Genomic DNA, 72,089 nt, shown 5'->3' on the forward strand with positions numbered 1-72,089 from the left:
TTGTTCAATTAAGCTTTGGTAATAAAACCAGGAAGCTCATAGGTTTCTATGCTGAAGTGAGTCTGATTTTGCACTTTCCAGCTTTAGTAAATAAACCCCATTGTGTACTTAAAAGTGGGGTATGCCTGTGCTATCAGGAGATGGATTGGGGACAGTGGAAGAATGGGAGGATCAGAGAAGACAGGATCAAACGGCCTTTTTACACAATGCACAGAATTAACCCCTTAGGTTCCACAGTGAGTATAACAAGCATGTGTTACTGCATATACAGACTGATGTTACAGTTGTGGATTTAGTAACACGTCAAAGTGTAACCCCACTCTTGTTGAGAAAAAAAACATTCCCCTCTGGGTGATCTATGTACATTGCATGGATTTAAACAAACTTTGTTGTAGATTCAGGCGAGTAATCCCTCTGCTCTCTCCCAGTTTGTCGGCATGTACACACACAGCAGATCCCGATTAGCTTCTAGTGCTTTCCTTCCCTCTCCCAATCTGAGTTCTGCTGTACAGGAAATAAACAACAGGCTAATAAAAAGAAATATTCAGGTATCTATACTATCAGCATTTAAAAATACATCTCATTAACTTTTGCATTAATTGGTATTCGTTTCATACCTGACTCGAGTCCGGCTTGAAATCAGGACTAATGTCTCCATTGGAAGATTTGCAAATGGTGAGAATGGGGGCTTAAGCAAAAATTTTTTTATATTAAACTGTACAGAAATCTTCATGTGCGTGTCAAGTCCAGTCCAAAAAATAAAGGTTCGACGAGGTTGTATGAAGCTTAATGGAAAGGATTACCTGGGGCTGCCCCAGACATCCCCCTGGTAGGATTGGAGAAAATTAGACTATCTCGGTACCCAAGGATCTAGGCGAGAATATGATAAAATATAACTATTTATTAAATAGAAAACATGATTAATATGGTGACGGGGGAAGAATAATACAAAAAATTCTTCTCTCGTTGCCTTATTTATTTCTCATAATAGATTACTGATTCCATTCTCATATATGTATTTAGGAACTATAGAACCCAACGTTCCCTAGTGTCTCCATGTCCGCCGTTGGGGGGACTACCTTTGGGTGCCTCCAATTGTACTGTTTTCACACTCCATTGGTCTTTCCAGGTAAGCAATGAACTTATATGGATCCCCAAATCATATGTTATATAACTGTCATCATTTTGTTTCAATTCTTGTTATATTATATACTTGTTATGGCTGTTTAACTATGAGATCATGGGGGTTATTTACTAAAGGAAAATCCACTTTGCACTGCAAGTGCACTTGGAAGTGCAGTCGCTGTAGATCCGAGGGGGACATGCAAGGAAAATAAAAAACAGCATTTTAACTTGCACATGATTGGATGATAAAATCAGCAGAGCTTCCACTCATTTCAGATCTTCCCCTCCGATCTACAGCGACTGAACTTCCAAGTGCACTTTCAGTGCAAAGTGGATTTGCCTTTCGTAAATAACCCCTATATCTATAACTTAGCTTGTAGATGATAATGACTGATTCCTCCTGAGGAAGCGGCTTTATGCCGCGAAAAATGTAGAGGACCCAAAATCTACATTCCGGTGTCCCTATCATTTGGGGTTCAACAACCTTTTTGAATATTGTGCACCAACAATGCACGGCTGTAACTATTGATTGTAAATCATTTTTTGTATTATTGTACCCTCCCCCATTCTAATCATGTTTTCTATTTAATGTTTCTATTTAATAAATTGTTATATTTGATCATATTCTCGCCTAAATCCTTGGATACCGAGATAGTCCAAATTTCTCCAATCCTACCAGGGGCATGTTTGGGGGAGCCCCATGTATTCCCTTCCATTAGTAACTATTTTGGATGATGGTACCCGCCCCTATTCCTAGATTATTCAGTCTGATGCCGCGTACACACGACCAGACTTTCCGCCAGAATAGACTCCGAAGGTCTTTCCGACAGAGTCTGCCGAAACAGACTTGCCTACACACGATCACACCAAAGTCCGATCGTTTAGAACGTGATGACGTACGACGGGACTAGAAAAGGGAAGTTCAACAGCCAGTATCCAATAGCTGCCCTTGCGTCGTTTTTGGTCCGTCGGAATAGCATACAGACGAACGGTTTTCCCGATAGGAACTGATTCCGTCGGAAAGATTTGATACATGTTCTATTTCTAGGTCCATCAGAATTTTAGAAAGAAAAAGTCCGATGAAGCCTGCACCCGATCGGAATGTCCGACTGAATGATTCCGTTGGACGTTTTCTGCCGGAAAGTCCGGTCGTGTGTACGCGGCATGAGGCATAACCTTTAAATTATAGTTGTATGAAGCTTGATGAGTAACAAAATTATTCACCAGATCAGCTTGCACCATTTATACAATGTTAATTTCCATGTACCAATATCTGTACAATCTTTTGGTGATGTAATCATGCGATCTTCTCCATAAAGTCCAATTAGTTTTTTTTGTTTTTCTTTAGTTCATTTTTAATTTTAATTCGTTTAAAGGCCATGTCCACATTGTAGCAAAAATCATTTTGGGATGAAATGATATCGAAATCAAGTGTCCAGTCCATCCCACCAGTCTGATGAAAAAAAAAAAAAAAGTTTGGAAGAAACTGTGATTTGATGAGTTACAACATTTTTCACAAGATCAGTTTTCACCATTTCTGCCGTGTTCATTTGTATGTAGCAATATCTGTACATTGAATGTGTGTAGTGTAATCAGACAATCTTCCCTATACAATCAGCATTGTTTTTTTTTTCTTATTTATTTTCAGCTTGCACCATTTGTGCAATGTTTATTTCCATCATGTAACAATATCTGTACAATCTTTTGGTGTGTAATGTAATCACGCAATCTTGTCCATACAGTAAACTTAGGTTTTTTTTTGTTTTCCTTTAGTTCCTTTTTAATTCATTTAAATGATATATCCACATTGTAGCAAAACATGCATTGACAAAACCGTGTTCATTTTTACACAGCTCTTCAGTCTACTTTAACTGTCAGATTCATTCATTTCACGGGCTAAGAGAGCGCTTTGGAAGCAAGCGAGAGAAAATCGCACTGAGGTGGCGACTAGAACCAAAGAGATGTCTGTACAGTAAGTGGAACAGTATGGAAACCCTCCCAGCTATTCCTATTTGGGAGAGGGAGGCGTGTCTGTGATGTCACACCTGTCAGCTGCTGCACATGGAGAAGGGGATGATCGCAGGCTGGCAGCACAGATTTGTACTTGCAGCCAAAGAGTGAGGAGCAGAAGTGTGACAACGAGCCGCTGGACTGCACACACACATACAGATCGGTGTTACCCAGACTGTTCTTTCCTGGCGTTGTCGCCTCAAAAGTCTCTGCACCAAGATGGAGAAGATGACCAGGGTCTTATCACTCAATCCAACTTTTATACCTCCAACGTATGGAGTGCTGAAATCCCTGCTGGAGAATCCCTTGAAGCTGCCGCTACATCATGATGATGGTATAACAGATTTCTCTATAATGATTTACATCTATTTTTTTTATTTAGAATGTATATACATATATTTTATATATAATTTTTATAAATCTATTTTATCTATAGTTTATAAACATATATTTTATATAGAATTTATAGACATATACTTTATATATCATTTATACATATATTTTATATATAATATATATACAAATATTTTATATATAATGAGTGTGTGCATTTGTATTTACGAATGTCATATATACATATTTATATATAATATATACAGTATATATATATATGAGATCTGAAAATTGTTGTACTGTTGTACTTACAGATATTGGAAAATAAATAATCGAAGGTGCTGCAGATTGGACTATTTTTATATATATTTATATATTTCACAATTTCAGTTCAGATTTTGTGCACTATCAAGTAATATAACACATCTCTCTCTCTTTTTATATATATATATATATATATATATATATATATATATATATATATATATATATTTTTTTTATATATATTATATATATATATATATATAGAGAGAGAGAGAGAGAGAGAGAGAGAGAGAGAGAGAGATCTATATATATCTATATCTATAGATAGATATAGATATATATATATATATATATATATATATATATATATATATATATCTATATCTATCTATAGATATAGATATATATATATAAAAAATATATAAACATTATTATTGCTATCTATTACATATTATATTATTAATATTATTGTTACATTCTATTATATCTACATAGTCAGTTACATATGTGAGAGATGTGTATTTCTGATTTATTATAACCCTGTTTCACTGTAGCCAAAATAAGACGGCATATATTACCCATCACAAGATGAGCTTCCTCCTAAAATTGGCACCTTTTTTTTAGTTGATGGGACATTGTGGGGTTGATTTACTTGGTTTTAGAGTGTAAAATCTGGTGCAGCTATGCATGGTAGCCAATCAGCTTCTAACTTCAGCTTGTTCAGTTGTTCTGCTTTGACAAGAAAAAAAAAGCTGGAAGCTGATTGGTCTCGCCACACAGCTGCACCAGATTTTGCATCCTCCAGTTTTAGTAAATCAACCCCTTAGATTAATCTGATCAGAGCAAAGGTACAATAACTTATAGCAAGCAGTCAAATGGTAATGGCAAAGAGGAGATGATTGGTTGGCTGCTATGGATTACTGTAAGTGTACGGAGCTTTGTGCACCGAATTGTGCCCTGATTGTGTAGGAGCTGGTGAGTTGATTGTATAGCAAGGGATGAAAGATCCCATCCAGCAGTCCCTGATTCCCCATTACAGTATGGGAGGTGAGATAGCGCCGTCCTTGTCAAACTATAGGTTAATTAATAACACATTGATAGTCCTGGTAGTGTAAGATCATCACATGCCTGACGAAGGGGTCCTGCGTGACTCCGAAACGTTGCACCGATTCTTTGTGATGTGATCATGCTTTAATCAAAAGGCGTTTGGACTCTACCTGATTATCCGTGGTGTGCTGGAAAATATTTCTATTCTGGTAGTGTAAGAAGCACAGAAAATAGCCAATGTGTGAATGTAGAAAAATAAATAAATAAATTAATATATATATATATATATATATATATATATATATATATATATATATATATATATACTTTTTTTTTCTACCAGACTGGAAAAATGGCTGCCTACCTTTAGGGGTAGATTTACTAAAACTGGTACACTCAGACTCCGGTTGCAGCTAGGCATAGTAGCCAATCAGCTTCCAATACATCTCTTTTAATTACGCTTTGGCAATAAAATCTAGAAGCTGATTGGTTTCTATGCAGAGTTGCGCCAGATTTTGCACTCTCCGGTTTTAGTAAATAAACCCCTGTCCTTTCAGCCCCTGGATAGCCTCACGTATTTCTGTTTCCATGATGTTCTCAGAGTCTTGATATCTACAGAACCTCTTTTTTTTCTTTTGCTTTGAAGGAGAAAAGGATTGCTGCTTAATGCAGCGTTCAAACCCATGACTTATTCCTACTTAATAGATCACTAATAAGATTACAGTCCGGCTTGTCTGCACAGCTGTGTAGCCATAGCTCCTCAAACTTCGCTGCCTTAACTTTGGTAGGAGGCGTTCTATCAGGGCTGGCCAAACCACCAAATCCAGGCAATTTTTAAACTAAAAAAAAAATAAATATGTATGAATATATTATAATATAGATGCACAATTTCTGTATATAGTGGTGCAAGCTGGGGATTTGCAAACTATAGTGGTGTAACTTTCTCTTGATTGTTATTTTGCATTACTCATGTATAGCACTTGTCATCGGTGATGAGTGCCATGTGTTTTTGTTTATAGGATTGGCTTTGCTGGCACTGCATGTTCTGTAAAAGTTCAGTGAAATGTTAATATAGGGATCATGTTGTAGTTTTACTTTTTTTTTAAATGTTCTTTATTTTGGCCATACTGTCCCCGTCCTCAGGCAGTGGTCTGCACAGATTGTAGAACGTTCTTGGTGGTCATGTTTGTCTGTATGACTTAAGTCATAAATTGCCACTATAAGGTGTATATCTGTAAGCAAGATCCTACTATAGGGCTGTACGTTTTTTTTTTTAGTTTTTGCTGCAGTTAAGTGTAGATTTCGTTGCATGTACCATAGCTCCCAACTGTCACTCTTTTAGTGGGACAATCCATGTTTTGGAACCCCGTCTGTCATTCTTCCACAAGAGTCCTACTCTTTGTCTCGTATAACAGTTTTAATATTCAAGCACCAAAATGTTTCTTATGCCCAATCTCTAACTTTTTTTTCTTCACATTTTTGAATGTGTATTATTATTAAAGGAAAATAGTTGAGAAAGTGGCACCCGTATGTTTTTTTTTTCCCCCTAAATGTGTTTATACCAAAGTGTCCCCATTTCCGTTTTCAGAATAATCGGGAGATGTGATGGTTAGATCCTACTTAGAGTTATGTTTTAAAGATCTGCAGCCCAAAACAGCATTTTCACTTTAAAAAATGGATTCTGTTTTATCCTTAGAGTTTAGAAGTGTCTGCAGATGTATATTTAAAGCAAAATTATAGGGGGGGCTTTACTACTCTACAATAAAGTTAATGTACTTCTGCACATTTTTTTGAATGTCTTTCCAACACAAATTCAATTTCCTTGCTCCCGTTTTTCCAAACTTTTTTGAGTAGTTTAAGAACTAATGCCACTTCAAGCGCCTGTCTGTGATTTTTCAGATGCCAAAATAGTTCAGGTGTCTTTTATGGTAGACGTAGATTCTTCCTATAATACTGAAAACCATCAGTAATTGCTACATTGCTATCCCAATGCCCAACTGTCCCCTCTTCTTCTCTTTAGCATAATGAAGCAGTAACGTTGGACTAAGTACGATGTAGATAGCATGTTTTGGAGCAATGCTGGAGAACTTAGAGAATATTGATGCAAACAAAGGTAAACTATATGAAGTCTACCTATCCTCAGTGATAGTCAAACCCAGTTTCATAGGGTATGCTCTGACTTACTGGTATAGAATAGTCCCCAGTGAAGTTCACATTAATGATTAATAAAATGTATACAAGCCTTCATAAGCAAGGGCAAGTTTGATGAGAAATAAGTCAACCTTCCAGAATGTTTTTAAATAGTGAGAGCAATCAGGACACAGAAAGTTCACAGATACATAGAGAGTTTCTATAATACTCCATGCACATAGGGTGGGATTAGGACTTGGGACCTCATCTCTCCAAAGCAGCTTTGCATGCCGTGTATTAGTTACACTCAATTGACTTATACCTAAGTAAACAGTAAGGCCAAAGCATTCCATGTTCCAAAAACAAATATGTAAATTAAAAAGCATAGAATACTTTGAAAAAGTATTTTAATGTTTCTGTACTATAGCACTGGTTTTACTGTCAAATCGATAGGTCTAATGCTCTGCTTTAGGCAGAGAAATGGGTTGAACCCACTTTTTAAGAGCTTTAATATAAACTAAGATGTCCAGTAGGACCAGGTAGGACGTTGGGTCTCTAAAATGAAGCACTACCCTTCATTGTTAATATAGTTCAGAACCCCAAAGTTATCCAGCAATCACAATTTCATGAAAAAAAAAAATTAAATTCCAACCTTATTTTTTTAATTCATTGGTCACCTTGGATATATTCACCCTGCCTAAGGCCAATTTAGGAATAAACAGATTGCGGTATGTGTTCATTCTTGAGGGGAAAAAAATCATACAGACACTGGAAGAGCTTATACATTTCATATAGATGGCATCTTTAATGGGGAGTGAGGCAGGATCCCAATACTTTAAGGCAGCCTTTCTCAACTTTTTTTTACCCCAGAGGAACCCTTGAAATAATTTTCAGGTCTCAGGAAGCCCCTGCTTAAACCAATTCTTCGGAAGTCAGTTGGAAAAAAGCCCCTTAGGCTGGAAGCCAATAAGAAAAATACCCCCTTACAGTGGTGGTTAGATTTCTACCCTTACCGACAGCTAAAAGAGACCTCTAACAAACTCTGGAGGAATCCTGGTTGAGAATGGCTGCTTTAAAACATCAAGGCCAACCTCTAAACTACCATGTTATAACCATATGTATAGCCTTCCTGGACTGCAAGAAAATAGTGTCAAGGCATTGCCAACCTTTGTATCTGTTATTGTTGGGTTTTGTTATCCATCTGTTTGCTCTTTCCATATCTGTATTATCTGTATTTCTCACTATTGTATACATAACTTACTTTGTAGAAGGATATATCATGCAGTATAAACCAGCAATAATATTATAAATTACTTGTTTTTTCAGCCTTTTGCAAGGAAAAAGATAAAGAGAAGAAGCTAGAAGATGATAGCTCAGCTACAGCTGTCCCTCAGTCAGCTTTCCTGGGGCCGACCCTCTGGGATAAGACCTTGCCGTATGATGGAGACACCTTCCAGCTTGAGTACATGGACCTGGAAGAGTTTCTCTCCGAAAACGGGATCCCACCTACCCAATCCTCACATGAACTGAATTCTCATCAGCCTAGCCTCCCACCACCCCCAGTGACCTCACCTTCTGTGATCGATCTTAGCAGCCGAGCATCTATCTCCATCCTACCAGGCTTGGTGCCCCAGAACTGCATGCACAGTCCAGTGAGACCTAGTAAGGACATTTTTTTCTTATAATTATTTGCAAAATTTTAATACAGTGGAGAACTTTTCTTCAGAGCTTTGAGGTGCCCTTAGGCTTTAGATGGCAATTGGCTGGTCCTTTCTAACTTTGGCAGGATTGGATGACTGTCTTTGTGTCAAAGGGCAACCTGAAACCTTTATAGATACCTCCAACTACAACATGTAAGGTCTTTACCAGTGGTTACTTTTACTCCAAGGCAAGGCAGTTTATTCATTACAGCATATGCATATGTTTGACTTGGATTCTTCAGTGCAAATTTGGGCTGAAAAAGACAGGAATAAAATGTATGATAACTCCACTTACAATTGTGAATTTGTAGGTGGTTTCTCATTTCTCCTAGTCCAGCAGTGAGATCTTTGACATGTGTCTTGCTGGCCTCATATGCACTGAACACTTGCCACAAATGACTTAAAGTAAGATGAGTGATACATGTGGCTTACAAGTTACTAGTTGGAAACCAATGACTGACCAGTGATAAAAAGTAAGATTTTATTAAATGATTTTTAAAAGGTTAGTCTTCCCAAAAGAGGTATTCACCAAATATATGGAGTCCTGTGGGCTGAATCCCATGCTGGATTCTTGTATTTCTGGGGGACTTTAGATGTGAATTCCTCCCTATAATTATTCCTTACACTAATGCCAAGCACTTTGGTCTTTTAGTCCTGGTGTTCCCAGTCTTCTTGTTGAATTCTCCATTAAACATTAAAAAGTGCAAAAAAAAAAAAAAAAAAACAGTAGGAGAGTACTACCTGCTGCAATCTTCCACTTAAAGTGTGTAAGGCCCAAGGGCTGGTGATCTCACCACTGGAGGCCCTAAGAGACAGAAATAGTTAGAATTTTTTTTTTTTTTACCAAAAGCTGATAGATCAGTTTGTTTCTATGTAAATTGTACATTTCCCCTTTCTGGTATCATTTGTTGTAGAATTATATTGATCTAATTATGATGTACATCTAGTAGAGCTGCATGATTAATCGTTAAAGAATCTAAATTGCGCTTCTACTCCCTCCCGATCTTAAAACAGCATTTCCCGGTTCTATATAAACAAGTGCAGAAAGTTCTCTGCTCACTTCTGGCAGCTGACAAAAAAAAAAAAAAATTCAGGCAGCCTGCCAAGTTCATGTCAACATCGGAGATAACTATAAACAAAGTAACATTTCGTTCAAAGGAATGCACTTCAGTCTGTAAATGAGGTCAGTTTAACCACTTAAAGACTAAACCTTTTTCAGACCTGTATGCTTACAAGTTAAAATCAGTATTTTTTTCTAAAAAATTACTTAGAACCCCCAAACATTATATATATATTTTTAGCAGAGACCCTAGAGAATAAAATAGCGGTTGTTGCAATATTTTATGTCACACTGTATTTGCCCAGTGGTCTTTCAAACGCAACTTTTTTGGGAAAAAATACACTTATATAAATTAAAAATGAACTAAACAGTAAAGTTAGCCCAATATTTTTGTATCATGTGAAAGATGATATTACACCATGAGAATCGTGAGCAATCGTTCTAAGCAAAAAAAAATTGTGATTCTCATTTTAGCCAGAATCGTGCAGCTCTAACATCTAATGCCCCGTACACACGGTCGGATTTTCCCATGGAAAATGTCCGATCGGAGCGTGTTGTCGGAAATTCCGACCGTGTGTGGGCTCCATCACACATTTTCCATCGGATTTTCTGACACACAAAGTTTGAGAGCAGGCTATAAAATTTTCCGACAACAAAATCCGTTGTCGGAAATTCCGATCGTGTCTACACAAATCCGACGGACAAAGTGCCACGCATGCTCAGAATAAATAAAGAGATGAAAGCTATTGGCCACTGCCCCGTTTATAGTCCCGACGTACGTGTTTTACGTCACCGCGTTTAGAACGATCGGATTTTCCGACAACTTTGTGTGACCGTGTGTATGCAAGACAAGTTTGAGCCAACATCCGTCGGAAAAAATCCTAGGATTTTGTTGTCGGAATGGCCGAACAAAGTCCGACCGTGTGTACGGGGCATTAGAGTTATAGGTGCATTTAAGTATAACTTGAGCAAAAAGAAACTTTACAAGACCTTTGCTACATTTATTCAGACTAGTACCATTTTTTGTTATTTTGTTAGTCAAGATTAATTTTTATAGTTGAAGAACCACGTTTGAATAGAAGAATCTGCATCAAGGCTGACCATAACTATGGATTTCTCGCCTACGCTTATCCGTAGAAACCGCTAGCCTTTGTTGATGCTCCTCGGCCTTATAAAGACATGGCTCCTAACAGCTGCGTTCCTCAAGGCAATTCAAGCACAAGCTCTATTGGCTGCCTATTTTTATTTTATTTAACAGCAGTTTGCAAGGAAGGACTAATGCCGTTTATACACTAGACACTTTTCTAGCAGTTTTAACCACTGTACGTCAGCTTTCAATTGCAAAATCAATAGCAACCTTCTACCAACAATAAATATTATTATAATATATATATATATATATATATATATATATATATATATATATATATATATATATATATTATACTTTCAAAGCAGGGACATTGGAAGGTTACCTTGACTTGGACACATTCAACCACTCTTGTGATAGAAAGCTGTCTAAAAGGGGTTGCAATTGTTTAAAAATTGCCCGTGTATTTCCAACCTGGAATTATTCTCACCTCTCCAATTAATATTTAAGTCTATGGCTTGACTTGGAAGTCCTGTAATAGTATCCTGCTTGGGTCCATTTTGAAGCTAGTCTACGCAAAGTGGAGTAAAGCAGACCGAAGCAGTTGCTCTTTACAACCTTTTAAGTATTATAAAATAGCCGAAGTTTGGTCTGTTAGGATGGTAATTGCTTAGCTTTTGCAATTGCTTAGCTTTTGCTCCAGTTGTGTAGTTCTAATGGTCCTTCATAGCAGGACACACATGTCCACAAATATTCTGTAGTGCTAAGCAAATACTAGCTTCATTGATTAGCAACTGCTGATGGACACCATCCATCCCTTATAATTCACAGATTTTTATGAGACTAGGTGCTGATTTCCGGGTGTTATGTAATGGATGAGTCAGGAGATGCACATAAAATGTATCACACTATTCATGTAGAGTGTATAAAAAGTGTGTCACCAAGACTAAGCACTTGTATAGAAAGGAAAATGCATTGTTGTGCTTACTCTGCCAAATCAAAGGACATCGCTTTTTCAATTAATTTTTTTTTTTTACAAATTTTGAAGCACTTGAAAGCCCTTTACATTGGTAATAGGGTACCAGGGGAAGAGGTGTTTTTTTTTTTTCTCTTTTCAAGTTTTCAAGTATAAAGAGGTCTATGACTAAATGTGTCAGGAAGGGGCATACTACAAGCCGCAGACCACTTGTGGTTAATCTAAAAGTTACAGAAATGCAGACAACTGTTCTTAGTGAAAACCCCACCAGTTCTCTGGTGGAGCCTGAAGAGCACCATGTGAGTTCTGGGTGCTCCTTTGGGTGTTTAGTACAGCACTGCCTGTAGAGCAGGGGACATAAATCACTAAAGCAACCTCTAGCACAGACAATATACCCTGATCTGCTCCATTAATTATGAATAGCTGATGATTAAATTAATTTAAGTTCAAGTTTTCTTGAACTCCTATCTCTAGAAAAGTTGATGGGACAGTTTAGGGTACACCAATAAGAGAGTGAATATATATGTGAGAGATGTGGACCCCGATGATCTTCAGAAGCTGGATTCTAGAAAATAAACAGGTTAAGTCTGTCTTCTGAAGAGAAAGGTCATGAGGACAGATCAAGAAAAATGTACCCTTGACATTAGGGATTCCAGTAAATAGCAGCAGAGGTGCCACAGCAGAGATAGGGTCCAGAATATATTATTATGAGAAGATCCACACGATCAGAAAGCCAGCATGTTTCTGGTGTTCACAAAATGCCCCTTCATCGGGGCTTGTATGTTATGTTACTAAAGTGGAATTCCAGGCTAATCCTAACCAATCTTGAAAATGCTTCCTCCCCCTCCTAAGACCTATTCTGACTAAACTGTGTAAGAAAAAATGGATAAATTTACCTATTTTCAGGCCCCAGTGGTCATGTGATCGGGGTCTCCTGTGTCAGCCAGCAGTGGCTGCAGGGGATAGGGGAGAGCGCCAATGGATGGGATGTAGGAATTTATGGGGATGTCACTGCTCCCAAGCATTCCAGCCATGGTTGGAGTGCTCTCTCCTCTCCCCTGCAACTGCCACTGGCTGACACAGGGGCGATCACAAGACTGGACCAGAGTGGCCTGAAAACATGTAAGTATAAACATCTTTCTTACATGGGTTAGCCAGTATAGCTGTAAGGAGGGGAGAAGGAGCATTTTTAGGAGGCTAAGGTTTAGCCTGGAATTCCAGTTTAAAAGATGTCTGGATTCAGCTATATTTTAAATTGTTTGTAATGTGTTCATTAACTGCTGATGCCAATACTGGATGTGAAATCTACAAATACTTTCAAACATTTCTAAGTCCAAGCAACCCTGAAGGACATAGCATGCAGACCCTGATGAAGAGGAATTTTGTAAACCCCTGAGAAGTGTTGGCCATCTTATCTTGTTGTTCTTCCAATTTTAAACTATCCTGGAACCTATCCCCTTTGGTGTGATGCCTTTTCTGCGATCTACTGTATTTCCCTTAGCACCTTCTCAACTAATAGGTAGGTCATGGACAATAGGGATATGGCAGGTGAAACCCTTTTCTGCTGAGTAGACATCAAGCCCTAATTAGACTCAAGCCTGGTACACACGGACCTAATGTGGGGGGGGTTTGGTATAGAAATCGTCCGACACTCGGCCCATGTGTACTGGAGTTGGTTAGACAGAAGCCAGTGGTTCGGCTGGCTTCTGTTGAAGGTTCATGACCGAAAGAGGTCTGCCGATTGGCTCCCGATCAACGCTCTTAGCCAATGGCTGAGAGTGCTGATCGGAGTGTTCTGCCGGAGTGGGGGGGTGGAAGATTAGCTCAGCAGGAGAGATCGCTGGACTAACATTGGATAGTTAGTACAGCGGCTCCTCCTGAGCTGTTCTTCTGGGTTGAACGGAAAAAAAACTGGTGTGTACTAGGCTTTATTCTCACCCGGGCATCATATTGGACATCAAGGCAGAATTGGGGCATATAGAATATACCTCAACCCTAATTAAAAACAGAAGACTAACGGGAACTGACAGTGACTATCTTTTAGCAGATAGACAAGGGCAGCTGACAAAGTAAACCAATTATATTGCTAAAAAGTATAATGTGCTTAGATGGCATTTATAACTGAAAGCTTCCTAAAGTGAAAATGTTCTATAACAACAAGACAACCAGACAACTGACATTTTTTTTAAGGAAAGGCCGACAGTAGCACAGCACAGGTTCCCATTAATAAATGGTTATACTTTGTATAGAGAGACGAAAGGCAGATTTCAAAGTGTGTTGTCCTTGTGATAAATCAAAGTTCTTTTATGTGGTTGAATAGAAAGCATTGGCAAATGTATTTGTTGAGGCACTCACAACTACCAAGGTCTGTATGTATTTATTTCCTTCCTTCCCAGTTGATCAAATACATCATGTTATCATTAAAGGAAGTAAGCACTCATTTTTCCACATCTGCATGCAAAAAAACCATGAGAGTTGCAGGTGGTACATTTAAGGTCGGGTGTTGGCAGACAGGTCATCTTCTGGCCATTTTAAAAAAAAAATGCCCAAAACATCAAACAAAAGATCCAATATGTTGTCATATGCAGCAGTTATATGGTTTACACAGCATAAAGAAAAAGGTTGATATTTCCATGGGAAGAATTTATTTGTTCCCCTGGCATTAATTCCTACAATCAGGGCCGGGACAAGGGGTGGGCAGGAGGGGCGGCTGCCCTGGACGCAATGGTTTATTGCAGGGATGGGGGCGCCCTGTGCCAGATGCTTCATCTACAAGGCTTACAGGAGTAGAGACAGCAACATCACTGCTAACCCTAAGGGAAGGGAGGGATCAGAGTTTGGTATCTTTGCTCTGGGCACTAGATGACTGTGTCCCAGCACTGCCTACAGTACATTGTTTGAGCAATTGTCAGGTGTGCCCATGCTTACAGACAGTTAGGGAAATACTAGAGACAGAAAGATACACGGTGTTCATAGCAAAACAAGTTAGTGGGAAAACTTTCCTTATAACTGGGTTAAATAAAAGACACGATTCTAATTAAAGGTAGCAGCTATTTTTCCTAAGAGGCCACTATGTCCTTTCCAAAACTGTTGACTGACTGTTGTCTATAACATCCTCAGCATACAGATCAGTCTTCTTATGCCGCGTACACACGATCGGACTTTACGGCATACTTGGACGGATCTCGACGGACAATTCGATCGTGTGTGGGCTCCAGCGGACTTTGTTTTCTCAAAAGTTTGTTGGACTTAGATTTGAAACATGTTTCAAATCTATCTGACGGACTCGAGTCCGGTCGAAAAGTCCGCTCGTCTGTATGATAGTCCAACGGACAAAAACCCACGCTAGGGCAGCTATTGGCTACTGGCTATGAACTTCCTTGTTTTAGTCCGGTCGTACGTCATCACGTACGAATTCGTCTGACTTTGGTTGATCGTGTGTAGGCAAGTCCGATCATTAGGAAAGTCCATCGTAAAGTCCGTCAAAAAGTCCGCCGGGCAAAGTATGCCGTAAAGTCCGGTCGTGTGTACGCGGCATTAGGAGTACTGCACACAGAAAGGTTTTAACCTTCATGCATAGAATGCATGAAGGTAAAAAAACCTTCAGCCTTTACAACCACTTTAATGGATCCTCTGCTGACATCAGAAGAGTTACTGCTGACCACGTTGAATTTAGGTCCAATTTAACATTTACACAGAGTTCCCCCATTTTTTTTTTCCCACTGGAGGATGGGTAATTTAAACCAAACACATCATAGGTTTTGGCCGCACAGAGACCCATCTCTCCTTGATTCTGAGAACTTGCACAGCTGCTGAGCAGCCAAAAACCCATAAACTTTGCTAGTTACTGGCCTGTAAGCTCTCACCTACCATTAGTTCATCGGTGGCCAGCGACTTTTGTAGGTATAAATGACTACACGCTGTTTGACCAAAGAAATAAATAAATAAATTGGGATACATTTGGCCAGGCATTGTGAAAAATCATAGGCTGCAGTTGCTGTTGTGTACTTTGTTTAGTTAATAGTGTATATATTACAACGTGTGAACTCCTATGCCGCGTACACACGATCGGACTTTCTGACAACAAAACTTTGGATTTTTTTCCGAAGGATGTTGGCTCAAACTTGTCTTGCATACACACGGTCACACAAATGTTGGCCCAAAATTCCAAACATGAGAACGTGGTGACGTACAAGACGTACGACGAGCCAAGAAAAATGAAGTTCAATAGCCAGTGTGGCTCCTTCTGCTTGATTCCGAGCACGCGTGAACTTTTGTGCGACAGACTTATAGTACACACGATCAGAATTTCCGACAACAATGTTGGCGGAAAATTTGAGAACCTCCTCTCAAATATTTGTGGACAACAGCAAATATTTGATGGAGCATACACATGATTGGACTTTCCGACAACAAGCTCACATCCAACATATCCCGGTCGGAAAGTCCAACCGTGTGTACGCGGCATTACACTCTTATCCTGTTTGAAAGCAGTATTGTATAAACTGGCATTCTCCTTTAAGGGATATATAAACTACTGTATAATAAGACAAGATCAATTTGTCTGTAACGTACAAGGCTAAACGCAGCTGTGAGCCAAGACTCCGCCTCTACTAATCGCCGCTAAGTAAAGCTCCATGCATAGCTGAGAAAGCCCGGATTATAGATAAATCTCTATTTAAATAGACTTCTGTGCCTGACAGGGCCAGACAATTATCAACAGAGGAAAAAAAAGCCTGCTTCTTTATTTCTCCCTGTCCCTTATTTCTACGGCGGGGTAATTAACAGATCTCCGTGCGCATACTCAACACGCCCCTACCGTGTTTACTTTCCCAGCTTGTAATTGAGACACGTGTGAGCACACGGTGCTGGAATACTTGTGCTCACATTTCATCTCATGTGAATGTGGATTACTACGCGTACAACTGTACACATGATTCAGCCCTGTGTGGCCACACCGTTCTGTGCTTGTGATATAGACAGCCAAACAATCAGCTACACATTAGTAGTTGACTGATTTTAAAATATAGTGTAGATAGATAGATAGATAGATAGATAGATAGATAGATAGATAGATAGATAGATAGATAGATAGATAGAGATCTTTAATTTTGCTGAACAAAAAATCTTTGGATCTTTCTGATATTATATTTTAATTGAAAAGCACTGGATTTTACATTTTTTTCCATTCTTCATGTGGCAATAACCTGTGCTATATGTATTTAGTCCTCACACACAAGAAGTAACGCCATAATGTAAAAAAACTTGTTGAACTCCAGGGAGCTCAGCTCCACCCCAGGCTGAAGCCCAATTTATGAACATTCCTATAGGGGAGTTACAATCCAAAAAGAAACACTGTGCACACTATGGCAAGTCTTAGCACCGTTTATTGTGTAAACTTCATGAACAAAAAACACACAAACTTTGTGCTTAAAAAAGGGAGCTCAGCTCCACCCCAGGCTAAAGCCCAATTTATGGACATTCCTATAGGGGAGTTACAATCCAAAAAGAAACACTATGCACACTATGGCAAGTCTTAGCACCGTTTATTGTGTAAACTTCATGAACAAAAAACACACAAACTTTGTGCTTAAAAAAGAATTCAGTTTTTTTTCCAGATTCATACTTACTTAGGTGGATGCAGCATCGATCCGTTGCTGCATCTGTCCCCCCAGCGCCTCTAGGACTGAGAACCGAGTGATCGAATACTAACAGTCGCTCGGTTCTCACAGCTCCCCGAGCAGAGAGCTGGTGACTCTCAGTCAGCGGCTCTCTGCTCTTCTCCCTCCTTCACTCACTGAAGCACTGGGCTGTTGAGGGGGCAGAGCGGCTGGCTCAGGCTCTCAGCGGCTTGCCGAGAGGCTAAGCTGGGTGTCGGTCCAGGGATCTGGGCGGATCCCGACTCCATGGTCGTGATGTCACTGAGCCTGGACCGACTCTGTAAAGTCAGCAGGCAGTGGACTTCATCCCGCTGTCTGCTGAAAACGGGTCACAGGAGTGCCAAACGAACTGCACTCCTGTGATCCATAGGAGAAGTACAGCCAAACAAGCTTAGGCTGGACTTCTCCTTCAATCATAAGTTCCAGCCAGCACTATAGTCTCCATCCCCTCTGTCAGGTTCCCTTTGCATATTATAATAGTAAAATACAGAATCGCCTTACCCACTATGGGACAACCTCTCCTCAAGCACACAATCCCAACATGAAATATTCATAATGCTGTGAGCCGCACCCCTCTAGAGAGCCAGCTGGAGGGAGAACGCTGTAATCCAGAGAGCAGGTTGCTGCTGCTCATTCTTGCTGGTTGCAGGTGAAGGTGGGATTTTTGCACAGAGCTTCCTTCCAGGAGGACTACTGAGGGACAGGGAAGATGGACACTTCCAGGCAACTCCACAGGCTATAGTAGTTGGGTTTCTAGCAGGTGGCTGGATCACAGAGATGCTTTTTGGCTGTGTGATCGATCTGCCCTATTATTTTACACAGTCAGCAGGTAGCTCATACAGCTGTCAGAGAGACACAGAGCCACGCTATTGTGAGTGCTTGCATTGTGAATGAAACTGGCCACATCCCCTGCTCTGCTGAATGACAGCATTGGTCTTCAGCATACTCATGCTGCCGTTGACCAGTGCAAGACCTAATTATGTATGCAAGCAGTGTGGTCAGACAGTGGTGGGGAAAAGAGGTCAAGAAGTTCAACCACAGGATAGATCGGAATGGGATCAAGTGCTATATGCACTTGGTCCCCTGAGGATCAAATAAAGATTTTAAAGATGAAGTGATGCATACATTTTGGCGACAAACATAAACATAGTGACTTATGATAACTAGAAACCTGTACTGTAACCTGCCTATTTGTCTGACACCCAGAGCTCCCAGCATAAGTTCAGACTGAAATTGTCCAAAAGAGGATGTATCTTATTGAAAAAAAAAATTTCTTTACAAATTTCAATAGCTCAAACTTCAGTTTATGGGGCCAAGATCAGACAAAGCAACAAACCGTGTTGTCTCTTCTAATAATCCATAGTGCTCTTGGAATCCTTTGTCACATATTAAATGTTTATTTGTACAACTAAAGCTTATATATATCAACAGTATAAACTAAAAAAAAAAGTAACCTAAAAAACCGTCATTGTTTATCTCAAAGTTTTTGCAGTATGTATGTATGTATCATCTTTTGGTCTATGCTTTCCATATTTTTTTTCATGTATTTCAGGTAGACAACATTGCCTTTGGGGTAGGAAGTAAATGGATATCAGCTCAACAGTTTTAAAGAACTGATAGATAATCTAACCCTTGGCTCTTATGCTATAGCTAAAAACTTACTCTTTAAGGTGTCTACAGACAGAAAAAGAGTGTTTGCCCAATTAGGCAATTTGTGGTCGGACTGGGCAACAATGTTTGTAGGCAATCTTCTATCCTGACATGTCTTATGTAAACAATCTCGATAGACAAAATGATCAACCAAGCTGGATTTTCCTGGTTGATTTTTTAAGCCCATTGATGGTAATAATGTTACTACTTTTGGGTGTTTATGCTAGGGATATACAGTTTAGTATTCTTTTCTTTGTGTATCCTCCACCCCTTGTATTCATGTGTTAGTTTTTGTGGTATTATAGGCAAGAGACATTCCACTTAAATTTCGAAATATTTAAGTTTCTGTTCCCGGGACACTAGAAGTCTATTTCTTGAGACATTGATGCAAAATAACTTCTTAGCCTCCAAGGAATAGTAAAGTATTTTCAGAAGATCCCATATACTCACACATCAATGGGATTCTCCTAATGTCAAATATGCTGTGAAACCTTTCGAAAATTATTAAGCTATATTCAGCTCTATTAAAAGTTGAAAATTGGGAATTTAAACTTGTTGATGTGGTGCAGCCTGTCTGACGAATGGCTATACGTTTCCTTCTTAAAATGAACTCTTATTTCTGTGAGTTTCAACCAAAATATTTACTGTAGGACCAAAACTGAATGGCTTCAACACTTTAGGACAAATGTTCCACTCGGTTTACCTTCATCTGATTTTAAGGCAAGGCAATGCAGCTAGATTTCAGGAAGCTCCCACATACATATATGACAATTGTGCCAAAAGCACTTGTATTGTGCAGCATGTCTCAGTCTACATCTAGCTTCTGCCATTACAGATGTAGGCTGTTCAGGACATTATCAGAAGTCCGTTCAGTTCAGTAGACAGAATCTGCTCAGCCCTTTGAAGGATACAAAAAGAAACAATCTTTTTTATTGTAGTAGTGGATCAACAAACAGACTTATTTAAAGCAATAATCCAGTCCCTCGGGGCACTGCTGGTGCGTCATATGCGTCTGACCCTGGTCACAAGGCCTTCACAGTAGAATCAGTTCAATCATTTCTTAGGGGAGGCAAAGTGAAGCTTTCCTGAAGCAAACGGGCTCATGGCCATGTACTTAAAGGAACAATAATCCTCTTTGTGTTACAGAAAATGACGGTTATAAATTTGCTAAGAATAAGCTAGCTTTTTGGATGGATTTTTAGCTTTGAGGGCATGAATGTGTGCTTATGCACTCAGTAAATAAAACTCACCTGGACACCCTTCAGTTTTTGATTTTTGATTACTGTTGTAGGTGCTGGAACTTTTAAACCAAGGCTGTTGGTTAAATGCCAAACTTCAAGTATTTATCAATTCTGGTTTATCAAAAATGGAACCCAATTGGAACTGCTGCCAGTAGAGACCAGTTGGTGTTCATCTTTCTCTTGCTGGTAAAAAATGTGGTTGCTATGGGAGGAAAAAATATTATGACTAAAGAATTGATTATATGAGAAGTGTGGAGAAGTCAACCCTTGGGTTCTGACATAGTCTGAGGACCCCATGGTCCCGTTGTTTAGTTTTGCTCCTATTCACATGTGGATGTTTCTACTTTTGATTCTCCTTAATATAACATAAATGAAAACTTCAGCAAGGGGCTTCCTCACTATGTCAGGGGTGCTAAACTTCATAATCCATTCATAATCTCAAAAGAGCAAAGACGCTTTTGGGTGGTTAACATCCTCTCCATGTACCAAAACACACTGATGTAGTTGAAAAGCATGACTGCACATTTTGTTATCATCGAACATTGAGGTTAACATTATCTTTTAAAAGAAACATGCCATTTCTAAACTCTTTTTTAACATGATCTGACTGTATCTAGCTTCAATACCAAGTCTCTAATCTGAAATAAGCATGCAGCTATTGAAGTCAGAGTGAAAACAGAACTGCTTTGCATACTTGGTTTGACACAGTGACTTCAAACTGGACTTGGAGGGAGGACATTTGGAACCCCCCTATTGGTCCTGCTGTTTTTTGTCCTAGATTATGTCTTTTATCTGCAAATTCAAAAGCCTTGCCCTACAGGGAACCAGGCTGAATTTTGACCAAAGAGCCCAACACAAAGCCAACTGATGCAGTGGGACTGCACCCCCAAAATACTATATTTTGTATACCTGCATTGCATTCAGCATGTCCTGTTTAATCCAAAGGTAAGCTGATCACTGTGATTTATTGCTCTACAGTTATTTCTGGGGATCACACCTATGCTTTTAGTTAGGGCATAGCACCATCTGCTGTCATTTCTACTTCCTAGTCAACTCTGGATTGGGGCCAGACCATGGAAAGCTTGGGACGTCTTGTACAGTGTGTACAGTTTTGTGTTTATCACAGACATGTGCCAACCCTCCTGTGTTTGCAAAGACTTTGTTCGACATCTGGATGTACTCGCAGGAGATAGCTTGCAATAGGCTAGGACACATTGTGCCCTGAGAAGGAGGAGTGAACTTGGCAATCCTTACTCACATGGATTGACTTGTGCCAAGCAGGAAAGCTACTATCAGCATGCTTTCACTTCAACTGGTAATCACGGAAAGGCTGTGTACAGTAAAGTACATTGCGTTCAGTAATAACAGTTGTAACAAATTGTTGTTTCTTTATTAAGTAATCCAAACAGTTTTTTAAAGTAGCCATGTGATGTGAATATCAGAATCCAGGATGCAGGATGACTATTGAATGCAAAATTACCACAAAATCTTAGCAGTCTCAAGGACAATCTGATGCTAACATGCTTTGTATTTTTTTTTTGTTTTGATGTTTTTATCAGTTTTTGCAATTTGTGTGCAAGTTCAAAAGCCAAAAAACGTTTACATTAGGGTCTGTTTACACCAATGCGCACATTAATGCACTCTCCGGGTGTCCGTTGACCTGCATTATGATAAAGCAGTCTATTCCAATTGAATGGATCTTTTACAAGTTCCTGAAGTTGTTTTGTGCTTATAGCTCTGCAGTTATTTCTAGGGATTACTGCTTTACTTATATTTTAAAAGAAATGTGCGGGGTTTAAAAAAAAATAAACATACATACTTACCTAGGTGGCTGGAGCATCAGTCTGATGCTGCATCTGTTAACCGCCATCTCTAAGACTGAAAACTGAGCGATCAAAGACTGCTGATCTGTAGTTCTCGGTCTTCGGTGAGCAGAGAGCTGGTGGCTGTCAGTCACTGGCTCTCCGCTCTGCTCCTCCAGCACTCACTGGAATGCTGTGCTGGAGAGGCAGGAGCAGCTGGATCCGGCTCTCAGCAGTGTGCTGAGAGGTTGAGCCAGCTGCCGCTCAGGTATCTGGGTGGATCCCGATATTAAAGTTGGGATCTCTCCAGAGTTAGGAGCGTCTGAGTGACGTCAGCCAACAGTGGACTTTAGCCCGCTGTTGGCTGAATACAGGTCACAAGAGTGTGATCCCCAAGAGAAGTAAAGCCAAAAGAGCTTTGCTCTTTTTCTTTAAGGTATATGACCATCTGCTGTTAATTTTGTACCTTCTTGTCAACTCTGGATTGGAGACAGACCCCAATCCTGAAGCATAACATATAATTATCTGTGTATCTATTGATAATAGCAAGATCACAGAAACAGCCAATTAAAGGATCAATAATAACAAGTCTCTTTATGCAGAATATAATTTAAATAATAGATATGACCTAATCAAAATATGAATCCACTTGTTTTACAGTCTTACATTATTAGAGATCAATAAAATTTGTTTCTAGCTTTTGGTGTGGGGTGACCAGAAGGACGGACACTGGTGTGCAATGACCAGTGGGACATTGGTCACCAAAAGTGACCAGTGGGACATTGGTCACCAAAAGTGACCAGTGTTCCACTGGTCACTTTTGGTGATCAGTAGGCCACTAGAAGTACAAATGGTTCATCAGCAAGCGATGACTGCTACTCAGGTGACCTCCTTATCAAAAAAGGTCAACTGGTCAGTATCAACATTTTGTAGGAACTTCTGTTGGCGTGCACATGGGTGAGGCAACAGAAACCCTAAACTTTTACAGCATCTGAAGTTTCTGCAAGCCTTGCTAACAACATTAGCTCTTCTCAAATTAAAGAGTTGATTGTTCCTGTCATAACATTCTGCAGAATCTGTTTCGATATCAAAATAGACATGATCCAGCACGTTATTAATAATCGCAATTACCATGTTCACGAGCAACACCGAGGCAAGCCTGGGACTTCCTGTACAGTGTGTACAGTTTTGTATTTACTTCGGATGTGTGCCAGCCCTCCCATATTTGCAAAGACTGTGTTCCACATCTGGATGTACTAGTAGGATATAGCTTGCAATAGGCTGGGACACAGTGTGCACTGGGAAGGAGTGAACTTGGCAATGCCGCCTCACGTGGATTGACTTGTGCCAAGCAGAACACAATACTATAATACTATCCGCTTACTTTCACTTCAATTGATGAATCACGGGAAGTCTATGTACAATAGACATAAAAGTACAGTACATTACGTACAGTAATTACAGTTGTAATAAATAGTTGTTTCCTTATAAAGTAATCCAAAGTGTTTTCCTTTATTTTAAACAACTTAGCCATGAGATAGGTACTAAACAATTAGCTTAGTGAAATGTGGCAATTTTTTGGAATCGAGGATGCAGGATAACCTATTAGAGAGCTCAAAATAACCACAACATCTTAACAAATTAAGAACAACCTGATCCTAAGGTAGTGTTTTTTAGTAATTTTTTTAATTATGCTGTTTCTGTGAATTTAGAGGGCTCATTTATGGCTATGCGCACATTAATGCACCTTTTGGGCATGTATTGATCTGCATTGCTTTAAGGCAGTCCATTCACTTTGAATGGACCGCTACCTGAATTTTCTTTTGATTACTGCAGCTCAGTGCATGTACATTTACATACATGTGATATATATTAAGCATGTATGTACATGTATATACAGTATGTATGATACTGCCACACATGTAGCTAATCCATGTATTCCTAAATGTAATGATCAAATACAATACAGACAGTCCTGCCCACTGCCAAATTAAAATCATTTAAGAATATTTTTACCTCCTAGAGCACAGTTTGAAATTGATATAAACACCACATGCTACAAATGTGTCAGAAATGCAAGAATATGAATGCTTCTGAATAGGTATCCAGTTGGCATCCAGTGGAAACCCTGAGATTTTGGGCTCATTAACAGTTCAGGTTACCAAAGTCTTGAAAAATTAAAACCAAGAAACTGTTAGCCAGGCAACCATCATTCCCAACAATGGCAGCCACCATAATCCTCTCTATACAAGTTTTCGTTCAGTGGGAAATCTTACAGTTGGATTGGAAAGTGAACAAGGGAAGGAACTTCTCTGCTTCAACTGCATGCCCACACTTATGTAGAAGATGTATACATTTTACTTCAAAAAGCATAACTCTGGTCAAAGTCAGCCGTCTAAAGTTTCTGATGTCAGAACTGTTCATATAACTAAATATAACACAATAAGGTCCACGTCCAACCCAAACTTTTTTTTAGAAGCATTAATAAAGAGATTTCCCCTCACTTTTTTGGTGACAATGGTTTCCCAACAAGGACACCAACAGCAGTTAAAGGCTGACAGAGGTCCTAATATTCCTTTACTCTAAAAATACAAAACCATTTTTTATTGTTGTCCGTTTATGTTACAAAAATCCCACACTGCCAGTTGGGGGAAACTGTTATTACCAGAACAGTAACTGAGGGGAAATGAGGGGAAAGCTCTTCAACAAAGCCCTGGGGACTTGACCTTTGCCTACTCTATCCAAAAGTAAAGCAAAAGTTTTGGCTGGACATACATTTTATGGATATTTTATTCCATTGAAAACCGTAAGGGAAGCTAATATGCTAATTAGCGGATCTCTTTAGCTAGGCCATCACAGTAATGGGTATGTACATGACCTGCTTTTACATTTTTATACATTTGTATTTCAATAGATTGCAGCCTTTATTTGAATTAAAATTTTCAGAGATTCACCCCCTATGGCATCTCTAGACCAACATTTTCCACAAAGTTAATCAAATACAGGAAATCACAGATGAGCAGTGTGACAAAGATGCTCCAAATCAGAAAAGGCTCCAGCATGCAGCTATTCTTTATTTATTACAGGTATTTATATAGAAACTTCTGTACAACCTCCCTGTCGGATTTTTGCTGCTCGATCAGCCCTGTCGGCTATTGCTGGCATTGCTGATCAGTGTATATTTACAGCAAGGAAGCCTCCCCATGGTCAGAATAAAATGGCTCAGTGGGGATCGATTCCCCCCACCAATAGTGAGTGTGTGGATGGGGAATTGAGTCTGTTTTTTGCATTCAACCTACTGGTTGAATAAAATAAATTGACTAATCTATGGGCTGCTTAAGGTTCCTATCTCATGTTTGCAGTAGGGCAATTTACATAGCAACCAATTAACCTACCAGCATTTCTTTGGAATGTAAAAGGAAACCACAGAGGAAACCCACGCAAGCACTGGGAGAACATGCAAACCCCATGTAGATAGTGTCCTTTATCTTACAGGGACCCCTAAGGCATGGTTCCTTTTCCGTACATGGTATGAACAGTTTGGCAGACACCAATTTACCTATCACTAGGGTTTTTTTTCTATTGTGCAAGAAACTAACAAATACATGGAGGCATCATGGATGTATCCTGTATTAAATGTTTGTTTGAAAATTAACTATTTGATATAAGTAAAAAAAAATATTAAAAAAAACATAAAATTTTCAAAGTTGTAAAAAATTGATTAGCAACCAAAATAGTTTCTTTGTAAGACACTTCCTGCTGCGCTGAAGAATATAAAAAAAATGTCCATCATATCTGGTGAAGGGAGCGAGAGAAGGAAGGATGGAGGCATTCATGTAAAATAGCGCAGAGAAATCTAACTTGGCTGGGAGCACAATGGGGGCTCGGTCCGGACTGATTACTGCCGAACATCTGAATGAGTCTCGTACTCTAGACAATCTCAGGCTTTCTACACTCATCTCTCCTTAAATGGTCCCAACACAGCAGAAACCCTCTTCGCTGCCAAGCTAAAATTCTCATCTGAACCTTTCTGTAACAAATTCTGGGTTTTGGCTGCACAAAGCAGAAACCAGCTGAGTAAACTCCAGACGTACAAAAACAAGCTCTGCTGGAAAGGAGGTTAAGTTTCATGTACTTTATATCATGGAGCTTAGAAAGCGAGAGACTTAAGGTTTACCCAATACACATTTATTTAAAGCTTTGGATATAATACGGAATAGTTAAATAAGAAGTCTCATTTACATTTTTAATGATAGGGTTCTGTGCCCCAGGGGACAAAGTACATTTAGTACTTTGTCCCATTTTCCTGTTTGCTGTCTAAGTCTGGCTGTGAGGTCAAACAGGGCACCCTTTCTCCCTCCATGGCTATCCGACAATGTAGCTAGCAAGTATATGGCTGATTTGACAGAAGGCACTTTCTCAATCTCTTAGCACTTTCCTGAAACAAGTGTCTCACAAGGATTGTAAAGGGAGGGGGTCTTGTCAGCAGATGGCCATGGAGGGAGGAGAGGAGTGCTGTCCAAATTCTTAGCTAGCTTTAGCACATAGGAAGATGGGACAATGTACACGAACAGAACAGAACACATTCATAAAAATGGAAGCGAGACTTATTTAAAGCTGAGCAAAAACTTTCATTTAAATATATCTCTTAATAGCCACAAAGGATGTAAATCTACTTTGTGTGCATCAAATACCTTTGCAAACCCAGATATTAGGCCTCATGCTCATTGGACGTTTTAAATGCCGCTTCTAGAGGCGTATTGAGCTCAGTGTTAGCCTATGTGTCCATGCAGACATATGCCGCGTACACACGGTCGGACTTTCCGACAGGAAATGTTCGATGTGAGCTTGTTGTTGGAAAGTCTGACTGTGTGTATGCTCCATCAAACTTTTGCTGTCGGAATTTCTGCCCACAAATGTTTGAGAGCAGGTTCTCAAATTTTCCGCCAACAAAACTTTGTTGAATTTCCGATCGTGTGTACCCAAGTCCGTCGCACAAAAGTTCATGCATTCTCTGAATCAAGCAGAAGGAACTGGCTATTGAACTTCCTTTATCTCGGCTCGTCGTACGTCTTGTACGTCACCGGGTTCTCACGTTCGGAATTTTGGGCCAACATTTGTGTGACCGTGTGTATGCAAGACAAGTTTGAGCCAACATCCTTCGAAAAAAAATCCACGGTTTTGTTGGCGGAAAGTCCGATCGTGTGTACGGGGTATTAGGCGTTTAGAGGCAGGAAAAAAAACCCCACGGCTAGCTTGTTCAGGAGCAGCAACAATTTGGCAATAAAAAAAAAGCGTGATGTGCGTAAATGTGACGCGCTTAAGCGCTAGGCAAATCAGTCACTTGTGTGTTCATTTCAATGACCAGAGTAAATTAATATTCTGACCACTGAAATTAATAAACCCCAAAGTGCTTAAAGCGCTTAAACGCAACTAAACGCACTTGCAAAAATGCGGATTTAGGATTTTATTGCAAAGAGAAAGGCGTTTAGAACAGGTGGACAAATGCCCAGTGTTCATGAGGCCTTATAAAGCCCATGAGCTCAACTGACACCATACATATGGATGTTAGTTGAGGAGAGAATGTTCTGAGGGTCTCTTATATGTTATATATTATGAATGTTTGCTTTTCCGCTAAATATTTCTGCATTCCATTTGCTAACCTTTATACAACATTCATGCAGAGTACTTAAATCAAGTTTCAAGAAATATGCTACCTATAGTTAAAATGTAATTCTGCACGCATTACATAATCGCACCATAAATTTTCATGTCTTATGAATGTATGGTGCAGGTTGTCCTCTTGCTGTTTCTGCAGTCTGAGTTACAAATTGAAGTTGTTCGTCCTTGGTGCATGCAACCACGCATGTAAACCTTGTGGAGTAACTATAGGCAAGTTCGATGGGGGAATGTCTAACTTTGTCAAAAAAAAACTTGTATCTGTGCAGCCAGGGCGCACTGCTCTTTTCTCATGTATTCTCATGCTATTGGCTAGGTCTGGAGCCTCTTGTTACGGGATCCCCTGCTTTCTGCATTGGCATGGTGCTGTAATCAGGGGATACAATTGCTCAAAATTTCAGAAGCTCAAAGTTTGAGTTGTTCAGAAAGAATTCCAGCAGCCATAATGATGTAGCTAGCAGACAAGCTGAATGAGATAAATGAAAAGTGCAGCCAGTCAATATAAAAAATACAAAAGTGTAGCGCTAAAGAAAAAAATGATAGGTGTGTCAAAGTGAATATTGATTAAAAGTGCTATAAACACAAATCAAAGTGCAAAACGATAATGCATAATAACCATAACATGTAAAAGTGCAGTCATTAATTGAAGAAGTATGAGAAAACTTCATAGGGCAAATGTCCAATGAGAGGACTGTGGTTAATTCCTCAGTGGCAGATAAAAATGGTGTGATCTAAGAAGTAGTTGTAATACACATTCAAAATGGGATAAGCATTCATCTGATGGAAAAAATGTAGATAAATACTCCTTACCGGACAAGGTGGACCCACCTGTCATACAACAGTGTGTCAAGCAGGCTTGTATTGGCCGAAGGCCAAATGGTCATTGGAGGAACCAACTCTGATGTGGATAGAACCTGTAGAGAAATTGCTCTGGATGCAGGCGTTCAGTCGATCGACAGGAGTGAATCCCAGTGTGGCACAATCAGATATCCGGAGCTCAAACAGATCCTCTAAGCCGGTGATCTTTGGATCTGAATGACTCGGTCAACTTTCATGTCTTCTAGAGATGGATACAGAGACATTGTTCTTATTCCTCTGTCACACACCGGAGACCGTTACTCTCAGCTGGAATGGACGCACAACGCCAGCCAGTCAATAGAAAGGCTCTGACCACTGATGAGTCTAAGGGAAAAAATATCAGGGTTGCCTGGACTGCACATTTAAAAAAATGTTTTGTTAAAATTTTGCAAAAGTATAGCAAGAGTGAGCAGCAACCCATAGCAACGGTAAGGATATATCAAGTTGTACAGCAGTAACTGTGGAAATTAGTGTAAAGTTTCGTGAATCAATAATCTTTAACTTTCATTTATTGCATTCTTCTTTCCATTGCTTGTCTGTGGAAAGCGTTCACAACTGCACTTATGAATCAGCCGTCTCCTTCAAAGCTGTTGTTAGATTGGCCAAGGCAGAAGAGGGGAGAGTCAGGTCAGACTTAGCTACATGGGAACAAGCACTTTGTCTCCTAGGGGACAGAAATGTAATAAAAATTATAATGATAGATCTTCTTTAGGCTTAATTTTATATGCCACCCCAAACTTGCCAATGGATGTGCACTGCAGCGCACCACAGTGCACGATATTGCGTTACAAAAATAATGATTGCACGTTTTTAGAGCATTAGCATTTGAATGGTCTGCCATAATGCAGCACACATTAATGTGTGGCAAAATGTGTGTTATTGTGTGTGCGGTAACAGTGCAACCGTGTGGACCCAGCCTTAAATAAAAATACTTGTTCTGTTTGGATCTTATTAAACGGTACAGCAGTGACAGTACTTTTTGTTGCTCTGCACTAACAACACAATAAATTCAAACATAACTGCATGACCCCTATGAAATATTTCCATCAAAGTTGTTTTTACATTTGTGAACCCCATACAGATGGCATTGATCAGACTGGTATAAAGCATATTTCTACTCATGAAAACATTTCATGCTTTTTGCAGTAAGCACAAAATTACAATATTAGCAGCCAAAGGTCTTTTTTTCATGTAAGACTCTATAGCCTAAAGGCCGTAGCTGGCTTACAGTAAGTACAATTTGTGATATTTTTTAAGATCATTTCCTTCAAGTTTGAAATTTCTTGATGCATTTGACGCCATTGTTCTCAAAATAGCTTCTCTGCTGGGAAAATAAAAACCTGTATTCAATAAAATGCAATGTTATGTGCCCCTTTCACCCCCTTTAGAAGCAAATTCCCTGTAATATACAATAGATATATTTCTATCATTATCAACTTTGACATTGTAAAGAAGCTATGCGCCTGCTCCATCATTGCCCTTTAGACACTCGCACAGCTTTGACATTCTTTTAGTGTGGGCTTTCTTTTTTTGCAAGCAGTGTGCACTATTTTTTGGGGAAATTCCCACTAGAGTCTTGCAATGCAGTGTGTAGGTCAGGGGTCTTATATGCCTCCATGAAAAGCAGGGGGTGTTTAAAGTGGTTGTAAACCTTCACATATACCAAATGAAGTGAATAGCCTCCGATGACACACAGAGATGAAACAAATCCTCCTACATAAGTTTTACTTGTTTATCTGCAATCTTTTCTTGTCTACAACCATTTAAAAGTGCAGATTTGTGATAAAATCCTTATGCATCTATGAGGAGTAGAGAGGAGGGGGTGGAGAGCTACAGTTTCTGAAGTTACAGAGCTGATTGGAGGAAAGGGACACCTACCCTCCACATAGGCAGAAGAACGAAGGAACATGCAGAGCTGTGTTCTGAATAGTCAAGCTGTGTGCTTATCTCCCTCCCGTCACAAATGTTATCTCGTGTCAGGAAAACTTCTGAGAAGTGAGACATGCTGATAACAGAGGAACGAAGCACCAGAGGGAAACGACACTTAGAGCTTTGGAGAGATACAAGTAAACATTACATATATACAGAATGTGATCTGTTCAGATTTCAACTACTTTAAGGAAAGAGGATGGATGACCACACTCCAACTTGCTGAAGATCTAAACTTTTATTGTAGAAAATCAATCATAAAAACATGTTCACAGCTTCATAAAGACAGATACAAGCATTAACGCATTTCACACTAGAAAGCACTAATCATAACACTTTTAAGGATTTTGCCCCCACATGGGAAGACTGTCCATGTTTGTTGTCATTGCCGGTTTAGCCATCTATGGCACTAACTTCCTACACTATGTTCTTCCAGCACTTTTGCTTATGTAGTGATGTGGCTTCCTATCTTTTAGGTGATCAATTCTAAAAGAATCCGCTTGACATCGATAGGGTGCCATAGTAGTAAGAGTCAACCTCTTTCCTGGTTTAAGCGTAACAACTACACCGCCTGAGTCTGCAGCCAGTAAATCTGTGTAAAATCCATTAAACATTTTGTACAGTTTGATTTCATGGTACTCAAGAGTACCTGTTGGGTTTTCTCATAGGTAAGCCCAGCACTACCATTGTATATGCTGATTGCTCCTGCAGAATGAACATCTATTTTTATTCATATGCAATATGTTTTTGTGGCAGTCTGCACAGATATCCTTAAATGTCCATGGACAGACTGCGAAGATGGCACGAGGAGCCTCAAATGTTCTTTTTGCTTTACTGTTATTCTCTTGGGCTGTTGTAGATGTTCAAAGAGAAAGGAGATGAAAATAGTTTGAAAAATTCACTTCTATGAGGACTTTTTTTGGGAGGGCCAAAAAGTATTAGCTGGAGAACACATAAAATATACACTGATGAATTATACCTTGCACGTTCACTGGACCGCTGGAATTTTTCCAAAAGCTTACAGATCTCCATAGACTTTGGTATATGTCCTGTTTAATGTCTACATTGTTATGCTTTATGCTTATCTTGTCACATAACATTTATTAACGAGGAGGCTGAGAAAAGTCCATATGTGAGTAGAAGTCTTGATTAGGCCATGAAATTCAAGGTTGCAGCAATCATGGTGAATATATTGTGAACTATACAGTTATCACATGTTTACCCAGAGTGATTGTGGGACTGTTATAATAGGAAAATTGGTAAATAATTGCTCCGTTTATTGTCACAGGGTCTCTGGGACCTTCACAGCCTCAGCCAGAAAATCCAGGTGGCCGTTACTAGTTTGTATAACATAACAGAGACAATGCACTGGATGGAGCTAGCTCTTTATGGCTACCTGAACCTACAACCTCAGAAACCAGTCTAAAAAATTTTGGATAACAATTGGTCCACCCCTAGATCCTAGTTAGAATACCAATACAGTAAAACCTTGGTTTGAGAGCGTTTTGCAAGACAAGCTAAATTTTTAAATAAATTTTGACTTGATATACAATCGATGTCTTGATATACAATTAGCGTCATGTCACAACTGAGTATAAAAGAGAAGAGAGGCACCTCCAAGTGTAGCAATATGGTTACATTTAATGAAGGTACAACATTTAGCAACACGTTGCTACACTTAGAGGCGCCTCTCTTCTCTTTAACACTCTGTAGCTCCTGCTGGATTTTTCTTCTAATCCCTTTGTGGAGGCTTCCATTTGTGGATGGACATTTTATGGTTACTCAACCTGGTCACATTGCTATAATCTTTTTATATGGACCATAAACTGAAGGACCTATGAATAAATGGTTGTGGAACAAATCATTTGAGTTTCCATTATTTCTTATGGGGAAAAGTGCTTTGGATTACAAGCATGTTTCTTGAACAAATTATGCTCGCAATCCAAGGTTTTACTGTACATATAGAATGGAAGCCTTATTTTGAGTCTGCTTTACATATAAAAAAATCATTATTCATGATTTTAAATGACATTACCAGAAAAATTGATCTGCGGGACTAGATTTTTTTGGCTAATTTCCATCGTTTCAAAGTAATTTCTCCATCTTTATAAACAATTGCACAGTCCTGACTTTTTCTGTAAAAGTCCCCAGAATCTTCTTGTCGGTCCTTAAATGTGATAAGAGGCTTCAACGAACAATAGCGACGTTTCAGAAGTGAGAGAGAGGGAGCTTAGCTTTTACAGAAGAAGTCAAAGATTGGCCTATAGTAACTTTTAGATTGCTTTATCTCTGAATCTACTGATGATTTTGTCTTCTGTTTTTTTTTTTTTACTGAAGGTAAAGTCTGATTGTCCATTTTTCCATCACATGTTTCCTTTGGAATTGCCCAGATTTGTGATAGCTTTATTTTAGGGAAACTTAATACATGAGGTACAAGGTTCCCACCTGTCCTCTGGGCTTGGCCAAGCCCATGGGGGACCTGGGACCTTCTACAACCCTGTAGACAAAGTCCAGTCAGCCCTTTCCATGGACACGTGGACACGTGGCATGGCTGTGTAAGCAAAAGAAGAAACCTGGGTCTTAAAATATGAAAGAAAAGTAATGCATGCTTAAGGAAACAGCATTCATTCACCCAGCTAAGTTTATCTTTAGGATGTCCAGCCCTGTTGGGAAGCAAGCAGTTAAGGAACGTTTGCAAAGTTGATCAGCAAACTAATTTTACAAAAGAAGCTGAACACTTGTCTGGGAAATTTCCTACTTTCACAGTTGCCATGGAAACTGGAGAGTTTTTGACTAGTGGCATAATAGCTGGTTTAGCTGTGAACTATTATAAGGTTCTGTATGACAATAATCTGAAGTATATAGCATCCAAAAAAAAAATAGAGAATGCAGTGCGATGCAATGCAGTTGTTAGGACAAATCTTTTCAACTTTTTGGGACTTGATGACAGGTGGAACTGAGTCATTGTGTTTGTATTATCTCTGCTTTTCCATAGCTAGGTGGGGTGTACTGCTGTTTACTCAAACCGAAAGAAATATATATCATTGTAAATAGTTTTTATTATAGGAGTTTGCCTTGTTGAAGGTGGGATGCATCGTCATGCATTTTCCAGACTGTTGCATTGTGCAATATTGATTAAAAAAAAGTTTTGTTGCATAGATTTGCTATATACATACAATCAGCTGAACAATATCTTTCAGAAATGCAATGTGCAATGCCACATGCATTAACGCATCATGCATTTTTGTTTTTAATCAGCATTAAGGCTAAACATATTCATTAGAACAATGACACTTTTTGTTAACACTGAACTCTAATTTCTGCCCACAGAGTTCAAAAAAGCAGCTGTCACTGCAATACTCACCTTCAATCTATCGCTGTCCCCTGCAGTCATTTATTTTTGCCACGGGATGGTGCTCTTCTTGCAGGTTGAATGATGTGCCTAGCATCATTTAGGCCACTTTCTGTGAGTGTCATAAACACGCTCCCTGGGGGGCAAGTCAGCACTCCACTGCTGAACAAAACACTAAACTACTATAGGCCCATTCAGTGCTGAAGTGAGGATTGCCTACTGCCCCTGCTGGACAGCAACAGGAATAGCCCATGATATCACTCGACTGGCCAGAAGGTGGGTGGTTGGTTGGGATGAGGGGGGATGCAGACTGTTACAAAAAAAAGTAGAGTTGGGTTTTAAATAGCAAATGTATTTCTACAGTTTCTATAAGTGATCTAAAAGTGAGTAAATGTAGAGGAAGAAAAGAGATATGAGGAAACTTGTCAGCTGCTTTAATTGAACTCTTGCACCTTTTTTATCACTTTATAGTCCCGTGTGTTATGACTTTATACTGGTCTTTGCTTGGAAGTATCTTAAAATACCTCTCTCTCTTAGTAAAAAAAAAGGCTGCTTCCTGCTCTCTCCCTCCTGTGCTCTGTGTTGACATAGCTGAGTAATGGCCACACCCCTCATCACAAGTGTCATCACACAAACTTGTATTGGAGAGAAAAATGGCTGCTTCCTATTCTGCCCCTCAAGTGCTCTATGCTGACATAGCTGAGTAATGGCCACACCTCTCATCACAAGTGTCATCACACAAACGTGTATTGTGGAGGAGAAGAGGGGGCGTGTCTGACCACTAGGACTTACTCTGATGCCTATTGGACTGCAAACTCCTATTTGCGCAATTGCTGTAACTGGAAAGGGGAGGCAAGCCTACAAAAGTAGATCTTGTACATAAAATGGCTATATATATATATATATATATATATATATATATATATATATATATATTATATATATATATATATATATATATATATATATATATATTTCTACGACTTCTAAAGGCCTTTAAAGTGGCAGATAGGTTCATTTAGGTTGCAGCATTTTCTAGGTAGCAGCCCTCCAACTATTTTATGTGTCGTTTTGGTGAAGCTAATTTTTATCAGGTTTTCTAGACAGCATTATTTTCTTAAATTACATTTGGAGAGGCGATGCCCACACGTCCCTAGCACAGGGAGGAGAGGGAATTGAAAGTTTTAATAAAATCATATTTAGCTTATCAGATCGGATACAATGCTACGATTGAGCCTTAGTCATCTGTGGCTGTTTGTGTCTCATTAGGTAACTTCTCCCCGTCTTGTAAAAGATTGTTTCATAACAAGTTGTTTTTCAGAAGACTTAGCCCAAATTTTACAGCTTAGCGGATCAGACTTCCTGAACAGCACATTGCTGGCAGTTTATTGAAGTAAATGGAGCGTACACTGACCTACATTACAGCACATTTATTAACTCTGTAAGGTTGGCGTGGATAAGTGGCATGCTACCTTAGCTGCCCTCCTGCTGTCAGCATTTTTTAGTGTTCCAGTGTCCTACAGGTCTGGGAATTTCTCAACAGGCCGGTTTGCTGCTCTGTGATCATTCTTAACGTGGGCCTTTTGTTGGTAGAAATGGATATGTCACAATGGAGGAGCATACAAACTTTTTTTTGTCTTTTCCCCACAGTGGAGGTTTTAGTATATTTTGGAAGGGTAAGGTTTAAAGGTTTTTTTTTTATTAAGCATTATAGCAGTATGTGAAGGCTTGGGGCATTTTCCAAAATGTCTTTCATGGTAGGTGAGATCTCATTAAGTCCCCGGGTCTGCACACTTGCTATGGCCATTATGATGAGCCCTCACTCTCCCTGTTGGATTTTCTGTATTTATTTTATAGTATGGAGACGGTACCACAAGAGTCTGGAACACACAAAATAGTTCTGACATCCGAAATTCCTAAGTGGACTGGAATAGAGTCTGGAATTAGGGCAAAGATCTCACTGTTGGTGGATTTAAGACATATAGGAAGCCAGCGACCGATACAGCCAAACAGGTCCCACCTATAAATAAAATGTCACTTTTAGGAACTTTAGAAAAAGTCTGCTTTGAACCTGGGTCATACAGATTATGCAAATACAATCACACTGCATCATGCAGTCCTATGTGGACACCTCATTGACTTATTGATAGGCCTCTGCAAAGTATTGTGGGGGTGGTGTTGTCGATATAACTCAGCTGTGACTTCCAGTCAGTTGTCAGTATTTGGTCTTAGGCCCCTTTCACACCAGCGGACCAATCGGGTCCGCCTGTCCGTTTTTCAGGTGGACCGCCCATTGTTCTCTATGGGCCGGCGGATGTCAGTAGACATGTATCCGCTGTCACCCGCCGGCATCCATTCTGATCCATCCACTAAAAACAGACAGATGGGGATCCATTCCTGGCGGATCGGATAACAATTGGATGGACCATCAGAACGCCCCATAGAAAACAGCGGGCTGTGTCCGTGTCAGCTCTGCGTAGCGGAGCGGACACGGACCTGTCATCCACCTGCTCAGCGGGGATCAGCGGAGAGATCCTCTGCTGAGCAGGTGGATCTTCTCGGACAAATTCCATTGAATCTGAAAGGGGGCTTAGCATGTGATTTTGGAGGCTCCTGATGTGTGCTGAAGAATATTTTAAAGCTCAATTGATCTTTCTGTCTAAAGCGGCTAAATACATTCCAAGTGCATCAAAACAAAACTTTTCTTTAGGAAACAGCCACATGCTAAGTAGAAAAGCCCATCCCCTTCCAGCATGCTGCAGAAAAAAGAACCTCTAGAAGCAGTGGTATCTCTGCGCAAATCCAAAATGCCCTCTGGTGGTCAAAGCTAGTTCTTTCCAATCACCTGGGGCTGTAATCTTTGCGTATTGCAGAGCTATAAGCCTAACATGGGGTAGCAGGGGGGCACATTGGAACGCTGCAGAGAGACCACTGCTTCCACACAGAGAACAAAGGTCCTTTTCATTAAATGCTGGCAGAGAATGAGTTTTTGTACTCAGGCTGTGACTGCTTTCTGAATAAAATTAACCATAAGTTATTGAAAACGTTTTATTTTAATGCACCTGGAATTTTTTTTAGTTTAATGAACTAAATGTTCAGTAGAGTTTTAACATGCTAGCCATATCAGACGACATGGGTAAGGTTATAGAAACAGCTAAAGACAAGTGTGCTTCAAATATAAATCCATCTCTGTACACTGCAGCACACATTCCGCAATGTCTTTTTTGGGCCAGCTATAAAAAGACAACCGGACGTTTGCGCTCCACTTGCCTTTAAGTGCACGAGTACGATAAGTGCCCAGGTGGTAGCTGAGAAGGGTTTGAATATCAAATAACATATTTTTTCTAACGTATGTTATGTAATTCTATCTTACCGCTGTGATAAAGGCTATTTCTGGCTTCCCGCATATATGATGCACGCGCATACTTCGTCACAGCCACCTAAGCTGGAGTGGGTTGGGTTATCCTAGGTGGATCTCATTGTTCCGTGTACACTTTGTTGACGGCTCGGGACCAGGAAAGCTGCAACTGTGTGTTATCAGTAAAAGGATATACTGCAGAATGGGGCACGTGTCCACGAGGCCAAAATAGATACCAGAGCACTGAGGCTGGTATAGGATTAGAGTACGTCAAGGCACGGAGGTAATCAATGTTTTTATCTCTCGCAGGAGATGGAACTCATATTGAGATATAGGTCGGAGAGGGAAAGAACAGCTGCGTTAAAACTTAACCCCCGCGCATTACAAATATAATGTCTTTTCCACTTCATAAAGCTTAATATCCCTGTCTTCTCTAGATGTATCAAATCTTCTTGAACCTCTTGAGAATTAAAACATATAAGTGGGATGTATTGTGGGATGCATGCTTTCATACACTTGGGGACTTTAGTAGAAGTCCCATCAAATAAGCTGACCATACACGTGACAGTTTTAAATTATTTCAAGCCAGTAAGAATCGCAAATACGATCACAAGTTATCGCCAGAACCTATAGAGTCTACCACCCTTGAGTTTGCTTGACCACTGAAATTTGGTTAATTGTGAAGTTAAAACCAAGAAATAACTTGATGGTTCAGTACAGTTCATTCAAAGGTAAAAATGGAAAATTAATTGAAAAAAGAAAAAAATGGGGAAACTTTGTTGAAAGCCGTTTTATTCAGCTTTGGGGTGATTGTGATACCACCTCATTGCAGACGACTGAAACCAATTTTTGATTTGGACACAGAATGGGATCGAACATTTGATTGATCTATTAAATGGTGCTCTATTAAATGGCCATATGGACTGCCTCTATATGAGAAATGACAATTAATAGTGTATATTTCACCTTAGATTTCCATTAATTCACTTAATTTAAAGGGTAATTCCACTCAAAGCTGATAATCTTCTTTTTGGTAGATGCTTGGAGTTACACCGACTGGCAGTTTCCTCTCCTAGGGGACTCTGTCGGTGAGATCACTGCGGTGATTCCTTGAGTCTGCCCACCTGCTGTAACTATTATGAAGGGTCAACACTTTTCCTTCTGGAACTTTATGTAACTTATATTATGCAGAATATAAAGGGAATAGCTGGAATATACAACACCCAAAACTTCCAAATGGAATAAAAGAGTTGGGAATTATAACAGGGAGATCTCACTGTTGAAGTATCCGAGGCACGTAAGAAGCTAGGAAGAGAGTGAGGAGCTGGTCACACACTTTTGGATGGTCAGAGAGGTCAGTCATCACATCTGGTCATTGGGTTAGGCAACTCCACACCCATTTCGGGGGGTCTTTCCTGGGAAATCCAAATTTATTCAAACCAATGAAGGCACCAAACCAACATCTTAAAAGCTCAATGTGTTTAATATTTTATCTGGTTAAAGCACAAAGGCAAAAAGCTGCCAGCACTTTTAAGAATGAATACCCTTCTTGATCAGGGCTTAGAACACTGTAGTGGAGTGTTTGATGGACTCAATAATGATCCTGAATGGACAATAAAATAGCAGGAGTTAAAGTGAAACAATAGGCAAAACTTTTTTTTTCATTTTGGATAGAGTAAGGTAGGGCTATAACCCCTGTAAGGTTTATTTTTGCCATCTATGTTTCATTGGGGAGATTTGCCTTCACATCCTGTCCCATAGCCAAATGGAGTGAGAGAAAATCCCTGCAAATGAAAGGAATCTCAGATATATATATATATATATATATATATATATATATATATATATATATATCTGTGTAAATTGATGGCGCTATATAAGTACCTGTAATAAATATGTTTCTTTGTGGCCCCCGTAACTACGGGATGGGCAAAGAAGTGTCTTTTGCCTACATGCTTTGTGCAAAAAGGTAATCCTCTTCCTTATTTCAAAAAGTTGGAAGGTATCGACATGGCTTAGCGTTTGCTTTCTTTCATGTGCTCCTCCCACTTCTCCTGTAATTGGCTCCTTATTTTAATCAGAGGGATTGAAATTACTGATAAGTCACAGCGCAGCAAAGGTTTGCATGGAAGGGTCTTGATGGATCAGGGTTACAGGAGCAGACTCTTGATAAGCTTGTTCTAATCTGCCTTGTCTATGCCACCTGCCTGCTTGCTACTGTCCACCGAGCGCACGAGAAGGGTTAATTTCAGAGAGGATTACAAGGTAAAATTAGGATCGCGGACTGGTTTTAACAGCTCGACCCTGAGTGACTGTACCAGATCCAGTAAATTAGATTGGAAAAACGTGTTTGTACCATAGGTGGACCTTCTGTAGAGCACCTCTGCTGAGAAAGAACTTTATATAGAAACTGGTAGGGCACTCTATTGTGCTAAAGTTGTCAGTTGTTGGCCAAATAAAGTCCACAGCCCTCAGTGCACCACCCCTATTATTTGTTTCCTAAATTCATGTGTTACATTGTAATGTAGGAGCTCAGAGTAACCTTCTGGCCACTGAGTTGTGTGCAACTGACAGCAACCTCAATAGGGAAGCAGGGCATTCAAGGGACTTTGAAAAACCTTTTCTTCTTCTGTCATCCAGCCATATGATTGTTGGGCTAGTGTTTCATTCATGACCCAATTATTGCAGATAGTGAATGAGAAACTGCGTCACACCACCCGCCAACCACCAGCATGTGCACTTGCTCAGTCTTTGTTCTTAAGGCTGTTATCCAAGGCTTGACCCTGAGTGAATGTACTAGTTCCAGTAAATAAGGCTCGAATTTCAACTAACTGAAGATTAATCAACCCTAATTCGAGCCTTGTTTACCCGTTGGGGCCATCCAGTTCAACAAAAGTTGAGTGTTCAGGAGCCAGTGAAAAATTGTTGGCTGAATGGCACCTGCATCTAATCAGATCGGATATTCTGATGGCTGTAGGTGCCTACTGTCTGGATGCAAGTGGCCAGCAGGGTATGGATGCCCATCTGGGATGTTTAGCATAGATGGAGGTATCTGTTTTTTTTTTTTTATTCAGCCTGCTGCCATGAATGACAGAAATCTATGCATGTATGGCCAGCTGTAGACGTGTCAGCCCTGACACCTGAGTGTCCTTTTACCGTGAGTCTGGCCTCAACCTATCCTTGTATCACCAGACCGAGAGAGAACCTCAGCTGCTGAGTGGGGGAGCTGAGAAAAGTCTAAATTCATTTTAGAATGTAAAATCATTAATAAAATCTGCATAAATTAGTTTTAAGTGTATAAATAAAACTATGAAAACAGGGATTTCTTTTTTCTAAATAAGAACCCTACTGAGCACCAACATAATATAATGCTGGCTTTGATAGTAAAGAAATACAAAAAAACAAGAAAGGTAAATTGTAAGTAGATTAAAGCTTTAATTTTTATTCTGTTACATTTGTGGCGGCCTCCAACGCATTGGCTGTTGGGCGGTGGCTGGAATTTTCAGAAATGATGGCACAGTGATGCAGAAAAAAAAAACATGAAGTTAGAATTAAATAAAACGTCTGCCGTCTCTCTCTGAAGAGATCATGTGATTGCATGAAAGCTATTTCTGTTCCTGGCAAATTTCAGAGTCACGCCAATCAAGCACTTGGACGACTCCTTAATCAGGCTGCTTTCTCTACCCTTTTGGGTTGATTGCTGCCTCCACATTAAAAAAAAGGAGGTTTTAATCAGGATTTTCAGCTGGTTAACGACAGTTTAGAACTGTGATGCGTCTGGGTGGGAAGATATTTGACTTCTGCCCTCTGCTGGGAGACAGTGGTATAGCCACTCAGCAGGAGGTGCATAGAATGTCGGAAAGGTAATTCTTTTAATAAGGCAAAATGTGCTACATGATATTTTTTTGTAATAGTGATAATAAGAGAATCCACATCAACAAATTTGTGCCTGTTATCCACCTCATGGATCAGATTATCTACTGAGAATCATCAGTATTAAAGTAGATCTAAATGCAGAACTTTTAAAATTAATTTTGGATAGAATATGGGAGAGTTAAAACTAATGTACATTTTTTTGTCCTCATTGTCTTATTAAAAAGATTTTCCTTAATTTCCTGTGCTGTGGACTCCACAGGAAGTAAGAGAATATCTTTCCAGTGTGAGGACTATGGCCTCATAGATAGTTGTAATGGGAACAAGTGTCCCTATTGGAAGATTTCCCCTTTATCGCTATCTATAACTTTCATTCCCGGTGACAATGTTGATCAGGTCAGGGAATCTCCAGAACAGGGACATAGACAGCAATAAAAAAACTTGACAGAGGGTCTCACATCCCACCAAATTAAAACTAAATGTTGCTTGTCGTAGTTTTAAATTAAGTGAATGGATAAAGGTGTTCTCTGGGGGAACAGTGAAAGATATATGTCACTTCAAAAAGCACCTCAGGATGCGTGGCATTTTAAGTGTGAGAAAAAAAAACAAAAACATTTTTCTGTACTAAAAAGAAAACAAATGCAGCCACAGCGTCTAATGACTAGTATGCTGCAATATATTACATTTTATTTCTTGGGTTTAGACAGGTCAGAACTTATAAAGGGAAGCTGAAGACCACTTCTAAAACATACGAAGACCTCTGTTTTTATCAGGGAAGAAGCAAGGTTTAATTAGCTGTGTGTTAGATAGCAGATCAGGGGAATATCTTTATGCACAGTTAATTGAGCCTCCTGTGTGCTAGTTATAAATTGATTAAATATACCAGGCGACTTTAGTAGATGGAGCTTTAAATCAGCCATATTCCAGATACTGGAGTTAGCAATGAATGACATAGCATGTCAGCTCTTTAAAATAGATCTAAACCAAAACTTCTTTTTTTTTTCATAGAGTAGGAAACGGTTAAAAGCCAAGTCAGAATTGTTATCTATTTGCAGTGTGTGTGTCCCATTGGGGAGATTTGTTTTCTCTTCCTGCCTTGGAGAGACAACAGGAAGTGTGAGGAAATCTCTCCAAACGGAGGAAAAAAACCCTTTTAGATAGGGATGGTGTTTTTGGATCCTAGTCTGAACCCACCTGAGCAAGCCTGCTCTGAAGCTGTCACTGTGCTGGGCCAATCATAAGAGGCCAAGGCATACCTTGCTTTTTAGCCCCACGTATGCATGCCCCTTGTACATGTGTGGCTGCGGGACAACTATATAGTGCAAGGGCCTGCCTAAAGGCATTCACATTGAAAATGTTTAGGTTTGACCTCATATTATATGATTTTGGTAAATCTAAACGAAAATTGTACAAGAAAATTGTCATATGTATGACCGGCCTTAGGCGGGGTCATAGACGGTGCAAATTTCCTTCCTGCAACCACGAGTTGCAGAAAAGAAGTTCACACAATTCTTCCATCAACACTGACAGTGCTGACAGAGAAATCCAAGCAATTGTCTGCTCCTGGCAGGAGGGGCGGGGGAGGCTGTCCCCGCCAGGAGAAGACAGTGATTATTGCTAGTGTCTATAGCAGCTGCTAGCGATAATTGCAAGTGAATCTGGCAGGCTGGTTGTACCCAAGTTGATCGATCAATTAACTTGGTACATTTAGCCTGCCCACACACAGTTCGAATCTTGGCCAGTTCATGTTGAACCAGGCCAAGATTCAATGTGTCTATGGCCGGCCTTAAACAGTTGATACTGGAACGGGTGTGCCCTTTGGAAGCTTTCCTTTAGCTCCTGTTCCGGTGACAACTCAAAAATGTTGGATTTACCATCATTTTCTGTTCCAGTTACAGTGGTCACCAAGACAAACAATGGCCTAAACTTCAGATACAGTTTAAGATACCAGTCAATTAATGTTGTTCCCTATCATTAAATGTTATAAATAATATACCTATTACGTAAAGAATTTTTGTTGTCTAAAAAAAAAAAAATTCATGTAAGTGAAATTGTTGTGCTCTTTTTTTCAGGTCAAATTTTGCCCACAAGCCGAAACACGCCAAGCCCAATTGACCCGGAATCTATCCAGGTAGCTGTGGGCTATGAACCAGACCCAGCAGATCTTGCCATTTCCACCATTCCAGGGCAGGAGATGTTTGACCCACGGAAACGCAAATTTTCAGAGGAGGAGCTTAAACCACAGCCAATGATCAAAAAGGCTCGTAAAGTGTTCATTTCTGAAGAGTTGAAGGTAATTTGGAAACGGTGTGAAGGATATATTAGTTGTTAAGAATTTTGGTGTAGGATTGCAGTGGCCTCTCCTGGGGTCAACTTTGGTAATAGTGAATCCAAGCCATACTTATGTCTATGTTAGAGTAGTGTTAGTATTTTAAAGGATACTGGTGGGTAGGAGACATTATATGCTATATAGCGAAAAGTTTTTTTGGACACCTGGCTTGCAATTGTTGGTAAATGAAGATATTTAATAGAGATTTGCTCAGGTGTGTTCATATTCTAGTCCAAACCCACCTGAATGAGCCTGCCAGGAAGTTCTCAATGTACTGGGTAAATCATGAGCAGCCAAGGCAGTTCCTACCCTGCAGCTGCAGGTACACATGCCCTTGTATGCTAGCGGCTGAAGGGTGGGGAATGCCCAGCCACTTATGATTGGCCCAGTACATGAAGGGCTTGCTCAGGTGGGTTCGGACTAGGACCTGAACACACCTAAACTCATCCCTGGTATTCAGTAAAGTTGTGGTCAGGGATCTGTGTGGGCCACTCAAGTTCCGCTATACCAGGGATATGCAATTAGCGGACCTCCAGCTGTTGCAGAACTACAAGTCCCATGAGGCATAGCAACACTCTGACAGCCACAAGCATGACACCCAGAGGCATGATGGGACTTGTAGTTTTGCAACAGCTGGAGTGCTGCTAATTGCATATCCATGCTCTATACCATACTCATCAAACCTCAGCCAAGCATTTGTGTTCATTGCTATAGAAAATGAGGGGAGAGGAGGAGAGTGCCTCAGGCAGATGTAGTTGTCACCTCATATCTCAGGGGTAACAAAATTGAGGTAGGCTGCACCCTCTGTGGTCTCCATTTTTTCCCTGGTGACCAGTTGTTGATGCTCCTACTGCATGATTTCCCTTGCAAGTGACTGTAGTATAGTATAGTATGCTGGGAGGTACTACAGCCGGATAGGTGCTTCAGCTTAATATTGCAACACAGGTAAGACATATGACAGATGGTGGAGCTTTTAAGGAGGGGGTAGAAGATGAGGGCAGTGGAGGGAGGGGGTTGTATGCAGAGGGAGGAGCTACTATTTAATGCCATTTGCCAGGTATGTGAGTGTGACGGGCATGGTTGAGTTCCTGCACCTATTCTCCAAGAAAAAAAGCCCTGGAGATATTACAGACCAAGATTCAGCCCACCAAAACCCAACCGTAACTTAAATAAGAGGACTGACCTTTTAATTAAATTACCTTGTTCCGGATTTTAGATGTGTCACCCGCTTGTCATGTGATACGCCACGATCACTTGTCTGTCTGCATGTGCCGTTAGCTTAGCACAGCTTCATGTGAGCTTATTGTGAAGAGTACAAAAATAAAAAGCAATTTCATTATTTTTTTTTGTAACCCGACTCTTCCATCGCCCCAAGCCAACGACGCACAATGTCTCCATTTCTCTTTAATCACATCAGCCGCACCGGTCACTTATCAGCAAACTTAATCCCCGGGGCTCACTCTTCCCTTACAGCCGGCTGATTGGCTGTTTGATTCTTCAGAGGGGGTAAGGAGATTAAGCATGTCAATCGCCTCTGGAGGGCACGTGACCTCCGCTCGCCAACCTTGGCCAGAATACAGCAGGATTAAAAGATTTGCTTTTTTTTTTGCAATTTGTTAAAATAAGCACAGAGGGGACTCAGGTGCCTGCAGATTTAATTGCATCAGATCTGATTTTCAGGCAGGTGAACTAGATGGCAGACTAAAGACTGCAGATGTGTTCTTCGCTTGTTTTATAGCCGGGGGCAAGTAGTCGTAGGTGGCGATCTCTGGTTTCATAATAGCATGTCCTCTTGGAGGGATTTTTAGAGCATGGGTGTTTACATGTTTGATGATTTGCTGTTAAAAGACCACTAACCCTAAATGAAAAAGTTGCATTATGCGGAAGAACTGCTAATACCTTTATACAGTGCCTTGAAAAAGTATTCACACCCCTTGAAATGTTCCACATTTTGTTATGTTACAATCAAAAACGTAAATGTATTTATTAGGATTTTATGTGATAGACCAACACAAAGTGGCTCATAATTGTGAAGTGGAAGGAAAATGATAAATGGTTTTCAAAATTGTTTACAAATAAATTAGAGTAAAATACAATAAAGAAAAGTGTGGGGTACATTTTATTCAGCCCCCCTGAGTCAATACTTTGTAGAATCACCTTTCACTGCAATTACAGCTGCAAGTCTTTTTGGGGATGTCTCTACCAGCTTTGCACATGTAGAGAGTAAAATTTTTGCCTTTTCTTCTTTGCAAAATATCTCAAGCTCTGTCAGAGAGTCTGTGAACAGCAGTTTTCAAGTCTTGCCACAGATTCTCAATTGGATTTAGGTCTGGACTTTGACTGGGCCATTCGAACACATGAATATGCTTTGATCGAAACCATTCCATTGTAGCTCTGGCTGTATGTTTAGGGTCGTTGTCCTGCTGGAAGGTGCACCTCCGCCCCAGTCTTTTTCAGACTCGAACAGGTTTTCTTCTAAGATTGCCCTGTATTTGGCTCCATCCATCTTCCCATCAACTCTGACCAGCTTCCCTGTCCCTGTTGAAGAAAAGCATCTCCAGAACATGATGCTGCCACCACCATGTTTCACAGTGGGGATGGTGTGTTCAGGGTGATGTACAGTGTTAGTTTTTTGCCACACATAGCGTTTTGCTTTTAGGCCAAAAAGTTCAATTTTGGTCTCATTTGACCAGAGCTTCTTCTTCCACACATTTGCTGTGTCCCCCACATGGCTTCTCGCAAACTGCAAACGGGACTTCTTATGACTTTCTTTCAACAATTTCTTTCTTCTTGCCACTTTTCCATAAAGACCAGATTTGTGGAGTGCATGACTAATAATTGTCCTGTGCACATATTCTCTCACCTGAGCTGTGGATCTCTGCAGGTCTTCCAGAGTTACCATGGACCTCTTGGCTGCTTCTCTGATTAATGCTCTTGTTGCCCGGCCTGTCAGTTTAGGTGGGCGGCCATGTGTTGGTAGGTTTGCAGTTGTACCATACTCTTTCCATTTTTGGATGATGGATTGAATAGTGCTCTGTTCAAAGCTTAGGATATTTTTTTTATTACCTAACCCTCTCTGGTGTGTTTCTTTGGCCTTCATGATGCTGTTTGTTCACTAAGGTTCTCTAACAAACCTTTGAGGGCTTCACAGAACAGCTATATTTATACTGAGCTAAAATTAAACACAGGTGTACTCTATTTACTAATTAGGTGACTTCTGAAGGCAATTGGTTCCACTAGATTGTAGTTAGGGGTATCAGAGTAAAGGGGGTTGAATACAAATGCACGCCACGCTTTTCAGATATTTATTTGTAAAAAATGTTAAAAACCATTTATCATTTTCCTTCTACTTCACAATTATGTGCCACTTTGTGTTGGTCTATCACATAAAATCCCAATAAAATACATTTACATTTTTGGTTGTAACATGACAAAATGTGGAAAATTTCAAGGCGTTTGAATACTTTTTCAAGGCACTGTATACATATGTAGAAGGATCTACACAATAATGAAATATTTGACTTTTTGCATGTGTATCCCCTGGTTGAATAATCCATCTTTGCATGTCTACAAAATATACAACGACTAACAGCGATCTATAGACTCAGAAGGTGGTAATCCATGGTTCCCATTTAGGGGGTACCTGGAGTCTTAAAGGATAAGTTGGGTATAAGTTGTACTTTAAGGCATGGCCTACATGAAGAAAAACCTACATTCATACTTGATCCATCAATCTTCACTTTGTAGCCCTGCCCAGAACCACATACCCTATTTCACAAATCTTCCTCTTTGGTCCTCTCCACCCTCCAGGTGGGCTGCACTCAGAGTGGTTGCTCTATGCCTTAAAGGACAGCATAAGGGTTGCCATTATTGGCATGCTTCTGAAAATGTTAGTTGCCATTAGGATGACCTTCTGGCTTCGATACTTTGAGTCACTGACCCTGGGGCAAGTATGCATTTCCAGCTCCATAACTCAAAGTACTGAAGCACAACAAAGCAAAAAAGATTGGGCTATTTCTTTTTTCAACATGATCCACCAAAACTTATAGATAGTTCCCATTTATTCTCTTCTTTAAATTTTGGTGTATCACAAATTTAGATCCACCTTTAATTTAAAAACTGAAACCAAATAATGTCTAAATACATGAGGCATGTGTATTATTTTTGAATCTTGGTGTGCTTGGTGTTTTTGTTCCAGATTTGTGCAATAGTCCAGTTTGAGACTTCCTTTAATAAAGACCGGTCACTGCTGCTCTCTCTTTTTGTGCAGAGTGATTGGTCTTGTCTCTGACCCCTCCTGTAGTTTTCTGCAGGCAGACTGTAGTGGGTGGGGCTTGCTTGGTCCCTCCCACAGCTCTGCACAGGCTATGAAAGTAATATCTGTGTTTTCAAAGGCATTTGGTGCACGCAACGATCCATTGTGACTATAGAGGAATATTATTAGTATTAATTTGTGTAATTCAACTTTGAATAATGTACAAGTAATACTTTGTTTTTCCAAGTCTAACATCTATTTCTTTGTGTCCTTGAACAAATGAGCAGGATGAAAAATACTGGGCTAGGCGCAGAAAGAACAACATGGCCGCCAAGAGGTCAAGAGATGCACGGAGGCTAAAAGAAAACCAGATCGCCATCCGGGCCTCGTTCCTCGAGAAGGAGAATTCCGCCTTACGGCTGGAGGTGGCTGACCTCAGGAAAGAGCTGGGAAAATGCAAAAACATTTTGTCAAAGTATGAAGCCCGACACGGGCCCGTCTGAAAGCCTTGATGGCTACGGAGAGACACGGACACCTTCATCTCTGCCGCGTAGCACTAAAACACATACCGACCTAATTCTGTCATCAGCACTTTACTGGAAGCAGAAATTGACTTGTAATTTCTCTTTTTTTACCATTACTATTTCATTATTATTATTTTTTTCTCATTTGTGTTTTCGTCTCGGCACTTTCCATACTACGAAGCTCTTTATGAAAAGGGTATCACTTACCTTGACTGTGTATAATAATGAAAAGAAAACATCTGCTGTAGCAAATTGCTTTTTTTTTCCCCTCATTTTGCTCTGGAAACTGAAACTAGTGACACTTAAGCAAAATAGAGCAAGAAGAACTTACAGAAGAATATAATGACCTTTGTTGACTTTGCAAGTCGTGGTCTGAGATGTATAAATTGTTCATCAAGCATTATTATCTATTGTGTCATATGTTCATTATACTGCAGTGTCTGCATCAATAAGGAATGAAATGTATACAGTATATACTAATTTGTCATTTTACTAAAATGTTGTTTTTTGGGTACAAGGCACAAATAAGAGCCTCCTGAAGGATCGCATTCCTGTTCCCTCATTTTGGATGTGTTTAACAGATGATGCAAAAAAAGGTTGGACCACCCAAAGACAATACACCCGTTTCTGTAAATTCCTGCAAGCTGAACAAAGTATTGGCTTCTTGTGTCTTATGGGGGCTCCAGGGGTGCAATCTTTACAGAGAAGTCCCATCTTTGCCCACCCACCACAGTCATTCTATAGGGTCTCGCCCTTCTTTTTGGACCATTCATTTATTTTACCTTAAAAGTTAATTTTGTGAACAGCAGTCGTGTTGAAACTATTAGACACAGGTGGGAGCTTCAACACCAAAGTTCTCAAGAATTATAGGAAGCCAGAATGTGATTCAGCTCACCTCTATCTGTAACTGAAGGTGAATATTTAATGGACCAATTATATACCGTAAAGATGATGTTCGTGTCCACTGTCAACTGCTAATCTGATGAGGTTAGAAGATGCAGAGAACCAAGGATGGAATATGAGCTCATATTGTTGGTGTGTACTTAAATTTTGCATAGGAGCAGACACCACAATTATCTTTATTAGATAGGAAACCTAATTCTGTTCTCCTCTCTAAATTTAATTTCACTTTGTTACCGGGGCCAGCCTTTAAGTGTAAGCCCTACTCACTGCCATTCTTTTGTCTCCTCTTTTTCCCGAGCTAAATACCAACAGTCTTGCTTAGTATACAGCACGGCAATTAGTGCAAAGTGTTGTAGCCTATAGCAACCAATCTGAATTTCTTTTACTGAGCCCACACTAGAGCTAGACATATTTTGATTAGCTGCCGGCCCTGTGGGTGCTACATTTTGTATGCAGCACTTTTCTTCTTGCACATGTACTTTTTCTTCAATACAGATTGGAGTTCTCCTTTAGGACTATTTTGGAACCTGATGTTGGGGTGCCATGAAATAAATAACTACATACATACTGATAACAGGGAGTTGAACTGATTTATGCAATCACTGTGCAGCACTACTAAGCAGGAAGCACAGCATGCATCTGTAATGAGCCGATATGATTGCCATTATGTGCATACTGTATAATTACAAACTATTTTACCGACCACATGAGTCAGATTATTTTCATTAAGCTGATCATGTCTTAAAACCATGTAAAATACTATAGAATCTCTTTAAAGCACTGCCCTGATTTTTTTTTTATTGTTGTAATGGCATACGTCTTTAATCAGCCTGCACCAGAATGCCTTTTCGCAGTTCCTCCCTATCAGTATAGAGCATACAATGAATTTTTACATTCTTTAACAAGGTCCTTTAAAACCGTTTAGGTGACCTGATTTTACAGGGTTCAGTAGTTTAATTTGATAGCTACCTGATTGTTAAATAACATCTATGAGACAAAAAAAAGGGCAGTAAAAGGGATAAGCAGATTTGTCAGTCTACAAATTGAAATTGCTTGAGTTACAATCTGCTTATGTCTACATATGAACTGGTTTTTCAGTTTTGTATCTCAAGGACAGTTTCAAAAACAACATGGGTGAAGATTAAAATTCATTGGTACATCATGATTATTTTCCTCTAAGTGTTCTCTATGCCCAATGTGAATGCTTTGTTGGAATATTTTTTTGTGCAATATTGGTCTTTTCAGCAATACCTGGCCTGACAGCCCAAGCAAAGCAATTATTGCTACAGCATCCGAACTGACGTCTGCCAGGCTTTAGGGGGACAAATCATCACTCTGTGATATTCTTCCCTAACATGTATGTACATGTATGTAAGGCACCCCCACACAGGTTCCTGGGTTCACACAATTCTTTTTGGGGTCTCGACCAGAACATTTGTAGCTAATTTAGCAAAATGAAACCTTGCAGCGCCCTTTAATGAGCCGTTTTTGGTTGGGGATTGACCTCCTTATGGGTCTTTACCCTTGTTACCTGCTGGTGAGTTCTCCATTTATTTCTGTTGACTATCCTCAAGAATAATAATTATGTAAATATGTCCATGCCCTCTAGTGAATTCTTTAAAGGATTATATAGAGGAATCACTTGAATTCATCACAACAGCAGCCCCAGAATAAAGCCTAGTTCAGAAACGAATGACTTTAACCAGCTTTAAATTTTATCCTGGAGGTAGAAGAAGGCAAGAGACCAAGATAGTATTACACCTCACTCCAAAAATCAAACATTTGATAATAAATATTTATGGTTAATGCAAACTGCAGTGATAATGAACATGGTTACAGTATATTGACGACATTCAAATTCTTGTATATATATATATATATATATATATATATATATATATACCTGCTATTATGTTTTTCTCATTGTTTCTAATTTCAAATAAATAATTGCAATTAATTAGTAATTACATACATTTAGAACTGCTGTTCATAAGCTCTACCATTAGCGCAGTTCATTTATTACAACTGCCCAAATTTATTGCAGCTGTAGGCCACGAGCGCACCTACAGGCTTAACTAATGAGGCTGTAGAAAGGGCAGTGATAATGACCAAGCACAAAGCCACCAATCAGCATTTAAATAAGCAAGAGCTGCAATTTTTACCTTATTAGCTAAGCCCGGTAGTCCACATTTACACCACTCACAAAAGCCTTTTATCTTTCTTAACTACTGCATTTTTAACAATAACTGTTTGTACAGCTTTTACTTTTGTAAAAAAAAACAACAAATGTGTTTTTAGTGTTTTAAAAATTCAATTTGTACTTTTTGTGACGTCATTTTAAATCTGGTAGCTGTGAAACAAGTTTAATTTGCAAAAATGCTATTTTTTTCTTTGTGTGTGAGCTGCAAATACAGCATCCTTATTTTCTGTGTATATTTTGATTTTGGGTTAATGATGGAACTGTAGTGTTGAATGGATCTGAAGCACGAAAACACAAGCAAGGACTGCATATTTTTGTATTTATGGAGGATTATGCTGACCATGACGCATTTAATATTTTCACTTGAAAGACTACTTGAAGTGAAACCTGTATGAAGAAATGTGTAGGCTACCTTTGCTGACCTCCTTTAGTTACCTCGTTGGCTCTAACTTCAGTACTTTCCGAGTTACTGACTCAGAACAAGCATTCAGATTGGTGGCCTCCATACTTCTTCAATATAGGTTTCCATTAAAAGGACAGTTAACCTTAAAGGATGTTTTTCTATATTACACAAGAGTTCCATTATTAACATTTGATTCTCTAAAGGTGAACATTTCGGGTGATTGTCAGAACTTACAATTGCTGTGTTAATCATAGGTGCATGGGTGTGGGGGCTCTTGCCTACACACACTGAAGGCCATTGCAGGCTTTGATAACCAACATCTAAAGTACCTCTAAACCCAATTACTGGAATCTCAAGTTTTAAAGCTTTGATATCATTCCAAAAAGTGTATCTAATTATTTAACTCTGTAGCTTTTATTAAAAAAATACTTGGTGACCTTGCCAGAAATCCTTTATGACCTTGTAAAATTTCTGTGCATTCTAACTGTGCTGCACTGAACTCTTAAAACAGTATTATCAGCCCTCTCCTGTTCTCCTCTGTGAACTACATAATACTCCCCCCTTTAGGTTATGATGCTGCGGAGAGGCATGGTGTTCTATAGTCCAGATAAGGTTGGTGACAAGGCTGCTCTTCCATAGATACAGTAGATGAGCGTTGTCACCCTAGTACAGAATGTGCATTACTGGCAGGATCACCAGGTGAAAATAAAGGAAAAAAGCCTAAAAAGATACAATTGCAGCAACCACATTTAAAGAAACTAGTGGGCTGCAATATATTACATTTTGGTTCTTGGGTTTAGATATGCTTTGATTTTATTATAGTTGAGGTTGTATAGCTTGTTTAGTGATACAAACTCTGAATATGTACAAACTCTGTGTAAAAGTGTGGAAAATGACAAACTGGAATTATATTTTATAACAAGCCACATAGTAAGTCATTTTCTACCACACTTCCCAAAAAAGAGTCTTATTTATCGAAATGTCACTACAGCAGCAACAGAAAGTGGTGGGTTTCATTGGTTATATTTGCACAATCCTGGCCTCAGGTTGACTTTGTATATGAATGAATGTGAAAGAAACTTGTAATATATAAGAAAGGTAATGGTGTTGTCTTATACCATGGTTACTTTGAATAATTTCATGTTTTTTTGTTTTTTTTTACTATGAAATACACTTGTACAGTCTAAATATATTTTAAAGGCTTGTCGCACAATGGCTTCCTTTAAGTGAAGTCTTGACAAGACATTGTATAGAAGGAAAATGAAAGACATTTAAATATAGAGTATGTATTATTGTGTTACAATGTGATTTTTTTTTTTTACATATTCTGTTACAATAAAAATATATTGCTTTCCCAAGGCAACATTTGAATGTTAATTATGCTACTGAACTTTTATTATCGGGGTTTACCATTTTAAAAAGTATCCACAACCTATTTACCCGTTTCATGTAGATGATAAAGTATATACATTTTTATGTGTGGATAAGGTTTAGATGGTAGAAGGTTTAGAGATAGTCTTAATATGACCAATTCAGTATAAAAGGTCTCCTTATTTTCGACAGCTTGAACTAGTGGTAAATAATGTATTGCTGGTTCTTCAATACCATGCTTTGAAACTTGTAGCTAGCTACATATTTCAAAGTGAAGCATATTTAAAGTGCACTTGTCATAAGAACAACATGGACGTTATTATTCCTGGTTATTTAGGTGGAATTGGGCTTTAATCTTGAGCTCTAAGGGAAGGCATGTAATGATCTGTATCCCTCTGAACGATAATTTTTTTGTAAAATGTTCCTATTTGCCCTTTTTAGCAAAGTCAGAGAATGTAGTCCAGTGATGGTGTATTACATATTACTTAAATATATTGCTCCCTAGTATCATTAAGTTTTTAGTGATGTCTCTCTATGCATTCTATAGTCCTGCGGTTGCTGCTATTCTGGTAGGTTTGCTGCTGTTATGGATTTCCTGGTGCCTTTTGTCATGTTTGATAGGACCATATGAAATTTAACTAAATCAGAAATGTTGAAATATTGGCAAGCTTTGGAGAGACAGCTAAGATAATTGAATCATTGGTGTAAGGGCATAATAGGAAAATTAGATAATGGGTCTGTATACTTAGACTCAACAAAATAATACCCAACAAGTGTCAGTGGAGCCTGTGTATTTGAGTGCTATGTCTGTCCCAGATAGCAAGCAGTTGTGCTGCAAGTTTGAAAATAATTTGCTAAGCTATTGCTAAACTTGCCAGGTTTCATAAGTTTGTTGCAACAATTGCAGCAAGTCCACATTGCATGACTCCAGATAAACTTTCTTTGCAAACATTCTGCAAGTCTGCTGCAAGTTCGGGTTCAGTTATCTTGTGCAATAGTCATCCCACCACAGGGGTCGCTGTGGCTGAATTTTCATGCTGTAGGCTTGCAGAGCTCTTTCTGTAGACTCACAAACTGCAACTTTGCTCTTGCTAGAGACTTGCCACGCAAATTTGCTTCAAATTGGAAAAGTGTCAGCTAGAACTTGTGCTTCAAGTGCTCTGCAAGTGTACAACTTACCAGTGAAAATGTGCAGGAAGTTAACAGACTTAAAATTCAACACTGCCACAAATTTGTGGCAAGCTATCTGGGGTATTGAGTCTAATGCCTAGGATTTGGTAAATACAGATGAGCATTAAGAAAGAACACTACTTAGATGGTATGGCTCCATGCTACACTGGAGTATGGAAATACAGGTACATGCTATTCATAAAAGTAGTCCTTTCAAGCAAAGGTTCAACCTTGAAAGTGTTGTACTACCCATTGACATGCCATTAACTGCAATCTTGTGCACTTCTAAATAGTGTGCTTCTTGGTGGTACATATATTATTGGCTTAATAAAGTCAGACTGAGGTGCTTCTTCCAAATGGAGTTTGTACCACTCATAGCAAATTAGTACACAAATCAACAGAGGGTTTGGTTATGGACAAGAGTTGCCTAACACTTTATTAATAGAGGACATCTTCGAGACTATTTTAAAACTTACATAAAAAATTATTTGGAACAGATTATTCCAATTGTCAGTTCATATGCCATTCTGTTAAATAAATGTTGAAAGTATATAATGCTTTATTTATAAAGATTTGTTATTTTTGGAACAAATGCAGGCTTGTTTTAAGAATTGTATAGTCTATAGCAATCCTCAAGAAGTCAACTCAGAACCTAAATAATAGATGCTCTATTTTTCTATGGAAGAGTTATTAGTAGCATGTTGAGAACTCATGGGGAAATTATTTAGCTGTATTTGTATATACTGGTATTGACCGAGTAGGATGTACTTTCCACACGCATGAACTTGGAAATAAGAGGTCAACCATTGTATAAGATAGACAACACCATGAACACTGATTTAAAATGATAAAGATCTGTATGTTTATTTTATGGATTTATTTGAAGATTATTAGAACCACTCATTCCTTTTGTTTGTTTTTAATATATAATAAACTTGTAAAAAATGGATATGTAGTGTGTTGGTTTATTATTATTAATGATTGCACTATTTTTTCTAAACTGAGCTTCTCATTGGATTAGGACAGTGTGTCCATGAAGGTATGGATCTGCTGAAGTTAATTGTTAAAGAGGTCTTTTGGACCCCTTAACAGATTGCTTCCTTATTGGGTGGATCTCCTCCCATCCCCCACACACACTTCTTGAGTGCCATTCAGCTAAACAGTGAAGAACAGGAGTTTGCCTAATAAACAAGCGTACGTACACCAGTTCTTCGTAACATACAGTAATTCCCTTTGGGTTGTAAATGGACTGTAAAAGGATATTGGCACTAGTACACTTCAGTTCCTATAGATTTGCTAATAATTTTTCCAGTGAAACAGCATGCAAAGCTGAGTTGGTGGATCACAAAAGAAGCTTTCTGTGTCCCTATTAAGGAGATCCCTATACTTCCTTTGGGGAAGTAAACCTTCTCAACAGGAAAACTGTTGGCAACAAAAAACAGAAATGTTATAACACTCCCCCACTCAACCCAAAATAAAAAAAAATATGGTTTGGCTCAACATGGGTTTTTATCTATTAAAGGATGTCTCAACTTTTTTTTTTTGGGGGGGGGGGTTTAAAGTGATTTTCGTACACAAATACAAAACAAAGTACAACAGACAATCATCACTAAAATGTTAAGAGCCAGCAGCCGATACAACGCTATTAAATGCATTCAGGTTTCCCATACAAGGATATGTTTTCACTTCACAGTAAATCAGTAAATACATGCAGTAGGTAATGCCACAGCATATCTAATAAATTCTCCCGAACAAAAAATACAATAACTCCACTGACTTCCAAAGGATCCTCACACTCGAGAAATGTAAGGATAGTGAGTGCTCAATCTGGTACAGTAGACAAGGGATTCACCCAACCTCCCCACACTTTACCAAACTTGGTAATTTGCATATGTAGCTTTGTATAGTGGCAATGCTTTGTCTATCAACGCCTACCAAGTCTTTGAAGAGGGGGCTGCTGATTTCTTCCACGAAAGCATAATTAATTTCCTGGCATAATAATAAGGTAGAGTGAGGAGTGAAAGTATGACCTTCATAGTAGCCAGTGGGTCACCCAATAGACAGACTTCAACCACCAGACAGACACTAATGGTCATAACAAACTGTATACATTGTACCATCTCTAAAACCAAAATTGTTGAATAACTGAGCAATGCCAGAATATATGCATGAAGTCTGCCTGGGGAAAGTACCGTACACCTTCAATAATTAGACAAAAGATTTTCGCCAATCTAGCTGGGGTGAGGTTTATTCTATGTAAGAATTAAAATTGTATAAGGTTGTCTCTAGTTGATACGAGCCTAGTGAAGGAGGGCCCCCACATATCATCCCAGTCATCACCATCTAATTGAGGGAAAACTGTCAACCAGGCATTCCAGCAAGATAGAAGAACCTTAGACGTGTCAACAAACAACTGTTTGTGGATAGTGGATAGGGCTTTGGTCAGCTCACCATCTCTTAATAGAGCCTCCAAGTCTCCAACCTGCACACTTAAGCTGGATGAACCAAACTGAGTGGATGTCTCAATTTTTAACCCAGTATTATCTAATACCCTCCTACTATTTTCATGGTCACATATCATATAATAATAATTTTCAAAGTTCTTACTCATGTTTACCACACAGGTCATGCTCTCTCTGCTTTCAAAGCTAGCCCTGTATACGGGATGACAGTTACATGATCCAGCATTTTTTGAGCATCAATCTCATGTTTTTGGTATTAGCAGAAACCCTAAGCTGACTTTGGTTAGGGAAAAAGATTGATTAGGTTTTGAATACTTTATCCAACCACTATATGCTTTCTCTGAGCTAAGCAGTGATAGTACTTGTCTGCTCTTTACACCTCCACTCCTCCTCATCTCACTGCATATGTAAGCTGTGCATAAATGTATAGGAAGCCTATATCCAATAGACATTACTAACAGCAGTTGAACCATGCTTACATAATTAGACACTAGCATGAACAAATATTCAAAGCTCCCACAATGCACTGCTACATTAAATGTTTGGCACGTACTCAAAAGCACACATAAAACAAATGTTGGTATACTAGAGAAGGGATCAGAGAAACAAGGTCACATGTTCAATGAAAAACTTGTCTACTGGAAAAAAAGACAATTTTCTTTTACAGTAAAAAGAGGAGACTGCGGAGTCCATCTAAGGTGGAGAAAAAAAGAATATATGTTCGTAATTTGAACATTCTTAAGATCCTGTTTATAAAGGGGCAGAATGACTACCCTGCTTACATGGCCATTTGGGAAAAAGAACAAGATGCTCAAATTGAATCTGAAGACTGGGAGAATGCTTTAATTCTCTCACATATACTTTCTTGTTCAATATTGTATTGCTCCTAGCAAAGAAAATGACTTGAAGACTGCAGTCTACAAAAGGTCGCCACAAATTTAACTGAAATTGAGCAGTTCTGCAAAGAAGAGTGGGCAAAATATTGCAAAGTCTAGGTGTGCAAAGTTAGTAGAGGCATATCCCAACAGACTAAAGGCTGTAATTACAGCAAAAAGTGGTTCAACAAAATACTGACATAAGGGGGGTGATCCTTTCTCCAACTCAGTGATTCTGTTTTTGATTTTTTTTTTCTGACATGTTGGTGTTATATATTTCAGTTGGATGTTATAAGTTGCACTAGTAAATACAGCTGGATAAAACAAAAACTGTATCTGTCTTCATTTCAGGCTGCAAAGCAACAAAATGTGATTATTTTAAAGGGGGTTGATTATTTTCTATACTTATTGTATAAGAAAAGATTAATAATAGTACATACATCTAATATACAAACAGGTATTTTTTGGCAAAGGGTCCAATAGGAGCCCTGGTGGAATTGTACACATATACCCAGGTATATATGGAAAATATAGTTCTTAATAGAGATACCTCCAGATGAATGTTGCAGTAGAGTTCAGTTGCGGGGGGCCCCTGAGGATGATCATGATGAGGTGTCCATCTTTGTGTCAGAGACTTGAAGACAAGATCAGCGGTGATGGGGAGGTCCTCCAACTGTTGGCCAACCAGCCTGGAATGCAACTCCTCACACACAGAAACTGTGGTGTGGCTCTGGAACTCAGAGTCAGCCTATCTAGCCTGCACTTTAGTCCCTCCCTACCGTGTTTCCCCGAAAATAAGACCTACCCCGAAAATAAGACCTAGCGTTGTTTTCCAGGAGGGCTGCAATATAAGCCCTACCCCGAAAATAAGCCCTAGTTTAACCCCTTCCCGCCGACCGAACGCATATATGCGGCCTCGGCTTTCCGGGGTTATACCGGGATGATGCCCGCACCTGCAGGCATCATCCCGGTACCGTTGTTTTCAGCGGGCGATCGGCTACCCGAGTATAACAACCGATGCGGCTAAAAGCCGCTCGGCTGTTATACCGGAGGAACGGGAGGGGACATCCCCCCCCTCCCGCCGCCTCCCGCCGCTGTTACCGGGCCTCCCGTGCGATCGGGAGGCCCGGTGTCCGTTCCGCTGTCTTCGGCGGCTGGGGGCGGACTGGAACGAAGCTGCGAGCGGCTTCGTTCCAGCCTTCTTCTTGTAAATGCGGAAGCGACGTCATGACGTCACTTCCCGTTTACTCGGCTGCCAATGGCGCCGAATTTAAAAAAGTACACAGTATTCAGAATCGCCGTTTTCGGCGATCTGAATACTTTGAAGTGTAAAGGAGGGATGGGGGTCTTTTAGACCCCCCATCCCTCCATAAAGAGTACCTGTCACCACATATTACTGTCACAAGGGATGTTTACATTGCTTGTGACAGCAATAAAAGTAAAAAAAAAAAAAAAAAATTTTAAACACAATTTATAAAGTACAAAAATAAATAAAAAAATAAAAAAAATTTTTTTTAAAGTGCCCCTGTCCCCGCGAGTTCGCGCAGCGAAGAAAACGCATACGGAAGTCGCGCCCGCATATGTAAACGGTGTTCAAACCACACATGTGAGGTATCGCCGCGATCGTCAGAGCGAGAGCAATAATTCTAGCCCTAGACCTCCTCTGTAGCTCAAACCTGGTAACCGTAAAAATTTTTTAAAGCGTCGCCTATGGAAATTCAAAGGTACCGTAGTTCGTCGCCATTCCACGAGTGCGTGCAATTATAAAGGGTGACATGTTTGGTATCTATTTACTCGGCGTAACATCATCTTTCACATTATACAAAAAAATTGGGGTAACTTTACTGTTTGGATTTTTTAAAATTCATGAAAGTGTCACTTTTCCAAAAATTTGCGTTTAAAACACCGCTGCACAAATACCGTGTGATAAAAAATATTGCAACAATCGTCATTTTATTCTCTAGATTCTCTGCTAAAAAAATATATATAATGTTTGGGGGTTCTAAGTAATTTTCTAGCAAAAAATACGGATTTTAACTTGTAAACACCAAATTTCAAAAATAGGCTTAGTCATGAAAGGGTTAAAATGCTTGTAGAATCATATAATCCAATCTATTACAGTAGTATATTATGTACAATGTGAGTGTTTCTGTAATATAATTGCGGGGAAGAGAGCTCTGGCGGGTCACAGAAGCGCAGATTGGCGCTATAACAAAGGTATTTGCCACAATTATATTACAGAAACACACACGTTGAACATTATACAATACTTTAATAGAGTGGATTATAGGATTTTACACGCATTTTAACTCAGTTCACACTGAGGATTACTGACAGGCAGGGAGAGAGAGGGGGAGAGAAGACAGCACATTACATGGTAAGACCTACCCCGAAAATAAGCCCTACTGTCTTTTGTTGTCAAAATTAATATAAGACCCGGGCGTATTTTCAGGGAAACACGGTAGTAGTTTCTAATCTGACATGTAGCTGGACCTCTAACTACCAGAAGTAGCCTTCAGATAAGCTGCCTCTAGCCTATGCTGGTTACAGAATCTCAAGCTGAAAACAAAAGCACATTGAGCACATACTGAGGGGCTGCCTATACTTTATACTGCCTATGAAGAATATCATATATATATATGTATATAATTTGCACACTGTTCTTGTGTCTGTGCCCTGGGTAAGCGCTGGAGACAGTTGTTCTCCGACGTCCCCTTTTGGACACATGACCAATACTGTGTAAATGACTGAATTCATCATGAGGAATTCTTTGATTACTATCACAGGTGTAACTCTCTGTGCTCCCTGGTTGACTGCTAGTCTGGTGGGTGGTGCCCAAGAGTGTGACCTCTCGCAAGCCACGTCGCTGTTCTCACTACCCTGGTCTGAACCGCGTTGGAGGTAGGGGTGCCCGGTGCTCTTCCTCCGGGGAGGACGGGAGGACGGTCTCTCTAAGGGATCTCCATATGGGAGGCCTTGCCCCTCTCTCTGCTGAACATACATTATTGGGTAATTATTATTATTGTATTCATACTCTATATGGTGAATGTAACTACTACTATATCAATGTAATTTACTCACATGTATCAATTTCATCTATGTATATTTTTCAGCAGACTATTCCTCTGAAGAAGACCCCAAGTACAGGGGTTGAAACGCGTCAGGTCAAAATATTCATGCTACCCAGTGTTGTTGTGAATATGTGTCTGCCAATATATGTTCAGCTCATATAACATGTAATTTTATCTCAAGTACCCCCTACTGGAGCTCATTGTTTTAACTTTTATGATACACCTCAATAAATTTGTTATATTTTTGATATTGAATCCGACTCCCTTTATCATTGTGCTGCCTAAAAACCCCACCTTGGGGGAACCTCTCTTTTGTTTTCAGTTCCCAAGGGGTGAGCAGCAAATCCCTGTTTTCCTCTCTAGTGTCTTTCCATTTTACAGAATCTCAAGCTAAAATTATCTATAGAATCCCAAACCAGCAGGGACAGGTAGACTAAAATAACAGGAGCTGCATATAACTAAAATACCAGGAGCTGCGTAAAACTCTAATGTAATAAACAGGTTCACCTACTAATATGCTGAAAGGTGACCACTACATACATACAGTAGCACAGACCTAGCTATCTGGCACTGTGCATGTGAAATAATAACAATATGAGAGAGATGTATCTGTCACTAGGATTCAGATCAAGTTATGGGCAGCTACAGTGAAACAGCCAGAAAACAGGAACAATTACCTAAAAGTCTCTGCTTCTGGTTTGGATAAAATACAGTATTGCAGTACTGCAGCATCTGTATGTGTTCATGTGGTGTTAACTCCTCTATCCATTTCCTCCTTCTGAGTTTTTTAAACCACTCCCCCAGAGAAAAAAAGTGTTAATACATAATTATACATAAGTATACATAATACCGTGATATTAGCAGCTAACAGTACAGGGCAGCAGATCCCTACATGTACATCCAGTCTTTTCATTTAACCACTTGCCGACCGGGCCATACAAGAATGATGGCTACAGCACGGTCGGATAATTCTAGGAGGGTGGACAATGATGTCTTCCCAGAATCGGGAATGTCCGTGACCGTCAGGTCTTCCATAGGTCACGGATTTGGGTAAAGGGCCAATGAGTCCGAGGAGAGGTGGGAGGCGGTGCAGCAGCGCTTGTGGGCTGATCTGTGCCCATCCATGGCTCATTCATCATCCTCATTCATGCTCATCCATCCCCATCCATGGCTCATTAATGGTCATCCATCCCCATCCATGGCTCATTCATGCTCATCCATGTCTCATCCGTGCCACATTAGTGCCTCATTCATGCCACATCAGTGCTCATCCATGCCACACCCATGCCCATCCGTGCCACATTAATGCCACATCAGTACTCATCCGTGCCGCATCAGTGCTCATCTGTGTCACATCCATGCCACATCAGTGCTCATCCGTTCCACATCCATGCCACATCAGTGCTCATCCGTTCCACATCCATGCCACATCAGTGATCATCCGTGCCACATCCATGCCACATCAGTGTTCATTCATGCCACATCCATGCCACATCAGTCCTCATAGAATATATGTTGGTGTGTTTGCTTTCCAAAATGGGGTCATTTTTTTGGGCGTTTCCATTGTCCTGATGTTCCAGAACCTTCAAAATTGTAAGAGGTAGTCTAGAGATTATATGTGTCATTTATGTCCCTAGAACACCTGATGGTGCTCCCTGCATGTTGAGCCTCTGTATGTGGCCAGGCTGTGTAAAAGTCTCACACATGTGGTATTGCCATACTCAGGAGAAGTAGCAGAATGTGTTTTGGGGTTTAGTTGCAAGTATGCCTAGGCTGTGTGTGAGAAATAACTTGCTATTATGACAATTTTGTGAGAAAAAAAAGAAAGAAAAAAAAAATCTTGGAATGTCTACCTTCTAAAAAGGGGTCAAAAAAATAATAATAATAAAAATATGCCATAAATCTATCCCCTATTTTGTAGACACTATAACTTTTGCGCAAACCAATCAATATATGCTTATTGCGATTTTTATTACCAAAAATATGTAGAAGAATACATATCGGCCTAAACTGAGGAAAAAATGAACTTTTAAAAAAAAAAAATGGGGGATATTTATTATAGCAAGAAGTACAAAATATTGTGTTTTTTTCAAAATGGTTGCTCTTTTTTAGTTTATAAAAAAATAAAAACCGCACAGATGATCAAATACCACAAAAAAGGACGTCAATTTTGTTTGGGTACAGTGTCGCACGACCGCGCAATTGTCAGTTAAAGCAATGCAGTCATTGGTCATTGAGCAGCCAAATCTTCCGGGGCTGAAGTGGTTAACCAAAGATATGTAGTAGTATAAATTTTGTCCAAAATGTATGAAGAAAAATTACTAATTTTATAACAGAAGCAAAGAAAAATGCATTTATTTGACAAAATTTTCTGTCTTTTTTCATTTATAATGCAAAAAACAAAAACAAACTCAGTGGTGATTAAATACCACCAAAAGAAAACTCTATTTGTATGAAAAAATGGAGAAACATTTTGTATGGATACAGTGTTGCATGACTGAGTAATTTTCATTCAAAATGTGAGAGCTCTGTGGTTAGCACTCTCGCCTAGCAGTAAAAAGGGTCGCTGGTTCGAATCCCAACCATGACACTACCTGCCTGGAGTTTGCATGTTCTCCCTGTGCCTGCGTGGGTTTCCTCCGGTGCTCCGGTTTCCTCCCACACTCCACAGACATGCTGGTAGGTTAATTGGCTTCTGTCCAAAATTGGCCCTAGTATATGAATGGGGACCTTGGATTGAGGGTAGGGACTGATGTAAGTGTGCGATGTACAGGGTTAGGCACAAGGGTCAGGGTTGTAGACACACACTCACTCAGGTTGAACTGGATGGACTGGTGTCTTTATTCAACCTTACTAGCTATGTAACTATGAAAATTGATCTGGATAGGAAGGGAGTTTAAGAGCCCAGTGGGCAAGCGGTTAAATACATTTTTCATACTGCACAGCAAGACATATGACACACGTAGTTCCTGTAAGCAATTCATCTTCCTGGTTCTGCAATTCAGTTTTTTGTGTCACCTCTCTTGACCAACGTTAAAAATCATTTTTCAAGTAAAAGAGTATTCATGTTTGTATTTCAACTAAGAAATCATCCATTCCCCAAATGGCCCCATCCTCTGGGACTACTACGGTAGGGTGCCACAGTCCCAGGACATGACCCACCATAGAAGAGAATAGGTGGCTCCTGGGCCAAGCTATCTGAGGGTTCTTGCACATACAAGACCTCCCACTGACCACGGATGCTGAGGCATTATTACTCTCCCTAACCACCAACACAGGGGCATTATTCTTCCCACTAACTACCAATCTTGGAACATTATTCATCCCACTGTCCACCAACCTTGGGGCATTATTCCTTCCTATGACCAGCATTGCTGGGTCACTGACCACTGATGCTGGGACACTCAGTGCAATCTGATCACGCCCCCACATTTTCTTTTTCCGTGATGCACAATGCTATGTCATCTACATATCAAAGTGCCCTATTTGTAAGGTTCTAAATTTGGGAAGTATTTTTTGTTTTCCTGATGGTCAAATTTAAGGTAAGATGCTCAATTTTTTCGGTTTAGTGGTGCATGTCAGACAAAGTAAAAGGATCATTTTTAACGTCAACCTGTGTTTTGTCCAAGCCGGGTGGAAATACACTCAATACCTCAGGTAATGGAGACAATATGATTCACTAATTCACTTACTATTATGTGAAAGTGCTGGTGCTTGGTGATTGGTCATTCAGGCACTTAGTGCTATGTTGTTGGTGCTATAACTGGAAGTACTGAATATTTCTCTTTGGCCGCAGTGGCTTAATAAATGAGTGGGGAGCAAACAAGCCTGTCGATTTTAGTAAAAAAGACATGTAGAGGTGTTTACATTTGAATACACCCAAGTGGGTTTTAATGTGCTATACCAAGAGTTTCCACTTCAGTAGCGAAATCGATTTCTTTGAAATCATGTTTATCCCGCAACATGTATTATAGTATATACAACAAGACAAGGTATTAAATAACCATAATACTGCACTATAAGCTGTCCAATTCTCATTGGGTTCTTCACCAGAACAGGCAACCCAGTTCTACAATCACTACTGTGCCTCCAATCTGTTCCCAGTGTAATATATGTAGCACACTGTATATTTTTCCTATGAAGAAAGGATAATTTACTTGGGAAACAACATATGAGCCCAGTTATGCAAAGCATACTCATGTTGACAAAGATATATTTAAAACTAAATTCTAGGTATGCTTTTTATTGAATAGTTACATTGGTCCAGCTTGGCCCAATGCAAGTATACATATTTAGTACCTGTTGACATTCATGGATACTGACAATCACTGTAGTAGTCAGTGTTACCACAATGATTGCCGTGATCTTTACTATGGCTTGTCCTCCAAACACTTCCAATGACAACCCTGGCGGACTCAGGCTAAAACTAATTAAATCTGAGCCTTAGTTCCCAAGATTTCCCAGGGCAGGGCTGCATTTTCTTTGGCAACAATCTACTACTACTCTGGAGGTTTTTGGTAGCTTTCTAGGTGACTACACTACCTACTCACTACAAAGGGTCTCTGAACGTACTCTCATACAGTGCTTCGAAAAAGTATTCATACTACTTGAAATTTTCCAACTTTTGTCATGTTACAATCAAAAATGTAAATGTATTTTATTGGGATTTTATGTGATAGACCAACACAAAGCTGCACATAGTTGTGAAGTGGAAAGAAAATGATAAATGGTTTTCAATTTTTTTTCCAAATAAATATCTGAAAAGTGTGCCATGCATTTGTATTCAGCCGGATTAAAAAAAAAAAATGTAGCGCTAAGAAATGTAAAGCAATAAACAATAACAGTGTACAAAATGTTATATGCAAATGGTGAAAACATATGATAAGAATCAATTTCAAATGTAATAAATATAAGAAAGTAAAAATATATGATGGATAGAAACACAAGTGAAAAAAGTCCCAAAGGTGGAAATATCTTTAAAGTAAATTTATATAGAGTCCACCACAAGAAAGTTGTTGCTCAGAAGTGGGGTACAACGTCCTTGGCAGGCATGTAGAGCACCAGGGATAATGTGTCCTCCACCCAAGGTAAGGGGTATACACTCTTACGGGAAGTAGTGGACTAGAGTGTCAGCGACAACAAGTCAGTCAAGCAAGGATGTCCCAATCAGCAGACTTCCAGAAACTGCTGAGGAGGCTGTCGGTGGCCCTTGAGGGGGGTGACCTCGGGGGGGGGGGGGGATCTCAGGCCTGGGGCTCGGATGCTGGAAGATTCCCCCTAAAACACACGGAGGAAACCCTTCCTGGAGGTACAGGAGCAAGAAGAAAGGACAGCAGGAGCAGGTCATCACGTCTGGGAGATCTCCTGAGAGTCACCTGGGTGGGCTGGTGACTGTCAGTCTGGAGGACTGTGGGAGAAGTTAGTCTGGAGGGCTAGTGAAAGGGGCAGCTGCAGCCAGGCTGGTTGGTAGTACCTGAAAAGATGGTGCTGGTATCAGTAACCACAAGAGGACTGTAAGCTGGACAATGAACTTTGCTACACATCCAAAGGGCCTTGGGTTCCTGCCTGTAATGGGCTATTGCTTCAATCTGACTGAGTGATTGTCAGACATTTTTAGTGTACCAGCTGGGTTCTGCAAGCGAGTCCTGAAGGAAGAAGAGGAGCTTTATAGAGACTGTATTATAGTGAAAGTTGTTCCTGAAGTTTGTTCTGAAGTAATTCCATAATCTCCCATCCCTATCCAAGTTATTAACCCTCAATAAAACAAAAATCCAACAAAGTCACAGACTGTTTTCTAACTCAAGTGTTCCTGTGAAGATTCGGTGTGCCTGGCTGTGCAGGGCAGGGGATCCCAGCTAATTGCAGCTCTCTAGAGGGTGCGCTATATATACTAGGGTCGACTTTGGAAAGTTGCCTGCGTGTCTTTGGACGGTGGAAAGAATTCCATGCAAGCACAAGGAGAACATGCAAACTCCATGCAGATAGCGACATGACCTGACCAGGATTCGAACCAGGAAACCTGATTATTCAGGGCAGAAATGCTAGCCACTATATTTGCATAGGTACAGCATTCATGTTCTCAAAAACCGCAATAAGTTTAAGTAACAATTGCATGTGTAAGCTGTACATGTACTAGGTCTGCTTGTACATCTTGAATATTAAAATTACTGTATACAGCTACAGGACCTAACCTGGCTTTACCAACATATTTCTCCTCTTCTGGAATGCCAACACTGCCATCTGCTGGTCTGTATGTAATCTTACACTTTTCATGTGAGATGAGAACACTTAAAGGGAATATACTGTAACCTGTAAATGCAAGCACACTTGCAATATCTTGTTTCACTGGTTCTTTGGCAGAATTTGATGTTTTTCCATGTATTTAAAAAGCTGCTGAGTTTCATCCCACCCTGTCTGTTCAATAAATTTCAAGGTTTTCTAGCGCACCACGAGGGAGCTGCTGGTGATTACGGATTCCTTACCTAAGATTAGCGCAATCACAGCCAGGCACACAGCATTCTCTCCATTTCACTGGCTAAAACAGAACAGTCTAGGTGTGTCTTTTTATGCTTTTATTGCAGGATACACTTGGATGGGGCAAAGGGAGCATGGGTAAACCCAGAATTTCTGAACAGACTTCTTTGAGTTCTCTCCTCTTCACACAGATCTGCACAAAAAGTTCCACACAACTCTCTACTGGTTGAAAGGTGTCCTTTTAAAGGGAACTGCACACACTCACTAAGGCTCAGAACTTAGGTTGGTACTCACTATGTCACATAACCTTAGGCTAGCTCCTTCCGATATCCACCGGCCACTCCTTAGCGAGGGAGACACAGGACAGCTGGACACTCTTCCCCCCAACTTGCACCAGGTACTCTTCAATGAGCTCTCAAGACCATAGAACTCCCAGACCAGACTTTGAGGAAAGGCCCCCTAGCTTATTCTCCAGCTGGGACCTCGAAGACCTCCGATCAACGCTTCCAGCAACCTGCCCTGAGGGGCAGAGCCTCTATACAGGGGTCACCTCTGTCAGGACTGAACCCAGGCTCCCCTTACTCTGCTCCAAGCTTCAGACTATTTATTGGCTCTTCAGCCACCTACTGGGCACCCCTCCCCAAGGATTGGCTGGATCCCCATAAATATTCGAGCTACCTCTCTTTATTCTTCCTCCCACTGAGATTCAAGAATACTTTAGCACCAAAGTCTCCAAACTACAGCCCGGGCTGGATGCAGTCCTTTGCTGGCCTTTGTCCGGGCCTTGGGACACTATTCCCCCCACTGACATTAACAATGGGACATAATTCCTGCCACTGCCACCAACAGTGGGGCACTATTCCTCCTAATGACACCAACGATGGGGGACTATTCCTCCCACTAACACCAACAATAGGGGACAATTCCTCCCACTGACACCAACGATGGGGCACTATTCCGCCCACTGATACTAGCAATGGGGCACTATTCCGCCCACTGGCATCAAAGATGGGACAATTTTTCTCCCACAGACACCAACGATAGTGGCATTTTTCCCACGGACAACAATGATGGGGCATTATTCTTCCCAAAGACATCAACAAAGGGGCACTATTCCTCTCACTGACACCAATAATGAGGCACTATTCTTCCCACTGATACCAATGATGGGGCATTATTACCGACACTGTGTCCCTAATCACCCCTTAACCACTCACAGCATCCCTGATCACCGCCACACCAATCATATTGTCCCTAATCACTGCCACCCACTCACACTGTCCTGGTCACCGGTGCACCACCTACAGTGTCCCTGATTACTGCCACACCAGTTACAGTGTCTCTGTTCACTGTCATAGCAGTCATATAGTCCCCATCATGGCCATGCCAGTTACAGTGTTCCTTATCACCGCCACACCAATCGCAGTGTCACCACACTAGTGTAAGACAGCAACTGTGTCCCTGATTGTCACCATACCAGTCACAGTGTCACCAGACTAGTGTAAGTCAGCAGCAGTGTTCCTGATTGCTGCCACACTAGTTCTCAGTATCACCAGACCAGTGTAAGCTGGCAACAGTGTTCCTGATCACTGCTACACCAGTGCAGTGTTGCCCATACCTCTCAACTTTTTGAGATGGGAACGAGGGACACCTGTTAGCAGAAGTATATACGGTGCTGTGAAAAAGTAATTGCCCACTAAACCTAATACCTCGCTGTGCCTCGCCGTGCCTCCCTTGGCGGCAACAGCTGCAATCAAGCGTTTGCGATAACTGGCAATGAGTCTTTCACATTGCTGTGGAGGAATTTTGGCCCACTCTTCTTTGCAGAATTGTTTTATATTCAGCCACATTGGTGGGTTTTCCTGCATGAACAGCCTTGTTTAAGGTCATGCCACAGCATCTCAATCGGATTTAACTTCAGACTTTACGCCATTCCAAAGCCTTAATTTAGTTTTTTTGAGCGATTCAGAGGTGGACTTGCTGGTGTGTTTCAGATCATTGTCCTGTTGCATAACTCAAGTGTGCTGGACCTTGAGGTCACGAACTGATGGCCGGACATTCTCCTTCAGGATTGTCTGGTAGAGTGCAGAATTCATGGTCCCTTCAACTATGGCAAGTCTTCCATGCAAAGCAGCCCCAGACCATCACACTACCACCACAATGTTTGACCATTGGTATAATGTTCTTTTTATGAAATGCTGTGTTAGTTTTACACTAGATGTAGCGGGAAGCACGCCATCCAAAAATTTTAACTTTTGTCTCATCGGTCCACAGAATATTTGCCCAAAAGTCTTGGGGATAATTAAGATGTTTTTGGGTAAAGAAAAAGTCAAGCCTTTGTGTTCTTTTTGGTCAGCAGCGGCTTTCACCTTTGAACTCTCCCATGGATGCCATTTTTTGCCCAGTCTCTTTCTTATTGTTGAATCATGAACACTGATCTTACCTGAGGCAAGTGAGGCCTGCAGTTCTTTAGATGTTGTTCTGGGTTCCTTTATGACCTCTTGGATGAGTCGTCGCTGTGCTCTTGAAATAATTGTGGTAGGCCTGCTTTTCTCCATTTGTGGATAATGGCTCTCCATGGAACATCTCTGTATCCTCCTGGGGATTTACATCCAATTGTACCTTAAGCTCTCCCAGTGCATTTGCACGGTTCCACATGGACAATTGAGCAGATATGGTCTATGGGCTTTTGGTGCCCTTCTATGGTTGCTGCAGTGCTACTATTTATCATTGGCTACTTATTGGCTTTTTCCTTGTTGGAACTGAACTCCGAGATTGGTTGTAAATGGGAACAGTTGATGGTCATCCACCTTTATTGCTAAGACCTTGACGTCTATACTTGAATAAATTTGAACTACCGTTTTTGAACTTGTGAAAGCCTCTTTACAAGTGAAACCCTCTTGTGTATTAACTGATACCTGAAATCGTCCTGAAGAAGTTCTATAGGAAACGCGTAGACACATCAGGGCTTGTATCATGTATATTTCTATATAGATGATTTTTTATTATCTTTTGTCAATGTCTTTGTACTGTATGTATTTATATTTAATAAAATTGATTATATTGTTATTTTGATTATGCTTTCTCAGGTTTGTTGTGCCTCTAAAGTCCGCTCAGGGGGTCCTTGTCGAACCCATTATTTTCTTTTTATGACATACAATTTATACGGATGTGGCCATAGGAGTGTCCCTTTTTTCTATTTTTTTGTCATGGTTCACTGGAGTCCCAAAGCTTTAGAAATAACTTTGCAACCCTTTCCAGACTGATGAAAATCAATTTCTTTGTTTCTCATCTGTTCTTCAATTTCTTTAGATTTCAGCATGATGTGTTGCATGTTTGGATCTTTTAATGTGCTTCACTTTGTCAGACAGCTTCTATTTAAGTGTTTTCTTGATTAAACAGGTCTGGCAGTAATCAGGCCTGGGTGTGGCAAGTGAAATTTACCTCAGCTTTCCAAAAAATGTGGTTAATCACAGTTCAATTAAGATTTAGCAAGGGGAGTGGCAATTACTCTTTCACAGCACTGTAGGCATAGGGATCCCCATATGCCCGCTTAACTGCTTGCTGACCAACCGCCGCAGTTGTACTGCGGCAACATGACTCTGCTGCGTGAATCGCCGCCATGTTACATTGCTTCCATATCCGGCCACTAGGGGTGCGCGCGTGCCCCCTGCTCACCCACGGAACCAATGCGAGTGCCCGGCGGTCGCGATCACCGCTGGGCTCCCATGATTGCTCGGGGCACACCGAGAACCGGGATCTGTGTATGTAAACACACAGTTTCCGGTTCTCTGAGGGGAGAAGAGACAGATCGTCTGTTCATACAGAGTATGAACAGCGATCTGTCATCTCCCCTACACAGTCCCCTCCCCCCTTCAGTTAGACACACACTAGGGAACACAATTAACCCCTTGATTGCTCTGTAGTGTTAACCCCTTCCCTGCCATGACATTTATACAGTAATCAATGCATTTTTATAGCACTGATCGCTGTATAAATACCAATGGTCCCAAAAATGTGTCAAAATTGTCCGATGTGTCCGTCGCGATAAAAATCGCAGATCGCCTCCCTTACTAGTAAAGAGAAAATTGATAATAAAAATGCCATAAAACTATCCTCTATTTTGTAGGCGCTATAACTTTTGCGCAAACCAGTCAATATACACTTATTGGGATTTTTTTTACCAAAAACATGGAGAAGAATACATATCGGCCTAAACTGAGGAAAAAAAATAGTTTTTTTAATATATTTTTGGGGGATATTTATTATAGCAGAAAGAAAAAATATTGCGTTTTTTTCAAAATTGTCGCTCTTTTTTTGTTTATAGCGCAAAAAATAAAAAACGCAGAGGTGATCAAATACCACCAAAAGAAAGCTCTATTTGTGGGAAAAAAAGGATGTCAATTTTGTTTGAGAGCCACGTCGCACGACCGCGCAATTGTCATTTAAAGCAACGCAGTGCCGAATCGCAAAAAGTGCTCTGGTCAGGAAGGGGGTAAAATCTTCCGGGGCTTATTTTAAAGAAAGAATAGCTAAGGGGGTACCACATCCATATAAAGAATGTTTAAAGAAAAAAAAGACCATTTGAGCGGACTTTTACTGTTCCAGAAAAGGAACAATACATAATGTTATGAAATATAATTTATTACAAACATATTACAAGAAGAAATATTTACAAAATAAAAACAAGAAAATTTGAGCTCTCATTGATATAACCACATCATGTACGTAAAACATATTAGATCCCTATTACTGAGATGTCAGAGAGGTCGACGTTTCGCTTTTATGCTTCCTCAGGACCTTCATTCTTTGTAAGCAGGGAGATTCTGTATGGTAGACAAAGGAGAGAAACATCATGCTTCAGCAATGGATACAAAATGCAGCAAAACATTGAAAGTGAAACGTCGACCTCTCT

The 72,089-nt window shown here is 40.0% G+C and overlaps 1 protein-coding gene across 2 annotated transcripts; it reads left to right on the forward strand.

Moving 5' to 3' along the window:
* The first annotated feature begins 3,133 nt into the window (after positions 1-3,133).
* Positions 3,134-53,114, forward strand: HLF (HLF transcription factor, PAR bZIP family member). 2 transcript variants are annotated; one of them, XM_073606629.1, is made up of 4 exons: positions 3,134-3,469; positions 8,236-8,571; positions 43,210-43,430; positions 48,006-53,114. In XM_073606629.1, exons 1-4 carry the CDS (start codon positions 3,355-3,357, stop codon positions 48,222-48,224), a joined length of 891 nt encoding a protein of 296 aa, XP_073462730.1. In that variant the 5' UTR covers positions 3,134-3,354; the 3' UTR covers positions 48,225-53,114. The 2 variants fall into 2 exon arrangements, with proteins under 2 accessions (XP_073462730.1, XP_073462731.1); XM_073606630.1 differs by having other exon boundaries at positions 48,009-53,114.
* The last annotated feature ends 18,975 nt before the right edge of the window (positions 53,115-72,089 follow it).

The sequence above is a fragment of the Aquarana catesbeiana genome, linkage group LG12 (genome assembly GCF_042186555.1).
Source record: "Aquarana catesbeiana isolate 2022-GZ linkage group LG12, ASM4218655v1, whole genome shotgun sequence".
Taxonomy (NCBI): domain Eukaryota; kingdom Metazoa; phylum Chordata; class Amphibia; order Anura; family Ranidae; genus Aquarana; species Aquarana catesbeiana.

What these genes read in the sequence shown, in the direction of transcription:
- HLF (XM_073606629.1), top strand. Translation starts at nt 3,355, where the DNA reads ATGGAGAAGATGACCAGGGTCTTATCACTCAATCCAACTTTTATACCT. An exon ending in GCACAGTCCAGTGAGACCTA is followed by an intron (nt 8,572 to 43,209) that starts GTAAGGACATTT and finishes TCTTTTTTTCAG; the next exon opens with GTCAAATTTTGCCCACAAGC. An exon ending in TCATTTCTGAAGAGTTGAAG is followed by an intron (nt 43,431 to 48,005) that starts GTAATTTGGAAA and finishes TGAACAAATGAG; the next exon opens with CAGGATGAAAAATACTGGGC.